This window comes from Triticum aestivum, chromosome 4A (genome assembly GCF_018294505.1).
Source record: "Triticum aestivum cultivar Chinese Spring chromosome 4A, IWGSC CS RefSeq v2.1, whole genome shotgun sequence".
In the NCBI taxonomy this organism is placed as follows: Eukaryota; Viridiplantae; Streptophyta; class Magnoliopsida; order Poales; family Poaceae; genus Triticum; species Triticum aestivum.
This window is the reverse complement of record NC_057803.1, coordinates 605512195-605584283: the sequence shown is the minus strand read 5'-3', so window position 1 is coordinate 605584283 and position 72089 is coordinate 605512195. Positions and strand designations below refer to the sequence as shown.

At 42.4% G+C, this 72089-nt stretch overlaps 2 protein-coding genes and 3 long non-coding RNA genes across 7 annotated transcripts; 2 read left to right on the top strand and 3 right to left on the bottom strand.

The window, feature by feature from the left end:
• Positions 1-37170: 37170 nt before the first annotated feature.
• On the top strand, positions 37171-40716 carry LOC123082561 (uncharacterized). Its single transcript, XM_044504870.1, has 6 exons — positions 37171-37349; positions 37652-37954; positions 38031-39432; positions 40038-40203; positions 40389-40427; positions 40519-40716. Exons 1-3 carry the CDS (start codon positions 37323-37325, stop codon positions 38805-38807), a joined length of 1107 nt encoding a protein of 368 aa, XP_044360805.1. The 5' UTR covers positions 37171-37322; the 3' UTR covers positions 38808-39432; positions 40038-40203; positions 40389-40427; positions 40519-40716.
• Positions 40717-42330: 1614 nt separating this feature from the next.
• Positions 42331-45766, bottom strand: LOC123082560 (uncharacterized). The gene is made up of 4 exons (XR_006439062.1): positions 45438-45766; positions 45118-45253; positions 44648-44722; positions 42331-43032 (listed from the first exon to the last, which is right to left on the bottom strand). It is a non-coding gene; the product is annotated as an uncharacterized lncRNA (long non-coding RNA).
• An 876-nt stretch (positions 45767-46642) lies between these two features.
• On the top strand, positions 46643-48338 carry LOC123082558 (uncharacterized). The gene is made up of 5 exons (XR_006439061.1): positions 46643-46867; positions 46975-47150; positions 47756-47921; positions 48107-48145; positions 48237-48338. It is a non-coding gene; the product is annotated as an uncharacterized lncRNA (long non-coding RNA).
• Positions 46751-49626, bottom strand: LOC123082557 (uncharacterized). 3 transcript variants are annotated; one of them, XR_006439059.1, is made up of 5 exons: positions 49298-49626; positions 48977-49112; positions 48507-48581; positions 47010-47262; positions 46751-46891 (listed from the first exon to the last, which is right to left on the bottom strand). It is a non-coding gene; the product is annotated as an uncharacterized lncRNA (long non-coding RNA). The 3 variants fall into 3 exon arrangements; XR_006439058.1 differs by having other exon boundaries at positions 47010-48581; XR_006439060.1 differs by lacking the exon at positions 47010-47262 and having other exon boundaries at positions 46756-46891.
• Positions 49627-56636: 7010 nt separating this feature from the next.
• Positions 56637-58837, bottom strand: LOC123087476 (uncharacterized). The gene is given in 2 exon segments (XM_044509491.1): positions 56637-57542; positions 57544-58837. Coding segments are annotated over 2 exon segments (1740 nt in total). The 5' UTR covers positions 58785-58837; the 3' UTR covers positions 56637-57043.
• Between the last annotated feature and the right edge of the window lie 13252 nt (positions 58838-72089).

Sequence of the window (72089 nt, the reverse complement as noted above, 5' to 3'; positions counted from 1 at the left end):
CAACCATTCTACACAGAGACATACCCATAGGATTTTTATATGCAGTTCTATAGGCCCATAATGCATCATCGAGTATCTTGGACCAATTCTTTCTAGACCTATTAACAGTTTTTGAAAAATTAATTTTGAGTTCTCTATTACTCAATTCTACTTGACCACTAGACTGAGGGTGATAAGGAGATGCAATTCTATGATTAACATCATATTTAGCAAGCATTTTACGGAAAGCACCATATATAAAATGTGAACCACCATCAGTCATTAAATATCTAGGGACTCCAAATCTTGGAAAATAACTTCTTTAAGCATTTTAATAGAAGTGTTATGATCAGCACTACTAGTTGGAATAGCTTCTACCCACTTAGTAATGTAATCAACAACTAAAATATGTGTATAACCATTAGAGGAAGGGAAAGGTCCCATATAGTCAAAGCCCCAAACATCAAATGGTTCAATAACAAGTGAATAATTCATAGGCATTTCTTGACATCTACTAATATTACCAATTCTTTAACATTCATCACAAGATAAGACAAACTTACGGGCATCCTTGAAGAGAGTAGGCCAATAAAAACCAGATTGCAGTACCTTATGTGTAGTTCTATCTCCAGCATGGTGTCCTCCATAAGCTTCGGAGTGACACTTGCGTAGGATCTGTTCATGTTCATGCTCAGGTACACAACGTCTAATAACACCATCTACTCCTTCTTTATAAAGATGTGGGTCATCCCAAAAGTAATGCCTCAAATCATAGAAGAACTTTTTCTTTTGCTGGTATGTGAAACTAGGTGGTAAAACTTAGCAACAATGTAATTAGCATAATCAGCATACCATGGAGTAGTATGAGAAACATTTATGACATTTAACTGCTCATTAGGAAAGCTATCATCAATAGGTAGTGGGTCATCAAGCACATTTTCTAACCTAGACAAGTTGTCTGCAACGGGGTTCTCAGCTCCTTTCCTATCAACAATATGCAAATCAAATTCTTGTAGCAAGAGAACCCATCTAATTAGTCTAGGTTTAGCATCTTTCTTTTCCATAAGATATTTAATAGCAGCATGATCAGTGTGAATAGTCACTTTAGAATCAACAATATAAGGTCTAAACTTATCACAAGCAAATACAACTGCTAAGAATTCTTTTTCAGTAGTAGCATAATTTCTTTGAGCATTGTCTAGATTTTTACTAGCATATTGAATAACACTTAGTTTCTTATCAACTCTTTTTCCTAGAACAGCACCTACAGCATAATCACTAGCATCGCACATAATTTCAAAGGGTAAATTCCAATCAGGTGGCTGAACAATAGGTGCAGAAATCAATGCCTTCTTAAGTATTCAAATGCTTCTACACAATCATCATCAAAGATAAATGGTATATCTTTTTGTAATAAATTAGTCAAAGGCCGAGAAATTTTTGAGAAGTCCTTAATGAACCTCCTATAAAAACCAGCATGACCAAGGAAACTTCTTATACCTTTGATGTCCTTGGGACATGGCATCTTTTCAATAGCATCAACCTTGGCTTTATCAACTTCAATACCTCTTTCAGAAACTTTATGCCCCAAGACAATACCTTCATTAACCATAAAGTGGCACTTTTCCCAATTCAAGACAAGATTAGTTTCTTCATATCTCTGCAAAACTCGATCAAGGTTGCTCAAGCAATCATCAAAAGAAGATCCATAGACGGAAAAGTCATCCATGAAAACCTCACAAATCTTTTCACAAAAGTCAGAGAATATAGCCATCATACATCTTTGAAAGGTAGCAGGTGCATTACATAAACCAAAAGGCATACATCTATAAGCAAAGGTACCAAAAGGGCATGTAAAAGTAGTCTTTGATTGATCTTTGGCTCACACATGTATTTGAGAGAAACCAGAATAACCATCTAGAAAGCAAAAATGTGTATGTTTGGACAATCTTTCTAGCATTTGATTGATAAAATGTAAAGGGTAATGATCCTTTTAGTAGCCTTATTTAATTTGCGGAAATCAATTACCATCCTATAACCTGTAATAATTCTTTGAGGAATCAATTCATCTTTATCATTAGGAACAACAGTAATACCTCCCTTCTTAGGGACACAATGGACAGGGCTTACCCACTGACTATCAGCAACGGGATAAATTATACCTGCCTCAAGGAGCTTTAGTATTTCCTTTCTTACCACTTCTTTCATTTTAGGATTCAGCCGGCGTTGATGATCACGAACTGGTTTAGCATCTTCTTCCAAATTAATTTTATGTTGACATAGAGTGCGACTAATGCCCTTAAGATCATCAAGAGTATACCCAATAGCAGCGCGATGCTTCTTCAGAGTTTTCAACAATCTCTCCTCCTCATACTCTGAAAGGTTAGCACTAATAATAACAGGATATATCTTTTTCTCATCAAGATAAGCATATTTAAGAGTATTAGGTAACGGTTTAAGCTCAAACACGGGATCACCCTTGGGCGGAGGAGGATCCCCTAGGATTTCAACAGGTAAATTGTTTTTCAGAATAGGTTCCTGTTTAAAGAATACTTCATCTAATTCCCTTCTTTCATTCATAAACATGTCATTTTCATGGTCTAGCAAATATTGTTCTATAGGATCACTAGGAGGTAAGGCAATAGAAGCAAGACCAATAATTTCATCCTTTCTAGGTAATTCTTCTTCACGGTGTTGTCTACTAAATTTAGAAAAATTAAATTCATGAGTCATATCATCTAAACCGATAGTAACAACATCCCTTTTGCAATCTATGGTAGCATTAACAGTATTTAAGAAAGGTCTACCAAATATAATGGGACAAAAGCTATCTTGTGGGGAACCAAGAACAAGAAAATCAGCAGGATATTTAGTTTTCCCACACAAGACTTCAACATCTCTAACAATTCCCATTGGTGAAATAGTATCTCTATTGGCAAGTTTAATTGTAACATCAATATCTTCTAACTCAACAGGTGCAATATCATGCATAATTTCTCTATAAAGGCTAATAGGTATTGCACTAGCACTGGCACCCATATCACATAAGCCATGATAACAATGATCTCCTATTTTAATAGAAATAATAGGCATGCCTACCACAGGTCTAGCTTTATCTTTATCACGGGGTTTAGCAATTCTAGCAGTTTTATCACAGAAATAAATAACATGCCCATCTATATTATCAGACAAGAGATCTTTAACAATAGCAATATTAGGTTCAACTTTAACTTGCTCAGGAGGTGTATATGTTTTAATATTGCTTTTACGAACCACAGTTGAAGATTTAGCATGATCCTTTATCCTAACAGGGAAAGGTGGTTTCTCAACATAAGAAGTAGGAACAATAGGATCATTATAAGTGATAGTCTTTTCTTCTACTTTAATAGGTGCAACTACTTTTACTTCTATGGGAGGATGATATTTAAACCACTTCTCCTTGGGGAGATCAACATAAGCAGCAAAAGATTCACAGAAAGAAGCTACTATCTCAGAGTCAAGTCCATATTTAGTGCTAAATTAACGAAAAATATCGGTATCCATAAAAGATTTAACACAATCAAAACTAGGTGTCATACCTGACTCCTTACCATTGTCGAGGTCCCAATCTTCAGAGTTGCATTTAATTCTTTCCAATAAATCCCATTTTAATTCAATAGTCTTCATCATAAAAGAGCCAACACAAGAAGTATCAAGCATGGTGCGATTGTTATCAGAAAGCCGAGCATAAAATTTTTGAATAATCATTTCTCTTGAGAGCTCATGATTGGGGCATGAATATAACATTGATTTAAGACTCCCCCAAGCTTGAGCGATGCTTTCTCATTCGCGAGGCCAAAAATTATATATATAATTGCGATCACGATGAACAAGATGCATAGGATAAAACTTCTGATGAAATTCCAATTTCAATCGTTTGTAATTCCAAGACCCCATATCATCACATAGCCTATACCATGTCGATGCATCTCCCCTCAAAGATAAAGGGAATACCTTCTTCTTAACAACATCTCCGGGTACACCTGTAAGCTTAAATAATCCATAAACTTCATCCACATATATCAGATGTTCATCAGGATGTTTTGTTCCATCTCCTAAAAAAGGATTAGCTAGCAGTTTTTCTATCATACCCGAAGGAACTTCAAAGCAAGCATTTTCATTTTCAGTAGGTTGAGGAGCAACTCTTTTCTCTACTGGTCGGGGTGAAGATATCCCGAATAAGCCCCTCAGAGGATTACTTTCCATAGTAATAAGTGACAGTAAATTTCAGCACACTATATAATTTTTTCCTTACCAAATTCCACCTACCAAAGGCGCTTCACTCCCCGGCAACGGCGCCAGAAAAGAGTCTTGATGACCCACAAGTATAGAGGATCTATCGTAGTCCTTTCGATAAGTAATAGTGTCGAACCCAACGAGGAGCAGAAGGAAATGATAAGCGGTTTCTAGCAAGGTATTCTCTGCAAGTACTGAAATAAGTGGTAACAGATAGTTTTGTGATAAGGTAATTTGTAACGAGAAACAAGTAACAAAAGTAAATAAGGTGCATCAAGGTGGCCCAATCCTTTTTGTAGCAAAGCACAAGCCTGGACAAACTCTTATATGATGTAAAGCGCTCCCGAGGACAAATGGTAATATCATCATGCTAGTTTTCATCACGTTCATATGATTCGCGTTCGGTACTTTGATAATTTGGTATGTGGGTGGACCGGAGCTTGGGTACTGCCCTTACTTGGACAAGTTTCTCACTTATGATTAACCTCTATTGCAAGCATCCGCAACTACAACAAAAGTATTAAGGTAAACCTAACCATAGCATGAAACATATGGATTCAAATCAGCCCCTTACGAAGCAACGCATAAACTAGGGTTTAAGCTTCTGTCACTCTAGCAACCCATCATCTACTTATTACTTTCCAATGCCTTCCTCTAGGCCCAAATAATGGCGAAGTGTCATGTAGTCGACGTTCGCATAACACCACTAGAGGAGAGACAACATACATCTCATCAAAATATCGAACAAATACCAAATTCACATGACTACTAATAGCAAGACTTCTCCCATGTCCTCAGGAACAAAAGTAACTACTCACAAAGCATAAATATGTTCATAATCAGAGGGGTATTAATATGCATATGGGATCTGAACATATGATCTTCCACCAATTGAACCAACTAGCATCAACTACAAGGAGTAATTAACACTACTAGCAACCTACTAGCACCAATCCCGGACTTGGAGACAAGAATTGGATACAAGAGATGAACTAGGGTTTTGAGATGAGATGGTGCTGATGAAGATGTTGATGGAGATTGCCCTCTCCCGATGAGAGGAACGTTGGTGATGACGATGGCGATGATTTCCCCCTCCGGGAGGGAAGTTTCCCCGGCAGAACAACTTCGCTAGAGCCCTAGATTGGTTCCGCCAAGGTTCCGCCTCATGGCGGCGGAGTGCCGTCCGAGAAGATGGCTTATCATTTTTTCCCAATGAAAGACTCCATATAGAAGAAGATGGTCACCGAAGGGCCACCAGGGGGCCCACGAGGTAGGGGGTGCGCCCAGAGGGGTAGGGCGCGCCCCCACCCTCGTGGGCAGGGTGTGGCCCCCCTGGTGAAGTTCTTGCTCTCAGTATTGTTTATATATTTGGAAAACTCTTCCGTGGAGTTTCAGGACTTTTGGAGCTGTGCAGAATAGGTCTCTAATATTTGCTCCTTTTCCAGCCCAGAATCCCAGCTGCTGGCATTCTCCCTCTTTATGTAAACCTTGTAAAATAAGAGAGAATAGGCATAAGTATTTTGACATAATGTGTAATAACAGCCCATAATGCAATAAATATTGATATAAAAGCATGATGCAAAATGGACGTTATCACAGCTCCGCGACCAGCCATGGCCCCGAGAGGTCGGATTCTCCTCGCCCGACCAGAACCACACGTCGGGAAGCCTGGAGTCCCGCGCCTAGGAACCCTCGCAGCAGCAGGCGACGGTGCACGAGCAAGATCGATCGTGGACGTGCATGGGGTATCGCTACGAGGGATAAGGTCCGGTACAGCCTGGGCCACATACCCAGCTGACCCTGGCCCATCCCCTCGCGGCCCCGACTCCCACCGAGCCGGCCCAACGCAGCCCAACAGGTGATTCAAACGATGCGCTCGCCTCTCGGAGATCCCGATCATCGGCACGGACGACACAGCCGCCGCCGGTGCCGGATGAACGGCCATCCGCTTCGCATCCTTTATTTTCTTAACAGTAATCCACGACTCCGGCCTAATCATGTCGAAAAGTGTAAGATTTGGAAGACTCACCTTAGGGAGGGGACCCTTCCATGGTCTTAGCGTCGCCGCTGCCGTTCTCCGATGAACTATGCGTCGGATCATATCTTTCTTTTCTCCCGCGTGAAGTCCAATTCGTGCGAGATCGTTCGATGGCAAAACACGGTCAATCGTCGTTGCCACTTCATCTCCATTGTAACCTGAATGAAAAAACTCACAAATGAGATATGACGACGTCGGGGATGGTGGAGAAGCCGCCGGGATCTCATCCCCATCGTCGTCCGCATCGTCCTTGTCGGATTCGGCAAGGGCCCAAAACCGGCCTCCGATGCACCGGCGATCACCGGCGGCTATGGACGGCGCCGCCTCAGCCACGCTGATGACCGAAAAGTATAGGGGATCTATCATAGTCCTTTCGATAAGTAAGAGTGTCGAACCCAACGAGGAGCAGAAGGAAATGATAAGCGGTTTCTAGCAAGGTATTCTCTGCAAGTACTGAAATAAGTGGTAACAGATAGTTTTGTGATAAGGTAATTTGTAACGAGAAACAAGTAACAAAAGTAAATAAGGTGCAGCAAGGTGGCCCAATCCTTTTTGTAGCAAAGGACAAGCCTAGACAAACTCTTATATGATGTAAAGCGCTCCCGAGGACAAATGGGAATATCATCATGCTAGTTTTCATCACGTTCATATGATTCGCGTTCGGTACTTTGATAATTTGGTATGTGGGTCGACCGGTGCTTGGGTGCTGTCCTTACTTGAACAAGCATCCCACTTATGATTAACCTCTATTGCAAGCATCCGCAACTACAACAAAAGTATTAAGGTAAACCTAACCATAGCATGAAACATATGGATCCAAATCAGCCCCTTACGAAGCAACGCATAAACTAGGGTTTAAGCTTCTGTCACTCTAGCAACCCATCATCTACTTATTGCTTCCCAATGCCTTCCTCTAGGCCCAAATAATGGTGAAGTGTTATGTAGTCGACATTCACATAACACCACTAGAGGCTAGACAACATACATCTCATCAAAATATCGAACAAATACCAAATTCACATGACTACTAATAGCAAGACTTCTCCCTTGTCCTCAGGAACAAACGTAACTACTCACAAAGCATAAACATGTTCATAATCAGAGGGGTATTAATATGCATAAAGGATCTGAACATATGATCTTCCACCAATTAAACCAACTAGCGTCAACTACAAGGAGTAATTAACACTACTAGCAACCTACTAGCACCAATCCTGGACTTGAAGACAAGAATCGGATACAAGAGATGAACTAGGGTTTTGAGATGAGATGGTGCTGATGAAGATGTTGATGGAGATTTCCCTCTCCCGATGAGAGGAGCATTGGTGATGACGATGGCGATGATTTCCCCCTCCGGGAGGGAAGTTTCCCCGGCAGAACAACTTTGCCGGAGCTCTAGATTGGATCCGCCAAGGTTCCGCCTCGTGGCAGCGGAGTTTCATCCTGAAAGGTTGCTTCTTATTTTTTTCTCGCCGGCATTCTCCCTCTTTATGTAAACCTTGTAAAATAAGAGAGAATAGGCATAAGTATTGTGACATAATGTGTAATAACATCCCATAATAAAATAAATATTGATATAGAAGTATGATGCAAAATGGACGTATCAACTCCCTCAAGCTTAGACCTCGCTTGTCCTCAAGCGAAAAGCCGAAATCGAAAAATATGTCCACATGTTTAGAGATAGAGGTATCGATAAAAATAAAATGCGGACATGAGGGCATCATGATCATTCTTAGAATAGCAACTTATATAATTCTTGTCATATAATCTCTAATGCTAGAGTAATAATTCAATCACAATATCAAGTATGAATCGTAAACTTCATTGAAAACTAACAAACTACAATCTCGGTCATTGAAGCAATTGAAATTTATCATAACATAGGAAAGAGTCAATGTATAAGAGCTTTTCAGCAAGTCCACATACTCAACTATCATATAATCTTTCACAATTGCTGACACTCACGCAATACTTATGGGTGTGGAGTTTTAATCAGACACAGAGAAAGATAGGGGCTTATAGTCTTGCTTCCCAACGTTTTACCTCAAGGGTAATGTCAACAGTAATAGTTCATGAAAACCCACATCCAATTAGCCATATATACCGGGATCTTTCCAACATAATGTGCTTGCCAAAGGATAAAATGAAAAAGGGAGAGGTGAAGATCACCATGACACTTGCATAAGGTAGAAGATAATAATAAAAGATAGGCCCTTCGCAGAGGGAAGCAGAGGTTGCCATGCGCTTTTATGGTTGGATGCACAAAATCTTAATGCGAAAGAACGTCACTTTATATTGCCCCTTGTGATATGAACCTTTATTATGTAGTCCGTCGCTTTTATTACTTCCACATCACAAGATCGTATAAAGCTTATTTCTTCCACACCAATCAATCATACATATTTAGAGAGCAATTTTTATTGCTTTGCACCGATGACAACTTACTTGAAGGATCTTATTCAATCCATAGGTAGATATGGTGGACTCTCATGGCAAAACTGGTTTAAGGGTATTTGGAAGCACAAGTAGTATCTCTACTTGGTGCTGAGAATTTGGCTAGCATGAGGGGGAAAGGCAAGCTCAACATGTTGGAGGATCCAAGACAATATAATTTATCTCAGATGTAAGAAAACATAACCCATTATGTTGTCTTCCTTGTCCAATGTCAACTCTTTGGTATGTCATATTTTAATGAGTGCTCACAATCATAAAAGATGTCCAAGATAGTATATCTATATGTGAAGACCTCTCTTTCTTTATTACTTCCTATCAATTGCAACGATGACCAAAACTATGCTTGTCAACTCTCAACAACTTTTATTCATCATACTTTTTCTATGTGAGCTCATTACTCTCCACGAGATCCATATGATCTCTTTGTTTCTTTTTATTTCTTTCTCCTTTCTTTTATTCACTTAGGATCATGGCAAAATAATCAAGCCCTTGACTCAACACTAATCTTTATTATATAGCTCATGGACTCGATTACATAGAAGGATAATAAAGCAAAACTCACAACTAGATCATGCCATAAACTTTATTCTACTAGATTAAAATACTACTAATAATATCAAACTAAGGAAAACGGTAAAGATAAAAGTGATGGTGATACGATACCGGGGCACTCCCCCAAGCTTGGCAGTTGCCAAGTGGAGTGCCCATACCCAGATACTCAATTCTTCTTTGTTGGAGGACACGGTGGAGGTGTTGTTGATGATGCGGGCTTGTCATCCATCTTCCAAGGCATAGGTTCACCATCATAGAAAGATGATCGAGTCTCCGGAATCCTCGAATCTGCAGCCAAACTCATTCTTTTAAATCTATATTCATACTCACAGTTTTGGTTTTGCACGTAATAGATTTGGGCTTGGAGGTGCTCGATCTTCTCATATATCTTAAAGATGGCCTCCTCGGTGTTCTTGGCATCCGGCTTGTAGTTGTTAGTGAACTCCGCGAGCATCATGTGGCTAGCGTTGATTCCATGCTCCACCATCCCTTGGCACTTGAAAACTTGTTGGTCCATTGCCTCGAGCCTCGTCTACACGCTTCCGATTCCCTTTGGTCCCTCAGCATCACGGATGTGCAGCAACCCATCACGCATCTCAATGGTTTGAGGGTGTCGCAGCACCTCCGCGAGGTAAGGGTTGATGACCTTCTCCAAGAACTTGTTCTTGGAAGCACCTGGGGACATCGTGATAATCTAGATCTGGGAGAAAAACAGCTCGAAACAAAAACAGGAGATTTTTGCGTGATACGGGAGTCAAAACCCCTAGGAGATTATATAATGAATTTTTACCGACCAAAATACGTATCGTACAAGAAAACGGAGTCCGGAAGGCACATGAGGTAGGGGGCGCGCCCAGGGGGTCGGGCGCGCCCTCCACCCTCATGAGGTCCTTGTGTCCTTCCCGGACTGCTACTTAATTTTCTATTTTTCTAAATATTCCAAAACGGAGAAATATTGCCTTAAAAATTGTTTTGGAGTCGGTTTACTTACCGTACCACATACCTATTCCTTTTCGGAGTCTGAAACATTCTGGAAAGTGTCCCTTATGTATTCCTCCGGGGTTACAGTTTCAATAACATTGGTTTCAACATTTATTGGATTACATGAGATATAATGTTTGATTCTTTGACCGTTTACCACCATCGGATTTGTGCCTTCGAAGTTGTTGATTTTTATGGCGCCGGAACGATAGACCTCCTCGATAACATAGGGGCCTTCCCATTTAGAGAGAAGTTTGCCTGCAAAAAATCTTAAACGAGAATTGTACAACAATACATAATCACCTACATTAAACTCACGCTTTTGTATCCTTTTGTCATGCCATCTTTTAACCTTTTCTTTAAACAACTTGGCATTTTCATAAGCTTGGGTTCTCCATTCATCAAGTGAGCTAATATCAAATAACCTCTTTTCACCGGCAAGTTTGAAATCATAGTTGAGCTCTTTGATAGCCCAATATGCCTTATGTTCTAGTTCGAGAGGTAAGTGACATGCTTTTCCATATACCATTTTATACGGAGACATACCCATAGGATTTTTATATGCAGTTCTATAGGACCATAATGCATCATCAAGTTTCTTGGACCAATTCTTTCTAGACCTATTGACAGTCTTTTGCAAAATTAATTTGAGTTCTCTATTACTCAATTCTACTTGACCACTAGACTGTGGGTGATACGGAGATGCAATTCTATGATTGACGTCATATTTAGCAAGCATTTTACGGAAAGCACCATGAATAAAATGTGAGCCACCATCAGTCATTAAATATCTAGGGACTCCAAACCTCGGAAAAATAACTTATTTAAGCATTTTAATAGAAGTGTTATGATCAGCACTACTAGGTGGAATAGCTTCTACCCACTTAGTAACGTAATCAACAGCAACTAAAATATGTGTATATCCATTAGAGGCAGGAAAAGGTCCCATATAGTCAAAGCCCCAAACATCAAACGGTTCAATAACAAGTGAATAATTCATAGGCATTTCTTGACGTCTACTAATATTACCAATTATTTGACATTCATCACAAGAAAGGACAAACTTACGGGCATCCTTGAAGAGAGTAGGCCAATAAATACCGGATTGCAATACCTTATGTGCAGTTCTATCTCCCACGTGGTGTCCTCCATAAGTTTCGGAGTGGCACTTGCGTATGATCTGTTCCTGTTCATGCTCAGGTACACAATGTCTAATAACACCATCTACTCCTTCTTTATAAAGATGTGGGTCATCCCAAAAGTAATGTCTCAAATAATAGAAGAACTTTTTCTTTTGTTGGTATGTGAAGCTAGGTGGTATAAATTTAGTAACTATGTAATTAGCATAATCAACATATCAAGGGGTACTACGAGAAGTACTTATGACATTTAATTGTTCATCAGGAAAGCTATCATCAATAGGTAGTGGGTCATCAAGAACATTCTCTAACCTAGATAAGTTGTCTGCAACGGGGTTCTCAGCTCCTTTTCTATCAACAATATGCAAATCAAATTCTTGTAGCAAGAGAACCCATCTAATAAGTCTAGGTTTAGCATCTTTCTTCTCCATAAGATATTTAATAGCAGCATGATCACTGTGGATAGTTACTTTAGAATCAACAATATAAGGTCTGAACTTATCACAAGCAAATACAACTGCTAAAAGTTCTTTTTCAGTAGTAGCATAATTTCTTTGAGCATTGTCTAGAGTCTGACTAGCATAATGGATAACAATTAATTTCTTATCAACTCTTTGCCCTAGAACAGCACCTACAGCATAATCACTAGCACCACACATAATTTCAAAGGGTAAATTCCAATTAGGTGGCTGAACAATAGGTGTAGAGACTAATGCTTTCTTAAGTATTTCAAATGCTTCTACACAATCATCATCAAAGACAAATGGTATATCTTTTTGTAATAAATTAGTCAGAGGCCAAGAAATTTTTGAGAAGTCCTTGATGAACCTCCTATAAAATTCGGCGTGACCAAGGAAACTTCTTATACCTTTGATGTCCTTGGGACATGGCATCTTTTCAATAGCATCAACCTTGGCTTTATCAACTTCAATACCTCTTTCAGAAACTTTATGCCCCAAGACAATACCTTAATTAACCATAAAGTGGCACTTTTCTCAATTCAAGACAAGATTAGTTTCTTCACATCTCTACAAAACTCGATCAAGATTGCTCAAGCAATCATCAAAAGAAGATCCATAGACGGAAAAGTCGTCCATGAAAACCTCACAAATCTTTTCAGAAAAGTCAGAGAATATAGCCATCATGCATCTTTGAAAGGTAGCAGGTGCATTACATAAACCAAAAGGCATACGTCTATAAGCAAAAGTACCAAAAGGGCATGTAAAAGTAGTCTTTGATTGATCTTTAGCCAACACAGGTATTTGTGAGAAACCAGAATAACCATCTAGAAAGCAGTAATGTGTATGTTTGCATAATCTTTCTAGCATTTGATCGATAAAAGGTAAGGGGTAATGATCTTTCTTAGTAGCCTTATTTAATTTGCGGAAATCAATTACCATCCTATAACCGGTAATAATTCTTTGTGGAATCAATTCATCTTTATCATTAGGAACAACAATAATGCCTTCCTTCTTAGGGACACAATGAACAGGACTTACCCACTGACTATCAGCAACCGGATAAATTATACCTGCCTCTAGAAGCTTTAATATTTCTTTTCTTACCACTTCTTTCATTTTATGATTCAGACGTCGTTGAGGATCACAAACTGGTTTGGCATCTGCTTCCAAATTTATTTTATGTTGACATAGAGTCGGACTAATGCCCTTAAGATCATCAAGAGTATATCCAATAGCAGCACGATGCTTCTTCAGAGTTTTCAATAATCTTTCTTCTTCATGCTCTGAAAGGTTAGCACTAATAATAACAGGATATATCTTTTTTTCATCAAGACTAGTAAATGCGCACGTGCAACACACATTAATATTTAGGCAATATATTAATTGCACACGGATATTAGCTATGCTATGATTTGTATGTTAATCGTGTGATTAGTGTAATATTTGGTATGATATTAATTGCACGTAAAACATGTTTAATGCTCGCCATTGGAGCACTCTAGGTCGTTGGATTGACTTAGCTTGATGGTTGAGATCAATTGGATCTACCCCTTTGGGTCTTTTTATATTGGTATAGATAAGCATATTTAAGATTATCAGGCAACGGTTTAAGCTCAAACATGGGATCACCCTTAGGTGGAGGAGGATCCCCTAGGATTTCAACAGGCAAATTGTGTTTTAGAGTAGGTTCTTGTTTAAAGAATACTTCATCTATTTCCCTTCTTCCATTCATAAACATATCATTCTCATGGTCTAGCAAATATTATTCTAAAGGATCATTAGGAGGTACGGCAATAGAAGCAAGACCAATAATTTCATCCTTACTAGACAATTCTTCTTCACGGTGTTGTTTACTAAATTTAGAGAAATTAAACTCATGAGTCATATTATCCAAGCCAATAGTAACAACATTCTTTTCGCGGTCTACCCTAGCATTAACTGTATTCAAGAAGGGTCTACCAAATATAATGGGACAAAAGCTATCTTGTGGAGAACTAAGAACAAGAAAATCAGTAGGATATTTAGTTTCCCACACAGGACTTCAACATCTCAAACAATTCCCATTGCTGAAATAGTATCTCTATTAGCAAGTTTAATTATGACATCAATATCTTCTAACCCAGCAGGTGCAATTTCATATTTTATTTCTTTATACAAGTCATAAGGTATAACACTAGCACTAGCAATCATATAACATAAGCCATGATAACAATGATCTCCTATTTTAACAGAAATAACAGGCACGCCTACCACAGGTCTATGTTTATCTTTAGCACAAGGTTTAGCAATTCTAGCAGTTTCACCGCAGAACTGAATAACATGCCCATCAATATTATCAGACAAGAGCTCTTTAACAATAGCAATATTAGGTTCAACTTTAACTTGCTCAGGAGGTGTATATGTTTTAATATTGCTTTTATGAACCACAGTTGAAGAATTAGCATGATCCTTTATCCTAATAGGGAAAGGTGGTTTCTCAACATAAGAAGTAGGAACAATAGGATCATTATAAGTGACAGTCTTTTCTTCAACATTAATAGGTGCAGCTACTTTTACTTCTATGGGAGGATGATATTTAAACGACTTCTCCTTAGGGAGATCAACATAAGTAGCAAAAGATTCACAGAAAGAAGCTACTATCTTAGAATCAAGTCCATATTTAGTGCTAAACTTACGGAAAATATCGGTATCCATAAAAGATTTAACACAATCAAACTTAGGTGTCATACCTGACTCCTTACCATTATTGAGGTCCCAATCTTTAGAGTTGCGGTTAGTTCTATCCAATAAATCCCATTTGAATTCAATAGTCTTCATCATAAAACAGACATCACAAGAAGTATCAAGCATGGTGCGATTGTTATCAGAAAGCCGAGCATAAAAAATTTGAATAATTGTTTCTCTTGGAAGCTCATGATTGGGGCATGAATATAACATTGATTTAAGCCTCCCCCAAGCTTGAGCGATGCTTTCTCCTTCGCGAGGCCAAAAATTATATATATAATTGCGATCATGATGAACAAGATGCATAGGATAAAACTTCTGATGAAATTCCAATTTCAATCATTTGTAATTCCAAGACCTCATATCATCACATAGCCTATACCATGTCGATGCATCTCCCCTCAAGGATAAGGGGAAGACCTTGTTCTTAACAACATCTCCGGATACACCTGCAAGCTTAAATAATCCACAAACTTTATTCACATATATTAGATGTTCATCAGGATGTTTTGTTCCATCTCCTAAAAAAGGATTAGATAGCAGTTTTTCTATTATACCCGAAGGAACTTCATAAGGAATTTCATTTTCAATAGGTTCAGTAGGTTGAGGAGCAACTCTTTGCTCTACTGGTCGGGGAGAAGATACCTTGAACAATCCCCTCAGATGATTACTTTCCATAGTAACAAGTGATAGTAAATTTCAGCATACTATATAATTTTTTCCTTACCAAATTCCACCTACCAAAGGCGCTTCACTCCCCGGAAACGGCGCCAGAAAAGAGTCTTGATGACCCACAATGATAGAGGATCTATCGTAGTCCTTTCGATAAGTAAGAGAGTCGAACCCAACGAGGAGCAGAAGGAAATGATAAGCGGTTTCTAGCAAGGTATTCTCTGCAAGTACTGAAATAAGTGGTAACAGATAGTTTTGTGATAAGGTAATTTGTAACGAGAAACAAGTAACAAAAGTAAATAAGGTGCAGCAAGGTGGCCCAATCCTTTTTGTAGCAAAGGACAAGCCTGGACAAACTCTTATATGATGTAAAGCGCTCCCGAGGACAAATGGGAATATCATCATGCTAGTTTTCATCACGTTCATATGATTCGCGTTTGGTACTTTGATAATTTGGTATGTGGGTCGACCGGTGCTTGGGTGATGTCCTTACTTGAACAAGCCCACTTATGATTAACCTCTATTGGAAGCATCCGCAACTACAACAAAAGTATTAAGTTAAACCTAACCATAGCATGAAACATATGGATCCAAATCAGCCCCTTACGAAGCAACGCCTAAACTAGGGTTTAAGCTTCTGTCACTCTAACAACCCATCATCTACTTATTGCTTCCCAATGCCTTCCTCTAGGCCCAAATAATGGTGAAGTGTTATGTAGTCGACGTTCACATAACACCACTAGAGGCTAGACAACATACATCTCATCAAAATATCGAACGAATACCAAATTCACATGACTACTAATAGCAAGACTTCTCCCTTGTCCTCAGGAACAAACGTAACTACTCACAAAGCATAAACATGTTCATAATCAGAGGGGTATTAATATGCATAAAGGATCTGAACATATGATCTTCCACCAATTAAACCAACTAGCATCAACTACAAGGAGTAATTAACACTACTAGCAACCTACTAGCACTAATCCTGGACTTGAAGACAAGAATCGGATACAAGAGATGAACTAGAGTTTTGAGATGAGATGGTGCTGATGAAGATGTTGATGGAGATTGCCCTCTCCCGATGAGAGGAGCGTTGGTGATGACGATGGCGATGATTTCCCCCTCCGGGAGGGAAGTTTCCACGACAGAACAGCTCTGCCGGAACTCTAGATTGGATCCGCCAAGGTTCCGCCTCGTGGCGGCGGAGTTCCGTCCCGAAAGGTTGCTACTTATTTTTTTTTCTCGATGAAAGACTTCATATAGGAGAAGATGGTCATCGGAGAGCCACCAGGGGGCCCACGAGGTAGGGGGCGCGCCCCCACCCTCGTGAGAAGGGTGTGGGCCCCCTGGTCTTCATCTTTGGCGAACATTTTTCATTATTTATTATAAGGTGTTCCGTGGAGTTTCAGGGCTTTTGGAGTCATGCAGAATATGTCTCTAATATTTGCTCCTTTTCCAGCCCAGAATTCCAGCTGCCGGCATTCTCCCTCCTTATGTAAACCTTGTAAAATAAGAGAGAATAGCCATAAGTATTGTGATATAATGTGAAATAACAATCCATAATGCATAAATATTGATATAAAAGCATGATGCAAAATGGACGTATCACGCGCGCACAGGCGCCCGCCCTGTCGCCCGCTCGGTCATGACCCTTGGCCCTCTTAAACAATGAAACACCTTAGTCTTACACAACCTAAAAAATGGGAGAGAATTTCACTTCCCGGCCTCTGCACCAACTAGGGATGCATACGGCCATTTTAGTATGAGTACCGAGATAAACATGGTCCTCAGATATTTTTAAATGAGTATCAAGATATTTCTTAATGAGTGGTTTCACCACACACCAAACTTGATCCTCAATAAACGGGGGAAAACCCCTGTGCATCACCTGTCAATTCTAGAAATTGAACTCGGGTCGTTAGGCTGCACAACCGCATGCCCAACCACTGAGCCAAGGCTCTCTTTGCAATGGCTAGGTAGGGTGTGTGTGTGTAATCACCAATGATTTGGTTAACCACTGTCAAGTCAGTTGCAAGTTTGTTTGATTATGCTCAAGCGAATCACACAATATTTAGCAGATGGAGATATTCCTATACAAAAGATATAATGTAATAGTCCCTCCGTTCTTAAATATTTGTCTTTCTAAGATTTCAACAAGTGACTACATACGAAGCAAAATGAGTGAATCTACACTCTAAAATATGTCTACATACATCTTTATGTTATAGTCCATTTGAAATATTTAGAAAGACAAATATTTAGAAACGGAGGGAGTAGTTGCCGGCAAGCCGCGCGGCCGATAGTGCACGGGGCTACGCACGAACGGCAGCCCCAACACGTCGTTATTGTGAGCGGAGAGTGTTCGTCGTCATCCTGAATGGAGTTGCCGGGTTTGCACAGCCGGGCACGTTGTCGAGGGAGTCGCCGGTGGAGATTGCACCGTCAGTTCGCACGTCGTCCCTGTTCTGGAGGGAGTCGTTGCTCGGAGAGGACAGCGGCGGTGTCCTAGTGACGATGAGAACGACGGTGAGTGGGCTTTGAATACACCGTTGGCTTTGGAGAGGCAGCACATCGTGAGATCTCTAATTGTGCTAGGGTTTGGTAAGAAGCAGAATACCGTGAGAATTTTTTTGACACCCCATCGTGAAATATTTTATTCAACGAGACATCCATGTGAGTCCAAGCAGCAGGTCCCTATAGGCTATTCCCTTGATGTTTTTACATATCTATTAGATTAAGTATATCTTCTCTTATTATTATTTTACCTGCAAAAAAAGTACCTCTTGTCCGTTGTTTTAAACTTAATTACAACGGTCCACTTAATATAAGGCTAGATGTTCCTGATTGTTGTGAGATTTTCAATCCTATTTGTCTTTTTTCTGGTTAGCATGTTACATAATTGATTTGAGATTTTTCTTGTGGAGTCTATATATAGTACTTCTCCAACGTTAATTTCAGTTCATAGGGTTCCTTCTAATCCAGGGGTTTGCCCTCCTTTTCATAAAATAAGGCTATTGTTTGTCTACCGTACACATGTTTGGTTAGGTCGAAATGTGTCTAGAGATGAGTGTTTCTTTTCTTTTTTTTGCGGAAATAGAGATGAGTGTTTCTCTTGTGAGACTCAGCAAAGCCTACGCATTACCGTGTAGCCGTTATAGGCTGAGTGTTTTTTAGGCGACACATGGCAACAAAAGGTTCATTGCCGAGTGCCCATGAAAACACACTCGGCAGGCAAACGGCCAAACACAAGGAGAAAAATATTTTCATGTAGTGAACCATTATTAATTGGCCATGTTAGCTTGACGTTTTCAATGTTGGAAACTAATTCCCGTGATGTTACTTGTTTAAGCTAGTTAGCTGGCCAACTAGGTGTATTTTATAATCTCCAAGAATTCGGTTAATTAGGGATATAAATGGAAAATAAACGGCGCCCACAAGTTCTGTTTGTTAGTTTTAACTAGCTAGATAATTCATTTTCCTCGGAAAAATACTTTCTTGAACTGTTACACGATAAGTGGGCTTACACTGGACCGGTTCACATCGCTAGGTTAACCAAGCTCCGGCTCGTGGATTATCATCTCCTTTTTTTTTTAGGGAAATGGATTATCATCTCCTAATTTACGTACTACTCCTAATTTATAAGTGGGCTTAATTATTGTCATTTTTTCTTTTCTTCGTTTACTCAATCAACGAAGTACATACCGATAGTTTGAAAGTGCACTTTGTTGGCTCACACTACCATGCATGAGCCATGCTCAGCTCACTTATTCTCTTACATGGTTTCAGTGAATACATGATTAAGAATTTGGGGCCTACTTAATCTATAAATCAGGACACGTGTATTTTTTCTAAGTCCGCGCTTACGAAATATTGGTCGGGCCAGCATTGGGTGCAAGCGCCGATCCAAATCAAAAAGCGGACATAAGCGTTCGCTTGGCTCACCTAAATGGATAAAAGACGGACAAAAAGTCAACGTCTATTTAGGTCGGCCCAGCATTGGGTGCAAGCGCCAATCCAAATCAAAAAGCGGACATAAGCGCCCGCTTAGCTCACCTAAATGGATAAAAGACGGACAAAAAGTCAGCATCTATTTAGGTCGGCCCAGCATTGGGTGCAAGCGCCAATCCAAATCAAAAAACGGACATGAGCGTCCGCTTAGCTCATCTAAACGGATAAAAGACGGACAAATAGTCAACGTCTATTTAGGTCGGCCCAACATTGGGTGCAAGCGCCAATCCAAATCAAAAAGCGGACATGAGCGTCCGCTTAGCTCACCTAAAGGGATAAAAAACGGACAAAAAGTCAGCGTCTATTTAGGTCGGCCCAACATTGGGTGCAAGCGCCAATCCAATCAAAAAGCAGACATGAGCATCCGCTTACCTCATCTAAACGGATAAAAGACGGAGAAAAAGTCAGTGTCTATTTAGGTCGGCCCATTGAAATTGCTTTAACCATTTACCATGTTACTCTGGAGACCAGTGGCAGAGAAGCCCCGGGAGAGTTAGAAAGCACGGCAGGAAGAGATCTAGTAATTTCTCAATGAAACGTCTGTCTCTCACACATTTTTAGTTCGTCTCCATGGAAATTGACATTTATTTTATTTTTTGCATTTTGCGCAAGTAAACAGTCTATACTATCCTCCTTATCTATCAAGCATCAAACGAAGGATTCCCGCAAAAATAAGTATCAAACAAAGGTGTCCAAGGTTATTAAGGCATTGCATCATTCACAACAGAGTTACACAACTACATATGCACCAATCACCAAGTGTTTAGAGAGAGAGAGAAATTAGAATGCATGCATGCAGTGAAGTGTAACTCAAGGATCGAGCAGCCAACAGAGTTACCCAACACTGGGATTAAGAGAGCAACCGGCCGGTGGTACAACTTCTTCTTCTTCTTCTTCTTCTTCTTCTTCTTCTTCTTCTTCTTCTTCTTCTTCTTCTTCTTCTTCTTCTTCTTCTTCTTCCTAAACTCAACGAAACGCACTCCCTAATAATAAGAAAACAAGAATAAGTAGATTGATGTCTTCGTCCAAGCACGAGCCGGACACATCATTTGGAGATCGAACACCACCACAAGTTCACAACCCTAATCAATTTAGACAATCCCACCGGCCTGTTGTTGGCTCTCTACTCTAGATCGCTCGACGGAGGTTCAGTGCTCGGAGACGACCCCGGGCTGCCCAAACGGCGACGAGATGCGCGGCGACGAGCGCCACGATCATCGCTAGCCAGTGGACGACGCAGTCGCATGAGAACTCCGTGGTCAGGGCGGCGAGGGCGAGGAGCGACGAGGCGAAGGAGAGGTTGAGGCCGACGACGCACAGCACGCGCAGCTCCCACGCGGTGGCTGTCAGGTCGTCGTCCGCCATGCCGGCCCAGAAGAATATCCCGGCGGCCACGGGGGCGATGCGGACGAGGAGGTAGCGCACCCAGACCTCGTGCTCCTGGAGCTCCATCCTCTGTGGTCCTGCGCAGCCGGCGAGAAGGCTCGTGCCCGCCGTCCCGACGAGGAGCACCGCAACTAGGAGGCCGAGCGCCACAGGCGCCATTGCCTTGGCGACGCCCATGGCTTCTTCTTCTTTCTGCTACTGCTATGCTCTGCTCTCTCACTCACTCACTCTGGCTAGCTAGCTGGCTGGCTTGGTTGGCGAGGAGTGTTGGGAAAAAGAGAAGGGATGTGTGGGTGTTTATGTAGCCAGAGTCCGGGCCACCTCTTCTCGGGTGGGTAGCGTGTTGGTGTGTCCATTGGATTTGATGCATTGTAATCAAGTACTCCTGCATGCACGCTGCCGTGCTGCAAGACGAGTACAAAATAAATCCTGTGATAATATATGCTATAGCTGCAGTACTATGAATGATACAGTATAGTAGTACATCACATGTTGTGCACGAACGTACTGTAGCACTCAGCAGCAGCATATCTTATGCAGCACAGGTCACGCAAGTGCAAACCTGGTAACCCCTACTAAGGGAAAACCGGACGTGTGTAGCTATTGGACCCCCATTAGTAATATGGATCTCCTCCCCCAAGCCTGGAGTACTAATCACTGAATTAAAAACATCAGTGCGATGAGAGTGAACCAGTGTCTCAAGATATTAAGGTCTCCCCTGATAATGAAAGAAATATTCAGTGAGTTGCAAAAGGAAGCAAGCTCAACCAGGAAATCTTGTTTATGTGACCTAGGTACGAGCCCGGATTATCGACGGTACGTACCGGCTACTGTACCGCTGTGCTGTACATCTTGTCGCATAGGAGTAATGCAAGGCGTGTTGCTTCTGCATGTGCATGTGCAGCATGTCTCTCTATGTGCCGCTCTGCTTTGCTTATGCTGTTGGCTGCCCGAGAGAGGAAACTGGAGAGAGTAAAGAGAAGCTATATGGTAGCTCAGCTGCCCAAGCGACTACTAGTACTACTCTACGTTCCCCTCTCTGTGCGTGTCTGCTAGCAAATTGGCGTTGGCGTTGCACGAGAGAGGAAACTGGAGGAGCACAGCAAGCAAGGGAGAGAGTAAAGCCAATCTCCTTAGGGCCTCTCTCCAACCGGAAATTTGCAATCTCCTTACTATGAATGAGTATGAGCTTTCTCTGTGCTTGTCTGCTACTCCCTCCATTCTACAATGTAGTGTTTCTTCTATCTCCGTGCTTCAACTTTGACCGTAAATTTAACTATCAAGACCGATTGCGGCGGGAGCAAAAATTATATCAGTGAATTCGTATTCGAAAGAATTTTTCAATTATATAATTTTTTTCTTCCGCCGCAGTTGGTCTCATTGGTTAAATTTATGGTCAAAATTGAACCTTGAAAAGCGCGGGCGCACTATATTTTGAAATGGAGGGAGTAGATTAAACATAGGCACCCTTGCGCTACTGGACAAATCTTCTTCTTCTTTTTTGTCATCATCACCTTCTTATGCTAGCTCTTGATATTGGGCACAGCACATGAGAGAGATTAAACATAGGCACTACTGGACAAATCTTTTTTCTCGTCATCTCCTTCTTATGAGTATGAGAGCTGCTGCTGCAGCAAGGACGAACAACGAGCCATCCATGTGCCAAGTAGCTAGCCCCCTTGTCCTTTAGCAGAAGAGAGAAAAATATGATGAAAACGTAGTCTGTTGCATAGGTACGTCTCATTGGAACGTATACGCCGACTGCTCACAGTGAATACGCACTGTAGCGCTCCAAACATAACTCTGGCACGCGAAGAATCAAATCCAGGATCTCCTGATATAAAGGACGTGCTACAACCAGTTCAGCTAGCAAGAGTTCTAGGTTTAGCGCAAAACCTTAAAGATAACACGAACGCATATCCAAATATATTTTAAATGACGCATCTTAAGAAAACGCAATCATTTTTTTTTAAACACGAACATTTTTAGTTCCAATTTTTTTGGGTAACATGAACAATTTTTGGAACTCCGGACGGACTGTGAAAATACCAAAAAAAAAGTTTGCAAACAATTTCTGAAACAAGAACATAAAATGAACATTTTTTGAAATTTCTGAACAATTTTCTGCACATGGAAACATTGTTTGAAATTGCCAAACAAAATTTGATGACATGAACATTTTTTGAAATCCCAAACATTTTTCTAAAAAGTTATGACAACTTGAACAAAGACATTGTAAACAATTTTTTCAAAACACCCACTTTTTCAGAAATTCCTGAATATTTTTTTGAAAATGTGAACTTTTATTTAGTATGTGACCAAATTTGAAAACACAACCATTTTTTGAAAATTCCGCACATTTTTTGAAAAACAAACATTTTCTGAAAAGTTAAACTTGTAACGCAAAAAGAAATGAAAAGAGTAAAAAATGGAAATGAAAATTTAAAAACTCAATTTAGGAACCTCTAGAAGGTTCCCAAAACTAGGAAAACCCATGCTGGGAACCCTCAAAAGGTTTACAAAACACCAAGCTTTTAAATGGGCCGGCCCAAAATCGCTCGCATGGGTCGCTCGTGTGTGTGTTTCTCTAATAGTTTGACGCAGAATGCGTCAAATAGACAGCGCCACACACAAGATGAGGCCGCCTGACTAGGCCAGCCAATTATCGCAGACGAAAATTGGGAAAATTTATCAAAAAAGGGATGGTTGTGCGAGGGATCAAACCAACTCCCGCTGCTCACCGCTCGTCGCTAGCCAAACGAGTTGATAAGCATCAGTGTGTAACTAGGAAACATAGACTGCTAGAACTAGCTAAGCGACCGGTTTATGGTAGCGAACTGTCTTTTTCCCACTATTTGTTTTTCCTTTTTTCGGTTTGTGTTTTTTCTATTTTTGGTTTTTCGTTCCTTTTTTCATGGTTTTTTAGAATGATTCCAATTTTTTCGTATAAAAATCTCGGGACTGACCCCGACATTAGCAAGAATGTGCGAAAGCCCATGCTAGGCATTCATGTCTGATTTGAATGACTTCCCACACCGTATGCATTTTGCGACATGTCCGTCCATTTATCGGTCTTTTTTCATCGGGAAAACTCCAGAATATACCAAACTTGTTAAATCACAAACAACTTGCATGGTGCCTTCTTTCTAGCCTATGGAGGGTCTTCTCGCTAGACCGACTTTTTAGCCTTCTTTTTTTAGCTATCTATACTCAGACAAGTTATACTTCCACTTGTTGCTTGTATGACTTCGTATGTGGGGTCATGAGATCCATATTTGTAATATCATGTTATGTATGGTTCTTTGGAGCCTCTTAAATAAATACTTTGAGTCGAAGAGTTATGTTCTGATGTCATGTTGTATTTATACATATCGTGCATATTGTGTGTATGTTTTGAAATGCATTGGTATGTGTGGGATTCGACACCTAGTTATCTGCATTTGGAAGCCTTTCCTACATGGAAATACCTCCTAGTGCTTCACTTGAGACTTGGTAGTTCGTTATTGCTCTGGAACACATGGATTGACCAACATGTATCCTTCTTTGCTTTTGTGTCTGTCCCTATGGGAAAATGTCACGCGTTGTTTCTTTTAGTCCTTGAGCATGCTACGACTTGGGTTCATATGTTGAGAACCGACACGTGCGTTGTTTGGTTACGTATGCCTGTCCCTGTACATTTGTGCCACCTTATTTTATGACTAGTCATGTCGACCTTGGTTCTCTGTCACATAAAAACTAGCAACATAATTATATACGTGAGCCAAAAGACGCAAACGGTCCCGACCAAGGTAAATGTGGCCGTTGTGGGTTACCGTGCGTGAGGCCGCAAAGTGATATGATGTGTTATGTGCTAGATTTATGTGACTTAGGATCGGGGTTCCGACATGTTTATTGAATCAATTCTCAGATTGATCTATGTAGAGTCCAAATAACTAATTGGTTGTCCTTGTTAGGTTTTGTAGGTTTATTGGTGCAATCCAAAATTCTAGTTTAGCGATCTATCTCTTCTTTGTTTTTGTAGATATAACTTGCCCTTATTGCTGTAAGCCAACTGGCCCTTTGCCCCCCTCTTGCGCCGTGTGCCGTTGTAGGATTAGACTCCTCGACGTTGAGTGTGTGCATTTGAAACCTTATTTTTGCATGTGTGATAACCTTCGATACGTGATGAAATTTTATCCCTTTGATGGCGGTTTTGAAATAACCTCAATTTATTACTGTACCAACTATAGGATTGAGACTAGTAAATGTAGCCGACATTGCACGGCAGCAGAGAGGTGAGGTCAATGCATGCATGCCCCAGTGTATCTTCATTCTTCATGTACTAGTATATGCACATCAGTAACGCATCTCTCTCTCTCTCTCTCTCTCTCTCTCTCTCTCTCTCTCTCTCTCTCTCTCTCTCTCTCTCTCTCTCTCTCTCTCTCTCTCGCCGTGCCATGCCAGTCTGCTCTTGCTTTTTTTTTTGTTGGTTGCTCGAGAGAGGTGAGACAGCCTGCGTTAACACACATGTACTAATGTACAGATGGTAGCTGAGCTGCACATGAAAGATGCCACATTTCTCGGCCGGCAATGGTAGACATACGTAAAAAGGATTTACGTCGAGCTGCGTAAAACTTACGTAGGTCTAGAAGTATCCTTTCTCGGATGTTGAATGTTTTCACTCCTGTGCCAAGCAAGCCCACTTTGAAAATATCAAATTATTTTGAGACGCCAAGACGCATTGTCTGTGCACTGCACGCCTGAACGCAAACGAAGGCACAAGCCGGACTATAAATGATACACCCACATACCTAAATGGTGTCGCTCACAACACAGCATCAACACCAGCCAGCAAAGCAAACCAAAGCTCCTTTCCCTTCCCTTCCCTTCCCTTCCGTAGTAGACGTAGATTGAGCGGAGAGACTAGCTAGCTTCGTCATGGTCTTCTTCAGCTTGGAGATCATGCCCATCCTGTTGCTGCTCCCGGCCTACCTCGTCCTGGCGGCCAGCCGCGGAGAGCATGACGCCGCCCGGCGGAAGCTCTTCTTCCCCACGATGCTGGCGGCGACGCTGGTCATCTCGCTCGTCAAGGCGGTGCTGGACGCCAACGGAGGGGAGATCACGCACATGGTCTGCTGGAAGAGCCTGCTGATCCGTGCCGGGCTGCTGCTCGCCGTCGGCCTCAATGCCGTCGGCTCCTTCCTCGCACTCTGCACCGTCGCCGACAAGCTCTTCCGCATGGACAAGGGGCCCTCCCTCTCCTTGGGCTCGGTTCGCACGGCGAGCGCCGTCGTTGCTGTCGCCGCGCACCTCCCCATCGGATGGACTGCCGTCGTTGGGGTGTAGAGATCAGTAGTCGACCGCTGGCTAGAGATTGATTAGTAGTCGACCGAGTAACTTATTTGATGTCTGTAGTGAGCCTTAATTGTGCAAGTTTGTTTACAAGTCTCCAAAGTTGGTGTCCGGCCTTCTGCTGGACAGTGATCAACAAGTGTGTGTGTGTGCGCGCGCGCGCGCGTGTAAGCTAATTAAGCTAGGAATTAATCCATCGCGTTTAATTAAGCTAGATTTGATGTGTGTAATCTCCGAGGATTTGGTTAACCGCTAAGAAGTTTGTTTGATTATCATCGTGTTTAAGCTAGCTAGGTTGGTTTGATTTGATTAGTTTCTAACCTTCATCGGATCTCTGCTGCTAGCTAGGTTGGATTGGTCACTCAACCGTCAACACGTGATTAGGAATTTTGAGCCTACTTAACCCCTAACTGTGATGCCCGATTAAGTACAATCGAAGTACAACTGTTCACTGGTTGAATGAGGTGCCCTTCTCAGGCAGCACTCTCCACCGGCCCGAAGTACAATCGAAGTACAACTGTTCATATGAGTACACCTGAGCTCGGTGCACCCACGCAAGGTGTGTTGTTGCCGGCCCTAGACTACCCCTAGGCTGCTCACTCTCCACTGGTAGAAAAAGGGCATGTTGTCCCGGTTCGTAAGAGTCTTTTGTCCCGGTTCCTGAATCGGGACTAAAGGGTCGGTACTAATGCCCTGTCCCTTTAGTCCCGGTGCAATCCAGAACCGGGACATATGGGCCTCCACGTGGCCTGTGAGCGGAGCCCAGGCAGGAGACCCTTTAGTCCCGGTTGGTAGCACCAACCGGGACCAATAGGCATCCACGCGTCAGCATTTCTGTGACTAGAGTTTTTGTTTTTTTTTTGAAAGGGGGAGAGTTTGGGGGTTTTGGGGGGTTAATTTAGGTGTTTCATATATTGTGTTAGCTAGCTATAATTAATAGAGAGAAGTGTCCTCTCTTATGTCCGTGCTTGGTCGACACTACGTACTATACATACGTATAGAGAGGACTAGACACGCTAGCTAGCTAGTAAGCAAACGAAGGAAAAAGAAGATCGTCATAAACATATATGCATACAGAGAGAAGTGATATCGACCACCTCTCCTTCTCCGAGAGATTGGTCGAACAACAAGTTCTCGTATATCTATCCGACACTACCGGCTACATATATACAATAATTATCTCTTACAAATATAATCATACGGACTCATGGTCCACATAGTATTCTCCGTCTTCAGCGATCACGTGGTCAAGAAAGAATGCCGCCAATTCCTCTTGAATTGCTCGCATGCGAGCTGGTGCTAAGAGTTCACCCCGCTTCCGAAACATCTAATTTGAAGAAGGGGGTCAATACATACATACATATATATATATATATATATATATATATATATATATATATATATATACATATATATGAATGAATGAATGAATGAAACTCAACACAAATGATGGTAATAAAATAAAATTGTGAATGTTATTATTTACGTACTTCATATTGTTCGTCAGTGTAGCCCTGCTCACAGGTCGTGTGGCGGATGGACTCGCAAACGTAGTATCCACAAAAATCATTCCCTTATTCCTGCCACAACCACTTTACAAGAAATAGAGGTCAATCAAACTGATAAGCAAGAATGCCAAATGGTATTAATGAAACTAGCGCTTGAATCAATAGGAGATGCGCGGAACATGCTACTATAGTACTTACTTTTGGGTGTCTAAATTGCAGCTTCTTCAGGAGTCCTAGAGCTTTTTTGGAGAATTTTTTCCAAACCCTGCCAGACAAAGAAAACAATTACTTGATATATTAGGAAATGAACAAAGTTGCTGATATGGTGAATAATGATCGATTTAACTTACTTCTCGAGCATTTGAGTCATGTCCGCATAGTCCTGGGGATCTTTTCGTCTTGAGTCTAAGACGGTTACTAGTCCCTGTTCAAGCTTAATCTCTAGGAGAATATAGTGGTAACTGCACACGCATGCATAATTCATCAATTACATTACTATAACCTTGACTAATATATAAGGGAAACCGAATATGCACAAGACAGTAACACTCACTTGAAGTTGTAAGGAAAAAGTAGATGAACCGGCAATGGATGTACGGTGGCAGACACACCTCCGAGTACATTAAGGGCGTGCATGATTTTCTCGAAGTGGCTGAGGCAAACAAGCAGAATGGTTTTATGTGTTGTCCATGCCCTAAATGTGGGAATACGAAGTCTTACTCTCACCGGAAAATCCTTCACACCCACCTGCTTTACAATGGTTTCATGCCACACTATAATGTTTGGACGAGGCACGGAGAAATAGGGGTTATGATGTAAGACGGTGAAGAAGAAGATGACGATGACAACTATGTGCCCCATGAATACCGTGATGCTGCAATGGGGGAAGCTGCTGAAGATCAAGAGGAACCAGACGATGTACCCAATGATGCTGCAACGGGGGGAGCTGCTGGAGATCATGAGGAACCAGACGATGTGCCCGATGATGATGATCTCCGCCGGGTCATTGTCGATGCAAGGACGCAATGCAAAAGTTAAAAGGAGAAGCTGAAGTTCGATCGCATGTTAGAGGATCACAAAAAAGGGTTGTACCCCAATTGCGAAGATGGAAACACAAAGCTCGGTACCGTACTGGAATTGCTACAGTGGAAGGCAGAGAATGTTGTGCCTGACAAAGGATTTGAGAAGCTACTGAAAATATTGAAGAAGGAGCTTCCAAAGGATAACGAATTGCCCGATAGTACATACGCAACAAAGAAGGTCGTATGCCCTCTAGGATTGGAGGTGCAGAAGATACATGCATGCCCTAATGACTGCATCCTCTACCGCGGTGCGTACAAGGATCTGAACGCATGCCCGGTATGCGGTGCATTACGGTATAAGATTAGACGAGATGACCCTGGTGATGTTGACGACGAGCCCCCCAGGAAGAGGGTTCCTGCGAAGGTGATGTGGTATGCTCCTATAATACCACGGTTGAAACGACTGTTTAGAAACGAAGAGCATGCCAAGTTGATGCGATGACACAGTGAGGACCGTAAGAAAGACGGGAAGTTGAGAGCACCAGCTGACGGGTCGCAGTGGAGAAAAATCGAGAGAAAATACTGGCATGAGTTTGCAAGTGACCCAAGAAACGTATGGTTTGGTTTAAGCGCAGATGGCATTAATCCTTTCGTGGAGCAGAGCAGCAATCACAGCACCTGACCCGTGACTCTATGTATGTATAACCTTCCTCCTTGGATGTGCATGAAGCGGAAGTTCATTATGATGCCAATTCTCATCCAAGGCCCTAAGCAACCCGGCAACGACATTGATGTGTTCCTAAGGCCATTAGTTGAAGAAATTTTACAGTTGTGGAATGGAAACGGTGTACATGCGTGGGATGAGCACAAAAAGGAGGAATTTAACCTGCACGCGTTGTTGTTTGTAACCATCAACGATTGGCCCGCTCTCAGTAACCTTTCAGGACAGACAAACAAGGGATACCACGCATGCACGCACTGTTTAGAAGAAATTGAAAGTATATACCTGGACAAATGCAGGAAGAATGTGTACCTGGGCCATCGTCGATTTCTTCCGACCAACCATCAGTGTCGAAAGAAAGGCAAGCATTTCAAAGGCGAGGCAGATCACCGGAAGAAGTCCGCCATGCGTACCGGTGATCACGTACTTGCTATGGTCAATGATTTACACGTAATCTTTGGAAAGGGTCCCGGCGGACTAGCTGTTCCGAATGACGCCGAGGGACACGCACCCATGTGGAAGAAGAAATCTATATTTTGGGACCTACCCTACTGGAAAGACCTAGAGGTCCGCTCTTCACTCGACGTGATGCACGTGACGAAGAACCTTTGCATGAACCTGCTAGGCTTCTTGGCGTGTATGAGAAGACAAAAGATACACCTGAGGCACGGGAGGACCTGCAACATTTGCACGGAAAAGACGGCATGCCTCTGAAGCAGTATAAAGGTCCTTCCAGCTACACTCTTACGAAAGAAGAGAAAGAAATCTTTTTTGAATGCCTGCTAAGTATGAAGATCATGACTGGCTTCTCATCGAATATAAAGGGAATAATAAATATGCCAGAGAAAAAGTTCCAGAACCTAAAGTCTCATGACTGCCACGTGATTATGACGCAATTGCTTCCGGTTGCATCGAGGGGGCTTCTACCGAAAAACGTCCGATTAGCCATTGTGAAGCTATGTGCATTCCTCAATGCAATCTCTCAGAAGGTGATCGATCCAGAAATCGTACCAAGGCTAAGGAGTGATGTGGCGCAATGACTTGTCAGTTTCGAGCTGGTGTTCCCACCATCCTTCTTCAATATCATGACGCACGTCCTAGTTCATCTAGTCGACGAGGTTGTCATTCTGGGGCCCGTATTTCTACACAATATGTTCCTCTTTGAGAGGTTCATGGGAGTCCTACTGGAAACAAGAATATGTTCGTTCTATTCTTGTTTCTACACAATATGTTGTTTCCAGAGGTTCGTTCTGTTCTTGTTTACACATTCTGGGGCCCGTATTTCTACACAATATGTTCCCAAGTGGATGGTGGATGTTGTGCGTGATAGTAGATCACATGTTGTGCAACAGCATAGAGTACTCAACAGCATAGATCACATGTTGTACTCCACTAGGTAGTAGGTGTGAGATATTAATCTTGTCATTTTGTTAGTACATAATTAGTGGCTGCGTCTGCATGTAGCTAGCTTGGTTGCGTCGTAGTTAGTTACCGAGGAGTGGATCGAGTGATTCGGTCAGCACAAAAGTGTTTAGTTTCCATGCATGTAGGATCATGTGAGTGACCAGCCAAGTGATTTGGCCGAGTCAAGTTAGTGGCCGTTGTGTTAGCTAGTGGTTAGTGCATGGAGAGTTTAGTGGAGTTAGTGGAGTACGGCGTGAGTGCGTGGATCTTGGCTGAGTGCCAAACTTTGTATAAATAGTCATCTGATTCAGTAATGAAAAAAGAGGCCGAGAGGGCCGAGCACCAAAGATGTAGCACTAGTGTTCACCAAGGAGCAGACCCTCTTGGCAAAGCCGCGGCTGTCTTCTCTTGGTGTATGTGTGTGTGTGCGTATGTGTGGAGTTCCTCTCCCTGCGTGTGTGTTCTTGTGTGAGACAAAACAGGCGAGGAAGAGATCGTGAGAGAGCTGTGTGACAGCGCAAGGAAGAGGAGCGGCGCTGCGAGGAGGCGGCCCCAACAGTAGGAGACGGCCTGTGTACTCATCAGTCAATGTTCAAAGGGTACTCTGCTCGGTGGAGTGGTCAAAGGGCAGAACACAGGTCATGGACCGCTGGACAAAAACGATGTACACTATTGTGTAGGGTTCGCGCACTGGTGGCGAAAGAATTCCAATGCGTTGGGTGCTAAAGTAAAGTGGGGTGAGAAGATGTACCAGAAACAACATTCAGTTGTTCAAAAATAAAACATTCTGGTCCCGACCTCAAATGACCTTGAGATGAACAGTAAAATCAGGAACAAATGAAAATGAATTCCCAAAATTCTGATTTTTTTTTGGAAAACATTGATAAATGTTTTTGAGTGCCTTTAAAATGACATGCAAGATCGATACGCATGATCGGGAGCAGGCGGACACGCATTTTTTTTTGTTTTATCCAGTCCAAACCTAGGGCGGATAAGTTGAGACCCAGACGAGCCCGGGCATGCCCACAAAGTTAGACTGATCGGGAGGGTCCACGCCAATTGTCCCATATTTGTCCCCTCTCTTTGCCGTTCAAGGTCAGCGCCATCGGGCACCGCCACCGGAATTAAAAAAAAAGTTTGGCCATCGATTGACACTTTCGGGTTCGGATGAAGAAGTCCAAACTGAAATAAAAATTAAAAAAGCAAGGCCGTCAATGATCGCTTTGTAAGGGATATGGATAGTCATGATGAATCTTCTTTGTTCATGGTGACAGAGAAGAATAATAACGACATCCCACAACCTTTAGAAAGGATATGTTAATGACCGAAGCTTACCGCTTTTGGAGTACGCAGATATTTAAGCCGGTCGCGTCGCTCCTCGCGTGGCAAGGTGGGACTAAGCCCCCAACCAAGACGGCCTAACATGGACAAAATGTTACATCTACACTGGAAATCGTAAGCAAAAAAATTTATTTGGTGTTTATAACAAGCCGGCCGGCCTAACACGGACAAAATGTTACATCTACACTGGAAATCTTAAGCACAATAATTTATTTGGTGTTTATAACAAGCCGGCTGGCCCAACACGGGCAAAATGATCGACGTGCATGTGCGTGCATGTATGTGGTGTTTTCATAATAGGAGTTTGTGGTTCAAATGAATGTGGCAGAATAAAAATGTACGAAATTTCTTTTAATCTCAGTTTCACAGCAAAAATGGAGATTCAAAAATCCACATGGACCCCATTTTTATATTCATATGCATGAAGAATGAGTAAGATCTTTAGTGGAATTATAAGTTCTTGATTTTCATATGGTTTGACTTTGATTTGACCAAGTTTATTTCGACTCCCGTATTGACCAAATTCATGTGAACAAAACACCAAAGTTGACAAAATTCTTCTGATTTCTTCTCATATGGTTTCCTCATGCATTCTTATCATTTTCCTACATTTTTACAATCATGTGAACCAAACAAGCCTTAAAAGTATTTTTTCGCTTGGGCCCTTTATTATACATGCTTTAATTCATTTCCAGTTCATAACAAATGGATCTTGTATATACATGCATGATTTTTTTTCAATAATATGTTAGTTCTTCTTCTGGTAGAATTACAAAATTTTGGGCACCGATTTTACGTGCAAAAAAATGTATAGAAATCGCGCAATTTATTTACTAGTTAGTAGGTGTTACCATGTTTGCAATTCTGATCTGTCCTGCAAAAGATAGCTGCTGTTGACACCATTCATGAGTTTGATTCAAGGGAACGTGGCAAAGTACAAATGGACGAAGTTTTACTTTGGCCTCAGTTTCAAAGGAAAAATGCTGGAATTCAGATATCCAGTTGGACATCTTTTTCTGATTCATATGCACAAATAACGAATAAGATCTTTAGTCTAATTAAAAAAATTCATGTGGTTTGACTTCGATTTTACCACTTTTTTTGGCTTAGTGTGTTGAAAAAAATTCCTACGAGAAAAACAATCAAGTTGACAAAAATCTTGTGATTTCTCATCATATGTTTTGCTACGGCATTCCTATCTTTTTCCTAAAAGTATCTTGGGAACCAAACAAGCCTTAGAAGTATTCTTTTCTCTTGGCTTTTTTAAATTAATATACATGTTTTAATACATTTCCAATTCTACAAAGGTGTGATATTTGTTTTCTTAAACAAAAAGTAGGCTATTCTTTAGGCATAATTGCAAAATTTGTAGCACCGAATGTAAGTGTAGAAATAAAATGTATGTAAATCTAACACAAAAGTTTTCATATTTTGGTTCTACAAAGGGGTGACATTTTTTTTGGCAGAATATTTGGTTCTTCATTTGGCATCATAAAAAGAAATTGAGTACCGATTGTAAACGATAAGTTAAAATGTTATAGAGATATCTCAAAATGTTTTCATATTATAACAAATTGAATAGTGTGAAAAATAGAAAGTTAGTAGCCATTAAAGGAAATGTTACATTTTAGAGAGCATGGATGTGTAGTACAAAACCAAAGTGCATGATCAACAAGTGCTTCTGTTTATATTGTTTTGGGGCCAGAATTGTGTTTATTTTTTGTTAGCCTACAGATTGTTGTATCATTTTAATGAAAATCTTTACACACAATGGCAATGTCTTTTTTTGGTACATTACTTAAAGCATTGGAATTCTTTAAAGCGTAGTCCGAGCCATACAATACACATCCTTGTCGCCAGCGGTTTGACTGGTCACCATGAACGGCAGGACAGAGGTCTACTAGGGGTTACCTGCGTTATGTTCGTTTGGAAGTGTGAGAAGTATGCTGCATAAGATATGCTGCTGCTGATTAATCTGCATTGTTGCATGTGATCTACTATCACGCATAACACTACGGCATCACCACATGATGTGTTCATGCCCTGCGTTCTGGCCAGCGGTCCATGCCCTGCGTACTGGCCATTTGGCCATTGATTGATCACCATGCACGGCGGGCAGCACAGAGTCACAGAGGCCAGGTCCTAGCTACTAGTGACTAGGGGTTACCATGTTTGGAATTCTGTGACCCATGCTGCAGAAGATATGCTGCTGCTACGCTGTAGCACAACATGTGGATGTGGTGACCATATCAATGCACATTACAGCAGCATTAGCACATCATATATTTTGTATCCTGCTGCACGCCATGGATGATGGAGGCAGGAGCACTCGATTTCACAATGCATCAAACCCTGAAAATTCAAAAAAAAAAAAGAAGAAGCATCAAACCCGATGAATCCATCAATCAATTTTCTCTCCCACCCAACATCCAACAGGAGCCAGCGATGTGCTGCGCCGACTGGACTGTGCCTACATAAACACCCACCCCCCTTCTCTTCTTCCCAACACTCCTCTCCTCTCCAACCAAGCGAGCCAGCCAGCCATCTAGAGCTAGAGCTAGAGCTAGAGGTAGAGGTAGTAGTAGTGGTAGAAAGAAGAAGGCGCGGGTAGGCATGGGCGTCGTCAAGGAAATGGCGCCTGTGGCGCTCTGCGTGCTAGGTGTCATGTTCCTCGTCGGGATGGCTGACATGAGCGGTCTCCCCGGCTGCGGAAGACCGACGAGGATGGATCTCCATGAGCTCGCGGCCCAGGTGCGCACCACCCTCGTGGGCACCGCCTCCTCGGCCGCCGGGATACTCATCTGGGTCGGCAAGGTGGCCGACGACCTGAGCGCCGCTGGGTGGGACTGGGAGATGCGCGCCATATTCATCGTCGGCGTCAACCTCTCCCTCGCCTCGTCGTTCCTCGCCCTCTCCGCCCTCGTCTTGGAGCTCTCCTGCGACCCCGTCGTCAACTACTGCATCGCGGCGGGGCTCATCGGCGTGCATCTCGTAGCCGCGTGGGCAGTCCGTGGTCGTCTCCGGGCAGTGAGGCTCCGTCGAGCTACCTAGGTAGCCAACAACAAGCCGGTGGGATTGTCTCTCTCCATTGATTACCTAGGGTCGTGGTTGTGTTCTCCAAATGATGTGTCTGGCGCGCCTGGACAAAGACATCAATCAACTTTCTGTCATTGTTCTTAATTAATCTTAGGGAGTGCGTTTAGTTTATTTTAGGAAGAAGAAAAACTGTACCACCGGTGTTGGCTTAATCAATTATCTCTTGTGTGTTAGTTCTGTTGGCTGCCTTGGTCCTTCATTTACTTCACAGCATTCTACTTAGATCGATGCATGTTAGCATCTGTCTGGTCTATAGCATGAGCCTATTGTTTTCATTTTTTTAACTGTTGTGAATGATGCAATGCCTTGAATAACCTTGGACTCGTCTTTGCTGCTTAACAGATTTACCTGTGCAAATTGCAAAAAAGAAAGAAAAAACTTGGCATCCTGTTACTCTCTGCCCAAGCCCCAAGCAAGTAGTCCTAAATGGAGAGAGGGAGAGTGTGTGTGACCCTCCTGCTGTTGCATGCTTATGTGACGTGGATGGTTAGCTAGGGCATGTCGTGGTTACAAACTAGTCATGTGAACAACCAAAATAGTTCAATGTTGATGGTGTGGTCTCAATTCTCAAAGCATGCACTGCGAGCCTAACTTCTTTTTCATAGTCAGTGTTTTTCTCATCGATGAGAGCCGCAGGTTATATGATCCTCTCATAGCATTTAGCACAGCATCGAATATCACCATTACGGTCTTCAGCCCACAATTTTTGGTGTTGTCGATATTTTGTTGGTATAAACAGGCCCTGTTTGTCAAGGACTCAAGCTCAAGGGCTTATATATTATGACACATGCATTGGATTGATTGTCCACTAATATATTATGGTGCATCACGAAATCTTTGTTGTATTGGTCAATTTTGTTATCCATGGACGCACAACAAAAACGATTAGATGTGGCGATGTCTATGCTTGAAAAGGCACTTAGTTACCGAAACTGCTCCACAGACGATGTTTCTGCCCGACCTATGCACGACCTGAAAATCCAGCGGCCGGTACCCTGCTTATCATGCGCATGTTCGGTTGGATTTATGTGTCGTGTGTGCATCGTCTGAATTGTGTCGTCCGCATAGCACTGCTGCTTAGTTACCGTACGTTTGATCAGCTAATCATGCATGCATGGGGATCCTGACCTGTGGGGCAGAGTTAGCTAAAGGCACTAGTCTTGGGGATCCTATTGCATGCCCATCCTTTTACCGGTGTGTTGTACTACTAAACGCGTATGCATAGGCTTGGACCATGGGTCAAAAGCGCACGCCAATGTCCACATCTCTGCCATGGACATACGCTAGCTATAGCTGCCATAGGTCAAAAGCCTAATACTCCTGCCTCCAGTCCATCTCTGCCGTGCAGATACGGTCGCTGTACATGTACAGTAGAGAGAGAATATCGTCAGGACCATGTCACGTGAGTCTGTAGCACGACAGCGCTAGCATGCATAGCGTGTCATGCTAGTATTCCGTTCAAACCCGTCCTCTGGTCAAACTATTGTACGCTTGCATGTACTCCTATAGCCTGCTTCTTGTAAAAGCTCCTGCATATATCACTAGCCTGCACGCCAAGAACAACAAAAAGGAAACAACGAATGCATGATACTATTGATCCTTGTGGATTTGGTATGAAAAGAAGCAGTGGCGGAGCTAGCGAATTTCTAAGAGGTAATAGCAAGCCAAGTACCCTAACTTCCTAACTTGCATCCAATGTGATGATCTAGTCCCAAATTTGCAAAACTAGACCAAGTCATACCCCAACTTGCATCTAATGTGATGTTTTAGTCCCAGGCCAATGAGAACTCGCCAATTAGCTGGGCCGGTCAGCGTGCGCGGTTTTGCACAAAACCCCCTGCCGTTTGCCTGAATCAACCCGCTTGCCTGGAACCTGCCTGGGTGTGTTTGGTTAGTGACCTGGGATTTTTCTGCCTGGTGAAGTTGCCTGGGTACGCTGCCTGGCTCCGGGCGTAGCAAATCGGACGCCTAGCCCTCTCCCCAACCTGCCTGGGCAAGATGGCCCCACTTATAATTTACTATACCCCGTAATATATGGGCAAAGCACTTTCCCCTCCACCTCCACTCACGTTTCCCCTCCCCATAGCTCACAATCTTCTCTCTCTCTCTGGGATTGTTCTTGAGAGAAGGGGAGAAGGAATTGCATGGGAAATTGATTATTGGCTTTGCTTCTTCTTTCCCCCAACAATATTTCTAGTTCCTAGTCAGATCTGGTGAAATCGTGAAGATGAGACTGCAATTTTTACCCTATCATGTGTGCCACGATTTGCTGCCCCCTTCTCTGTTAATTTGTTCTTGTGATTAGAACTTGCTAGCATGAACGCATCTAGTGCTTCTTTTCATTTGGCTTCTTTTTTTTACTTGATTGGAAGCTACAACCTTCCAGATCTGAAGAAACCTCTTACTAGAGTAATAATCTAGTAGTACTTTGCATATATGTGTGCACGCATGTAATCTTAAATCTAGCATAGAACAATCTCTCTATTATTGGTTCTACTGACTACATATACGTACATCTCACTTGTTTCTTATACATTTATTTCATCTAATATTCAGATGTATACGGAATCTGTCCATTATGTTATCAAGAAACGACGGACGTTAGGTGTTCTAGCTGTAATGTTGGCCATTGTCCGGTGGCGTCGTCGACGTAGACATTACAGTCTTAGAATGTCTCGAAGAAAGTATGGGCCATTGGTTGATAGAGATCTGGAGAGGCAAAAAAAGTTGAATGACCTGTACAATTCAACCGATAAAAATTGCATCAGTCAACTCCGGACGACGGGGCCGCTACGCAGTGGGTTTGATGATGTGAACAAACAAGTGATGCTCTCCCAATCTACTCTAGATGGCTTATCGGTAATTATCTCATACAAATTATCTATTTGTCGAGTGTTCAACTACTGATGTGGAACTAACAATAAAATTCATGTAGGCCAATGATCGTGGAATTCTCTCTAAACCGATTCAGTTCTACGACAAGTTGAAGGAATTATTTAGTGGCTCGTCGGCAGATGGCTCTTTTATGCAAGACCCTTTCTCTGCAGCTGAAACTGACAATGATGATAAGGTAAAAGATGACATGATGAATGATATGTCCACCTTTGTTGAAGCGAAGGGTCCAACAGGTCATGACTCGGATAAATTAGATACAAATAGTGATGATTGTGAAGCGGTGGCTGCTCTTGCTGCAACTGATAGTCAAGTTTCCTCGTCCAATGTTGCGGCTCTAAAGCCTAACAAGAAAAGTTTCAAAAAAAGTGCAAAGCCAAATACTCTGCCACCACCACAAAATGATAAAGCTAAAAGGTCAAAGCCAAGATCATCTCAAGCATCACAAGATGACACTAATATGGATGTGCTGCTCACAAGTACTTTGATGGGCATACGAGAAACCCTTGCAAGTCCAGTACAGACGGTAGCCCCAAAGGAACCGAATGCTCCTTTATGGGACATGCTCAAGAAGATTCCGTTGCCACCTGATGAGAGGATGTCGGTCGGGATGCATCTATGCAAGCCAGAATTTGCAGTCCATCGAGGTTTTCTTGTCAGCATGGGTCAAGAATACCTAGAGCGTTGGGTGTATACATACTTATCTGACAATTATCCTGCTGGCAAACGTGTCGGCGATGATCTTGTTGGTAACCTTGGAAACAAAGATCCTGCTAGTAACCTTGGCGATGATCCTGTTGTTAACTCTACCCCTTTCTGAGTAAGATTGATTGGTGGTCTACCATATTGTTGGATCCTTTTGGTTGCAAAACACTAGTTTCTAAGTAGTCAATGACTAGCTTTTGGCTATGCACAACTGATGCCTAAGTAATGGCTGATGGTGGTATTATTTTGCTACAGCCTTCTGCTTAGTTTCCAAGTAGTATCAGCATGCATGATATGATTATTAGATGCTAATGTGAAAGCTGTGTTGCTTTCTGACTTTGGATAAGTTTCTAGGTAGTATCAGGATGAATACATAATTAGACTTCTGGTTATGTTAATCCCATAAGGATAATTTGTGTATCTCTTGCATTCCAGATGTGCTGGACAATGAGTATTAATCAAATGTAATGCACTTTGGTTATTCAACAGCAATGTTGCTGTGTATCTTAACTGATTGGCCAAATAATTTTCTAAACTGATTGGCCAACTAAGTACGTTAAGCAGTAGCAGGAAAATCTCAAGGCACTCGAGGACGCAACCTCCAGAGCATCCAGTCCACGGTGCTCATCGGGAAGTTGTGCACAGCCGCGCCGGAAGGCGTCGGCGGCTGCTGCCCACCATCGTCTGCAGCGGCCGTAGCTGGAAGCACGACGCCGACGACCGGGAAAGTGCTGCTGGAGGTAGAGCTCCCCTCTTATTGTTTCCCACATTCCCTTTCTTTCAAAATTCTGAACCCAAAGATACAGATCCACCGACGTTGCGCTCGGTCATGAATATTGCATCCTTGCACACCTGCATCAACAAGATGTCTATAATATCTACCTGCATGCTTAGGCTAGCGCTTGTGTACGCCCATGTTGCCGTATGCTTCCAATCGGTTCGGAAGAAATCCATCTTATATGTGCATACCCGTCAGAAAGCATAAATCACTCTGGTGAATCGCTTTGGGAGTTCATGGTTGTGCCAAAAATTGGTACCAGATCACAGGTTGTTCGTCCATGATTTTCAAAAAGCAAGTACAAGATCATGGTGTTACTGAAGTGGGAAGACAATTGGTCTATAACCCAGTTGTGCGTCAAGCCTGTGTCAATGGTGTTTCCAACGATCAACTATCCCCCTCTTCTGTAGTATTGACAAAAACTGTGCTAATGTTGCTACAGTTTCATCACCAAAAAAGAGAATCCAGTTTTGTTAAATTAATTTGTATAATAATATGTTCATTACTGAACCTGAACAAGGAGTAGACAGATTATAGTTTCTAAAGCTTCTCTGTCGGGATGCATAGGCGAGAAGGACAATTGGAGTCGCCGGCGTCGCTTATGGAGCTCCACACCATTGCCCAGTTGTACAATAGCATGTGCAATCTTCTCCATTCAAGACTAATAAGTGCAAATTGTGAACTCTTTGCCAAACAAGAAGATATGAGGATCAGGCATATAGGCCCCAATAAGGTAGCTATATAGTAATTCATGTGTAGTAGTGTAGATTATGGTCACACTTTGTCTAGGACTGCAGATAGCTATGTCAATAAAAATGGTTATTCTGCATATTTTCTGAATTTTGAGTAAGGGCTTCATGTATAAGGTATGCATGCAGTAGTTTTGACTTGGGGCACTGATCAGTTCTTCACATGCAGGAACGTGGAGAGGTCAATCTGGTCGATTGTAGCCACAAGGTGAGTGGCTTGATCCTTAATTAATCCAGTTAGATTTCATGGATTATTGATTAGTTTTTTAGCAAGCAAATTTTTGTACATCTGATTGTAGGGATACTGCTGTAGTATTTGGGGGAAAGAGTACGTCTGCACCTGATGGTGATATGCCAAAGTTTTGTATTTTCTAGGTAAATTTGCTACATGGGAAGATTCCTCAATGGCAAAAATACACCATGATAGTGATAATGATATACGGAGTACATCCTATGCTGAACAAGAGCAAGATAGAAAAGAGTAAAATATTCTCTCCGAAGTAATTACAGATTGCTTCCAGTGATTTTCAATTCCAAGTAATAAAGAATATAAGGTTACAATTCATCACCTGAAAAAACAGATCTTTGTAGTCATAGTAATGTCTTCTCCAATTGATCATACCGAGCCATGGTCCAAATTTTATCTACAATAGGAAACACACGATGATGACATATCAGATATTACAAATCACTATATGAAATGTTTAATTTTTACTTCCCCTTGTAACGTTAGCTTATCTAGCAAATTTCTGTTATTCTGTACATCTGATTGATAAGTTTCAAATAGTACAGGAACCATATATCCAGATATAATTAGAGTAGGGATCGACACTAATTAAACCTCTTGACACGCTCATTTGAAAGTCAAGTATGTTTATGCAGCAATGCCTTATTACTCCTACAGAAGATACCATTACTGCAGCTCATAGGAAGAGATATTACACCATCAGTTGAGTTTAGCTAAATCTTTAGTTTTCATTACAATGCATGAATCTTATTTATCTCGCTTCAAATGAACAAACAAGAGAGGATGAAGTACCCATCTTCCAGTCATCTGGCAAGCAACAGTCCAGTGGATACTGCAAACCTTCTTAGCAAGCATCATCGAGTGCCATTGTATCTTGAATAACACAATTGTACAGGGATCTTGAATAGCATATCAAACAAAGGCACGCCTAATTGAAATTATGGTCACATTAGTACACGGTAAACTGCACAGTACGAATTAAAATTTAAGTGCAAAGATAGGATAATCCAGAGTTGACACGAAGTAATGTCTAAGGACTAAGATCAAATTAGAATTAATCCTGACAGTAAATACATCAATGAGAATTCATTTCACAATAACATAGCTCATACCAGTGGAGGCATCGAACTGTGCCCATATATTTTTGCGCACCCACGCCCGCTCCTTGTTGTCTTGTTGCGGGCATCCGCGCTGGGTCGCTCGTGAGCATGCTGAGCTCGAGCGCATCCTTCGGCACTTCGGCGAGCAGATTCGAAGAAGGACGGGGAAGAGCAGGGGCGTGGAAGTCCCGCACCTCCGACGGAGCCTAGCGCTGGGATGCTCCCGTGCATGCCGAGCTCCTCTTGGTGGCAGTGGGTACGAAGGGGAGGGGTGGCCCGAGGAGACGGGGAGAGGAAGAATGGGGAACGACGGGGAGAAATGTGACGGCCGGTGGGATTTTTTTTAGGTGAAGCGGTGGGTAGGTAGGTAGGTGACGGTGTGAGGGGCCTAACTGAGGGAACCGTCTCCCTGTCCATTGATATGGGCCAGAAAATTATCAAAAGCCCGATCAATCCAGCCCAGCCGTTCGTCTGATGCCGGATGCCTAGCGCTCGGCTGAGTTTTTTTTACCTGCTAATTCACGATTGCGTTCTTGAATCGGAAACCAAGCTAGCTGCTAGGTAGGCAACGAATGAATCATATCAAAAATTAAAGTATTTGTAAAGGTGTAGTTAGATTTCAGTTGACTAAGACTAAGTTGAGTGATATTAGCATGTTTATTTTTTTTTAAAAATCACCTTTTTTATTTGGATTTATGATTTCTAAATTTAACATGAATATATTTGTCATTTTTCAATTGAGATTCAATAATTATTTTTATCTCTCTAAAAAATCCAATATTTTATTATCCCTCTAAAAATACATGAAGACGGAGGAGGATCTCCTCGATAAATATTACCTTTATATGTTAATATAAGACATTTTTTCAGTTTAGTTTACAGAGGGCGTAGTACATAATGTTGTTTAGTTGTTGTTTTTAATCTATACTACTATTAAAAGAGCAAACTAGAGTTATTTTACAACCACCCAAACAAGTGTACACAGAACAATCAGAACCCTCAGATCTAATCCATTTAGTCAAATCTAACAGTATATAATGACCCGATGGTCTGCCAACCGGTTGAACGGCTGTGATTTAATGTTCTGCCACGGCAGACCATGGTCGCGCACTCCCCCCTGATGACCGATGTGATCCGTAATTTCAGGATCATCCTCAACCTCCCTCCCTCGAATTCGCACAGATTTGCTCCATCCCCAACCTCCCCGACGCCCTACCGCCTCCTCCCCTCATCGCCGCCCCTCGGCAGCCGTCCGTCCTGTAGGCAGACTCTCGCTGCCGCCCCCGTCTGGTCTACCCGCAGACCCGCCGCTCCCTCCTCACCGTCCTTCGGTTCTGCCCCTGCCGCCCCTCTCTCTTGCAGCGGAGCAGAAGCGGAAGCGCCGAGAGAAGATCAACCGACGATTCATTGAGCTATCCACTGTCATCCCCGGCTTCGAGAAGGTCGGCTCCTCTTCTTGCACATACCTACATATCCAACAAAATAATTTTCTTAACTGATTGGCCAAATAATTTTCTAAACTGATTGGCCAACTAAGTACGTTAAGCAGTAGCAGGAAAATCTCAAGGCACTCGAGGACGCAACCTCCAGAGCATCCAGTCCACGGTGCTCATCGGGAAGTTGTGCACAGCCGCGCCGGAAGGCGTCGGCGGCTGCTGCCCGCCATCGTCTGCAGCGGCCGTAGCTGGAAGCACGACGCCGACGACCGGGAAAGTGCTGCTGGAGGTAGAGCTCCCCTCTTATTGTTTCCCACATCCCCTTTCTTTCAAAATTCTGAACCCAAAGATACAGATCCACCGACGTAGCGCTCGGTCATGAATATTGCATCCTTGCACACCTGCATCAACAAGATGTCTATAATATCTACCTGCATGCTTAGGCTAGCGCTTGTGTACGCCCATGTTGCCGTATGCTTCCAATCGGTTCGGAAGAAATCCATCTTATATGTGCATACCCGTCAGAAAGCATAAATCACTCTGGTGAATCGCTTTGGGAGTTCATGGTTGTGCCAAAAATTGGTACCAGATCATAGGTTGTTCGTCCATGATTTTCAAAAAGCAAGTACAAGATCATGGTGTTACTGAAGTGGGAAGACAATTGATCTATAACCCAGTTGTGCGTCAAGCCTGTGTCAATGGTGTTTCCAACGATCAACTATCCCCCTCTTTTGTAGTATTGACAAAAACTGTGCTAATGTTGCTACAGTTTCATCACCAAAAAAGAGAATCCAGTTTTGTTAAATTAATTTGTATAATAATATGTTCATTACTGAACCTGAACAAGGAGTAGACAGATTATAGTTTCTAAAGCTTCTCTGTCGGGATGCATAGGCGAGAAGGACAATTGGAGTCGCCGGCGTCGCTTATGGAGCTCCACACCATTGCCCAGTTGTACAATAGCATGTGCAATCTTCTCCATTCAAGACTAATAAGTGCAAATTGTGAACTCTTTGCCAAACAAGAAGATATGAGGATCAGGCATATAGGCCCCAATAAGGTAGCTATATAGTAATTCATGTGTAGTAGTGTAGATTATGGTCACACTTTGTCTAGGACTGCAGATAGCTATGTCAATAAAAATGGTTATTCTGCATATTTTCTGAATTTTGAGTAAGGGCTTCATGTATAAGGTATGCATGCAGTAGTTTTGAATTGGGGCACTGATCAGTTCTTCACATGCAGGAACGTGGAGAGGTCAATCTGGTCGATTGTAGCCACAAGGTGAGTGGCTTGATCCTTAATTAATCCAGTTAGATTTCATGGATTATTGATTAGTTTTTTAGCAAGCAAATTTTTGTACATCTGATTGTAGGGATACTGCTGTAGTATTTGGGGGAAAGAGTACGTCTGCACCTGATGGTGATATGCCAAAGTTTTGTATTTTCTAGGTAAATTTGCTACATGGGAAGATTCCTCAATGGCAAAAATACACCATGATAGTGATAATGATATACGGAGTACATCCTATGCTGAACAAGAGCAAGATAGAAAAGAGTAAAATATTCTCTCCGAAGTAATTACAGATTGCTTCCAGTGATTTTCAATTCCAAGTAATAAAGAATATAAGGTTACAATTCATCACCTGAAAAAACAGATCTTTGTAGTCATAGTAATGTCTTCTCCAATTGATCATACCGAGCCATGGTCCAAATTTTATCTACAATAGGAAACACACGATGATGACATATCAGATATTAAAAATCACTATATGAAATGTTTAATTTTTACTTCCCCTTGTAACGTTAGCTTATCTAGCAAATTTCTGTTATTCTGTACATCTGATTGATAAGTTTCAAATAGTACAGGAACCATATATCCAGATATAATTAGAGTAGGGATCGACACTAATTAAACCTCTTGACACGCTCATTTGAAAGTCAAGTATGTTTATGCAGCAATGCCTTATTACTCCTACAGAAGATACCATTACTGCAGCTCATAGGAAGAGATATTACACCATCAGTTGAGTTTAGCTAAATCTGCAGTTTTCATTACAATGCATGAATCTTATTTATCTCGCTTCAAATGAACAAACAAGAGAGGATGAAGTACCCATCTTCCAGTCATCTGGCAAGCAACAGTCCAGTGGATACTGCAGACCTTCTTAGCAAGCATCATCGAGTGCCATTGTATCTTGAATAACACAATTGTACAGGGATCTTGAATAGCATATCAAACGAAGGCACGCCTAATTGAAATTATGGTCACATTAGTACACGGTAAACTGCACAGTACGAATTAAAATTTAAGTGCAAAGATAGGATAATCCAGAGTTGACACGAAGTAATGTCTAAGGACTAAGATCAAATTAGAATTAATCCTGACAGTAAATACATCAATGAGAATTCATTTCACAATAACATAGCTCATACCAGTGGAGGCATCGAACTGTGCCCATATATTTTTGCGCACCCACGCCCGCTCCTTGTTGTCTTGTTGCGGGCATCCGCGCTGGGTCGCTCGTGAGCATGCTGAGCTCGAGCGCATCCTTCGGCACTTCGGCGAGCAGATTCGAAGAAGGACGGGGAAGAGCAGGGGCGTGGAAGTCCCGCACCTCCGACGGAGCCTAGCGCTGGGATGCTCCCGTGCATGCCGAGCTCCTCTTGGTGGCAGTGGGTACGAAGGGGAGGGGTGGCCCGAGGAGACGGGGAGAGGAAGAATGGGGAACGACGGGGAGAAATGTGACGGCCGGTGGGATTTTTTTTAGGTGAAGCGGTGGGTAGGTAGGTAGGTGACGGTGTGAGGGGCCTAACTGAGGGAACCGTCTCCCTGTCCATTGATATGGGCCAGAAAATTATCAAAAGCCCGATCAATCCAGCCCAGCCGTTCGTTTGATGCCGGATGCCTAGCGCTCGGCTGAGTTTTTTTTACCTGCTAATTCACGATTGCGTTCTTGAATCGGAAACCAAGCTAGCTGCTAGGTAGGCAACGAATGAATCATATCAAAAATTAAAGTATTTGTAAAGGTGTAGTTAGATTTCAGTTGACTAAGACTAAGTTGAGTGATATTAGCATGTTTATTTTTTTTTTAAAATCACCTTTTTTATTTGGATTTATGATTTCTAAATTTAACATGAATATATTTGTCATTTTTCAATTGAGATTCAATAATTATTTTTATCTCTCTAAAAAATCCAATATTTTATTATCCCTCTAAAAATACATGAAGACGGAGGAGGATCTCCTCGATAAATATTACCTTTATATGTTAATATAAGACATTTTTTCAGTTTAGTTTACAGAGGGCGTAGTACATAATGTTGTTTAGTTGTTGTTTTTAATCTATACTACTATTAAAAGAGCAAACTAGAGTTATTTTACAACCACCCAAACAAGTGTACACAGAACAATCAGAACCCTCAGATCTGATCCATTTAGTCAAATCTAACAGTATATAATGACCCGATGGTCTGCCAACCGGTTGAACGGCTGTGATTTAATGTTCTGCCACGGCAGACCATGGTCGCGCACTCCCCCCTGATGACCGATGTGATCCGTAATTTCAGGATCATCCTCAACCTCCCTCCCTCGAATTCGCACAGATTTGCTCCATCCCCAACCTCCCCGACGCCCTACCGCCTCCTCCCCTCATCGCCGCCCCTCGGCAGCCGTCCGTCCTGTAGGCAGACTCTCGCTGCCGCCCCCGTCTGGTCTACCCGCAGACCCGCCGCTCCCTCCTCACCGTCCTTCGGTTCTGCCCCTGCCGCCCCTCTCTCTTGCAGCGGAGCAGAAGCGGAAGCGCCGAGAGAAGATCAACCGACGATTCATTGAGCTATCCACTGTCATCCCCGGCTTCGAGAAGGTCGGCTCCTCTTCTTGCACATACCTACATATCCAACAAAATAATTTTCTTAACTGATTGGCCAAATAATTTTCTAAACTGATTGGCCAACTAAGTACGTTAAGCAGTAGCAGGAAAATCTCAAGGCACTCGAGGACGCAACCTCCAGAGCATCCAGTCCACGGTGCTCATCGGGAAGTTGTGCACAGCCGCGCCGGAAGGCGTCGGCGGCTGCTGCCCGCCATCGTCTGCAGCGGCCGTAGCTGGAAGCACGACGCCGACGACCGGGAAAGTGCTGCTGGAGGTAGAGCTCCCCTCTTATTGTTTCCCACATCCCCTTTCTTTCAAAATTCTGAACCCAAAGATACAGATCCACCGACGTTGCGCTCGGTCATGAATATTGCATCCTTGCACACCTGCATCAACAAGATGTCTATAATATCTACCTGCATGCTTAGGCTAGCGCTTGTGTACGCCCATGTTGCCGTATGCTTCCAATCGGTTCGGAAGAAATCCATCTTATATGTGCATACCCGTCAGAAAGCATAAATCACTCTGGTGAATCGCTTTGGGAGTTCATGGTTGTGCCAAAAATTGGTACCAGATCACAGGTTGTTCGTCCATGATTTTCAAAAAGCAAGTACAAGATCATGGTGTTACTGAAGTGGGAAGACAATTGATCTATAACCCAGTTGTGCGTCAAGCCTGTGTCAATGGTGTTTCCAACGATCAACTATCCCCCTCTTTTGTAGTATTGACAAAAACTGTGCTAATGTTGCTACAGTTTCATCACCAAAAAAGAGAATCCAGTTTTGTTAAATTAATTTGTATAATAATATGTTCATTACTGAACCTGAACAAGGAGTAGACAGATTATAGTTTCTAAAGCTTCTCTGTCGGGATGCATAGGCGAGAAGGACAATTGGAGTCGCCGGCGTCGCTTATGGAGCTCCACACCATTGCCCAGTTGTACAATAGCATGTGCAATCTTCTCCATTCAAGACTAATAAGTGCAAATTGTGAACTCTTTGCCAAACAAGAAGATATGAGGATCAGGCATATAGGCCCCAATAAGGTAGCTATATAGTAATTCATGTGTAGTAGTGTAGATTATGGTCACACTTTGTCTAGGACTGCAGATAGCTATGTCAATAAAAATGGTTATTCTGCATATTTTCTGAATTTTGAGTAAGGGCTTCATGTATAAGGTATGCATGCAGTAGTTTTGACTTGGGGCACTGATCAGTTCTTCACATGCAGGAACGTGGAGAGGTCAATCTGGTCGATTGTAGCCACAAGGTGAGTGGCTTGATCCTTAATTAATCCAGTTAGATTTCATGGATTATTGATTAGTTTTTTAGCAAGCAAATTTTTGTACATCTGATTGTAGGGATACTGCTGTAGTATTTGGGGGAAAGAGTACGTCTGCACCTGATGGTGATATGCCAAAGTTTTGTATTTTCTAGGTAAATTTGCTACATGGGAAGATTCCTCAATGGCAAAAATACACCATGATAGTGATAATGATATACGGAGTACATCCTATGCTGAACAAGAGCAAGACAGAAAAGAGTAAAATAATCTCTCCGAAGTAATTACAGATTGCTTCCAGTGATTTTCAATTCCAAGTAATAAAGAATATAAGGTTACAATTCATCACCTGAAAAAACAGATCTTTGTAGTCATAGTAATGTCTTCTCCAATTGATCATACCGAGCCATGGTCCAAATTTTATCTACAATAGGAAACACACGATGATGACATATCAGATATTAAAAATCACTATATGAAATGTTTAATTTTTACTTCCCCTTGTAACGTTAGCTTATCTAGCAAATTTCTGTTATTCTGTACATCTGATCGATAAGTTTCAAATAGTACAGGAACCATATATCCAGATATAATTAGAGTAGGGATCGACACTAATTAAACCTCTTGACACGCTCATTTGAAAGTCAAGTATGTTTATGCAGCAATGCCTTATTACTCCTACAGAAGATACCATTACTGCAGCTCATAGGAAGAGATATTACACCATCAGTTGAGTTTAGCTAAATCTGCAGTTTTCATTACAATGCATGAATCTTATTTATCTCGCTTCAAATGAACAAACAAGAGAGGATGAAGTACCCATCTTCCAGTCATCTGGCAAGCAACAGTCCAGTGGATACTGCAGACCTTCTTAGCAAGCATCATCGAGTGCCATTGTATCTTGAATAACACAATTGTACAGGGATCTTGAATAGCATATCAAACGAAGGCACGCCTAATTGAAATTATGGTCACATTAGTACACGGTAAACTGCACAGTACGAATTAAAATTTAAGTGCAAAGATAGGATAATCCAGAGTTGACACGAAGTAATGTCTAAGGACTAAGATCAAAATTAGAATTAATCCTGACAGTAAATACATCAATGAGAATTCATTTCACAATAACATAGCTCATACCAGTGGAGGCATCGAACTGTGCCCATATATTTTTGCGCACCCACGCCCGCTCCTTGTTGTCTTGTTGCGGGCATCCGCGCTGGGTCGCTCGTGAGCATGCTGAGCTCGAGCGCATCCTTCGGCACTTCGGCGAGCAGATTGGAAGAAGGACGGGGAAGAGCAGGGGCGTGGAAGTCCCTCACCTCCGACGGAGCCTAGCGCTGGGATGCTCCCGTGCATGCCGAGCTCCTCTTGGTGGCAGTGGGTACGAAGGGGAGGGGTGGCCCGAGGAGACGGGGAGAGGAAGAATGGGGAACGACGGGGAGAAATGTGACGGCCGGTGGGATTTTTTTTAGGTGAAGCGGTGGGTAGGTAGGTAGGTGACGGTGTGAGGGGCCTAACTGAGGGAACCGTCTCCCTGTCCATTGATATGGGCCAGAAAATTATCAAAAGCCCGATCAATCCAGCCCAGCCGTTCGTCTGATGCCGGATGCCTAGCGCTTGGCTGAGTTTTTTTTACCTGCTAATTCACGATTGCGTTCTTGAATCGGAAACCAAGCTAGCTGCTAGGTAGGCAACGAATGAATCATATCAAAAATTAAAGTATTTGTAAAGGTGTAGTTAGATTTCAGTTGACTAAGACTAAGTTGAGTGATATTAGCATGTTTATTTTTTTTTAAAATCACCTTTTTTATTTGGATTTATGATTTCTAAATTTAACATGAATATATTTGTCATTTTTCAATTGAGATTCAATAATTATTTTTATCTCTCTAAAAAATCCAATATTTTATTATCCCTCTAAAAATACATGAAGACGGAGGAGGATCTCCTCGATAAATATTACCTTTATATGTTAATATAAGACATTTTTTCAGTTTAGTTTACAGAGGGCGTAGTACATAATGTTGTTTAGTTGTTGTTTTTAATCTATACTACTATTAAAAGAGCAAACTAGAGTTATTTTACAACCACCCAAACTATTAAAATACATGAGGTTTAGTTTTTTTTTTGAGGGGAGTTGGCGGGGCATCTTCTTCAAACTGTTCCTTTGCTCGCCAGGTTTGGACGATACCAACTTGGTCTGGTTTTGCGACCATATCGCCTATGGAAGGTTTGGTTTACTCCTGGTGGCCGGATTGGGCCTAAAAAATCCCTAAGGCCAACCGGAGAAAGTTTGATGGAGTAGTTGCTTACACTTTTCGACAAATTTGGAAAGATAGGAACAGGAGGGGTTTGATAACAATTATTTAGCTGTCCATGACACGTTTTTTTAGGATTGAGGAGTCGATCAGAACGAGAGAGCTGGCATCTTCTAGAGTTGTTCAGGATGACAGAGGCTAAGGCCATCACATCCATTTGTAACCGGGCTTCGGCCAAAAAAATGGGTTTTTTCCCTCCTAATAGATAGGCAGATAGGAAACGCTCTTGCCAAAGTTTCGAAAAACAACTATTCGACGGAATCTACTTGACTAGAGTTATATAAACGAAAAATCTATTATGCCAGCTAAAAAACGATCATGATTATATTGATTAAAGAAGACAAGCTGATGTGGTATGCTGGATCCAAGGGTGGGTCACCTCATCTCATCTCTGGTTCGTTGTCCGTCGGGAGAGATGCTGCTACCTTGGACGCACAGTCTCTGAGCAGCGGGGGGCCGAATAAGTACAACAAGCTGAAGGCGACGAGGTTCCATGACTTCCTGTTGAACTGAAAAAGTTGCTCTGCCCCGAAAGCAATACGGCCCAAGCCACACTGGCACGGCCCAAAGGACGCCCGCACTTTCTTCTTCCTGAACACGAAAGGCAAGGGGGTGGGTGGGGGCGGGTGGTTCCTCTTCGGTACGAACGAAGAAATTTCGAACAAAAGGATCGGAACTCGTAGATAATATAAAGCCAATATGCAAAGCGGTCAAAGTAGGAGTCGCAGGTACTAATTATGATGTTCATGGGAATGTAGCCAGGGATCGTCAACAAACCTTAGCTATTCATTGAATCCTTGGAGCAGCTTTCAAACGACGTATAAGCTACATGATAAGCTTAGAGAAATGTTCATTTGCTGAGATACTGGATGCTTACCGAAAGAGAGGAATTTCATGTAAGAGAAGGGAGAATCTTCATGGACTGGCTTCCACCAATCGGAGTTACGCGCATTTCAGATGGTGGTAAAGTGATACCGCATAAGGAGCTCTTCCTCATTCAGACATACTCAACAAAAGTAAGAAATGTTTGACCCTGATCCTTTGACGCGGGCGGTGATACGTATCGCGTGTAGTGAGCGGTACGACCGCATCGTTCACGCTTCCTCCTGTAGCCTGTATCCAGTTTTTCTTCTTCCTTTTTTGCAACTCTGTTTTTTTGCGAGAAAACTACTAATCTATTTATTTTAATCATGACAGTACAATGAACATCTGAGATAATAAAAATTACATCCAGATTCATAGACCACCTAGCAATGACTATAAACACTGAAGCGAGCCGAAGTCGCGTTGGCGTCATCGCCCCTTCCTCACCGGAGCCGGGCAAAACTTGTTGTAGTATATAACCGGGAATTCGCCGTGCTCAGGCCCCATAGGACCAACGCACGAGAACAGCAACCGCCATTGACGAGTAGCATAGATCAGAATGATCCAACCTGAAGACACACGAACGTAGACGCACCACCAAGGACAAATCCATTGGAGAGAAACCTCCACACGCCCACCGATGATACTAGACGCACCACTGGGACATGGCTAAATGGGGAGAACCTTATTCCATCTTTACCGAGCCGCCACCGTCTCGTCTTTCTGAGCAAGACACAAGCTCTAAAAGAACTCGAATGAGTATCTAAAAATGTAGCTCTCCCGTCAGCAAGGGCCGGGATCCACCGCACCGCCACGGCCCTAATTCCACCGAAGACAAGGTGGACGTGCAGCCTTTGCAACTCTATTTTTGTAAAACTCCCAATATATTAATTAATTTAAAATATTCATACAACCGTTCATCACGGCATACGTCACGCACGGTGGAACACTATTGAAAAGGACACCGCCAGACCTATTTTCAAAACGAAACTTTCCAATCTCCTGAGCCACCAGCCCGGCGATTGATTTTTTAGATCTTAATATTTTTAATAAGCTTAATGATGCTAAGACCTTGTACAATGCAAGGCATTTAAGAAAGGTGCTTAGAGAAATAAACCAACATTTTTTAGGCACCCATGTTTGTTTGTAGAGGGTAGATGTTTAATTCGACTACTCTCCTATAGAATTAGGCATTGGTGTGTTAAAAACCTCGGTTTGTTTTTCTAAGCACGGCCATAAGTACTAACCATTATACAAGGCCTAAGCGCTCCAATCTCAATAAAAGGGCCCCGTCAAAAGTTTTATTTGCAAGATAGTAAGCCACAAAAGAGCAATCAGATTCTAAAGTAATCAGTTTGCTGAGGCTGATACCAATATAGGGACCCGCGAGATACGCATGAAATTCTGCTTCATCAACACCAAAGCACGACCGGATATAATTCCAAGAGGAGATGATGACTTGGCCGGTATGATTTCTAGCAATAACCTTCACACTACCAGTATTAATACTCTCCACAAAACTGGTGTCAACAATATCTTAATGAATTCAGAGGTAAGAGCATGCCAAACCCCTTCATTCCTCGCAGAAATATCAGTTCCCTTCAAGACATCGACCACCCCCTTACCACTCTCTGAAAGATTTCCCAATTGCTTTTCACAAAGATTGCCCATCTGCTGCAATTTTTATGGGAAGCAATTGGGCATGTTATTCATCTTTTTATTGGCTCTCTCTTAAACTACGTAGTTTTTTGGTCGAAGTCGTTCCTAGGAATAGCAATTTTGTTTTTTTATATTACCTCCATCTCAAAAAGTTTGTCTTTTTGTATCTGGATACATCCGTGTCTAGATAAATCTAACACATAGTTTTTGAGACGGAGAGGGTAGTAAAGAGCTAGCCGCCGGACGGAGAGGGTAGTAAAGAGCTAGCCGTCAGGTCTGTCAATAACACATTAATTAAGCGGACTGATCAAATACGAGACGTCCGTTCAAGAAAAGTCGAACAACGCTTGGTAGCAATCAGGGCTTGAATGACAATTTATCTAAACAAATGTTCTTCCATTTGAAAAAATGTTTGAGAATTCAAAACAATTCACGAATTAAGAAAATGTTCATTAACTCAAAAAATGTACGTGAATTCTTAAAAAATAATGAATTCAAAAGGTGTTGGCAAATATGAAAAAAATAGAGAATGAAAAAATGTTCATGCAAATTCAACAAATGTTCGTTAATATAAAAAATGTTACTTAATTAGTATATTTTGCAAATTTAGAATATTCTAAAACTTCTAAAAAATGTGAAATTAAAAAATGTTCATGAATGTGATAAAACAATAGTGAATTAAAAATTGGTCCATGAAGAAAACAAGAAAAGGATAAAAATGAAGCATTAAAAGAAAAGAGAAAAAACAGTAAAACTGATAAACCGAGAAAAACTAGTGGACATCTGGCTTGTTTTGTCACAAGTAGGTCATCCCCTAGTACTATGTCAGGAACTCGACGCTAGCTCGTCGGCTAGCACCGCAACCAATTATCGAGGACAATAGGGACCGAATCCCTTGCGATCTCCCTTTTTATTCGCTTATTACCATTTTAGTGTTTGCAAGTGGGCCGACCTAGTTGCCTGCGCGAGTCGCTATTTCCTTCAGCAAGAGCAAATTCCATCTCGCTTAAGGCCATATATATCTCCCGAGGAGGTGCGTGACCCCAAATTACTATTATGCGCCTTTAGTGCTGGTTATAGGCTATTGTGCAAACCGGCACACAACCCCCCTCCGCCTTTGCCTCGGCCCATTTTATTTTATCTTTTTCAGCAACATTCAAAAAATCGACGTATGTGAGACTCGAACTAGTTGCCTGCGCGAGTCGCTATTTTTCAAAGATCTCCCTTTTTATTCGCTTATTACCATTTTAGTGTTCGCAAGTGGGCCGACCTAGTTGCCTGCGCGAGTCGCTATTTCCTTCAGCAAGAGCAAATTCCATCTCGCTTAAGGCCATATATAGCTCCCGAGGAGGTGCGTGACCCCAAATTCCTATTATGCGCCTTTAGTGCTGGTTATAGGCTATTGTGCAAACCGGCACACAACCCCCCTCCGCCTTTGCTCGGCCCATTTTATTTTATCTTTTTCAGCAACATTCAAAAAATCGACGTATGTGAGACTCGAACTAGTTGCCTGCGCGAGTCGCTATTTTTCAAAGATCTCCCTTTTTATTCGCTTATTACCATTTTAGTGTTCGCAAGTGGGCGAACCTAGTTGCCTGCGCGAGTCGCTATTTCCTTCAGCAAGAGCAAATCCCATCTCGCTTAAGGCCATATATAGCTCCCGAGGAGGTGCGTGACCCCAAATTCCTATTATGCGCCTTTAGTGCTGGTTATAGGCTATTGTGCAAACCGGCACACAACCCCCCTCCGCCTTTGCTCGGCCCATTTTTTTTATCTTTTTCAGCAACCTTCAAAAAATTGACGTATGTGAGACTCAAACTGTGAGGTTCAAAACCCAACATGATAACCACGTGGGAGACCTCACCTGCTATGTCAAATTCCTTCTTTGTTTTCCCTCTTATTTTCCTTCTCTTTTGATTTTTTGGGCCATTTTTTCCTTTGTTTTCCTTGGGTTCTTTATGTTAATTTATTTTTCCTGTTTCTTTTACCCTTTTTTATTTTGCAAGTGCATGGAATTTTTAATAATCTGGTTCTCTTTCAAATTCGTGAATCTTTTTTAACTCGACGAACATTTTTTCAAATTTCACGAACTATGTTTTTAGTTTGTTGCTAACTCTAATATACTTTTTAAAAATTTCATGAACCTTTTCAAATTCATGAAATTTTCAGTATGTTTGCAAAATAATACTTTAGTGATCTAAATGATCTTATATTTCTTTACGGGAGGGCTAACAATTAAAAATATGTGAACTTTCTTTCATAACCGATATACTTTTTCCGAATCCATGAGCTTTTTATTTCAAAATCTATGAAGTTTTTCAAGTCCGTGAACATTTTTCAAATTTGTGAAAATTTTTCCAAATCGATGAACGTTTCGCAATCTTTTTTCAAAGTTGATGAAATTTTTACAAATGCATGTTTTTTCAAATTTAGAACTTTTTTAAAAAAGGATGAACTTTTTTTGAAATCGATTAACGTTTGACAATTTGAGAACTTGTTTCCAAAAAAATATGAACTTTTTAAAATTCCTAAACATTTTCTCAAATTCTTGAAGAAAAATGATGATTTTTTTCTTAAATTCATGATTTTTTTTTGCAAATTTATGTTTTTTCTATTAAACCTGCGTTTTTCATGAATTTTTAAAATTATTTATTTTCCCTTAAAAACATGTATGTGTTTTTTCGAGAACCAGCAGATATTGGTTTTTTCCTAGATAGTGAGGAGGGACCGTGGGGTTTTTTGTGGGGGAAATCAGCGAATGAGGTGGCTCGCGAGCGGGCGATCGCAGCCAAGCGATTATCCTAGTGGGCCCTTATAGGTGTGGCTCACATGAGCGCCAGTTTCCAAAACCAGCGCTGAAGGCGCTAATTTTGAGCACTCTGCATGACCTAAGGTGATCAATTTTGATCAAAGCCTGATACCTTTGCTGCCGCAGCTGCTGGTCGCTCGCCAGGATGCCATCCACGAGTCTTCATACGACTAGACCCCGGGACACATCATATAGCCAGACCTAGTAGGAGACTAAGATGCAACCAAGTACCGTTAGTAGTTACTAGCGCATATAGAAAGTACTATTCACGCTATATTGTCGTCATAGATTTGTTTTTTTTCAAAAATGCTAGACATACAAAGATTTACAAGCTCTTTCCATCTAACCTCTCCCCCCCCCCCCCCCCCCCTTCCTTGATTTTCAGGGGGTGGGCCGTCCCGCTCACTTGTTGACCAATAAAAACTAACCCACCTGTAAAAGCCTGTAAACTGTTTGTACGTGTAGCATTGCCGGGTTTTTTTTGTGCCCTGAAGTCTATGGCAATAATTTTTTGGCCAAACTTTTTACCAGAGTACAATGGTTGATCATATCTGATTACAACTAAGATTCGATTATTTTTGACCTTTTCTCTATATCTAAATTATTTGGCGCATATAGGAGCACCAAATTCGCGTCCCTTGTGCGTGTTGCTTCATTATTGTGTTTTCTTCTTCGTCTCTGCCCCTGGCCATGTCAACGACAGTACAAGCATCACCGCCGACTCAAGAAAATGAAACCCCAAACCGTTTGTGATGCTCTCACACATAAAACTCAAAAAAGACAAAAGAACATCACACACACATGGCAAGCGGCACAGCACACTTCATGCACACGTACCACCACACTAAAATAGACACAGACCGATCCAGAGCTCCTGGTAATCTATACAATAACATCAGTCACACGTTCGATTGCGACGTCCGCCCGTGGTATATCGGCTGGACGGCTTATGCCAGCGTGCGAGGCGAGCGTCCAGATCATGGTGATGAACTCGCCACCCTTGACTAGTAGTTTCTCGTGCCCCATTATACAACCATCGTCGCTGGATGGCGCGACGTAGACGACGAGCAGAATCCTGGGCATTCTGGGCTTTATTCACCGACGTAGACGACGAGTAGTTTCTTGGGGTGCTGCTCGGCTTCTTTGCGGCACCCATGATCTTGTTGTACCGGGTGTTGACACACGTCGAGAAGTAGCAGCGCCAGAACCCGAGAACGCGACTCAGCTCGAGCATCATGTCCTTGAACACGAGCTCCGTGCTCTCCTGGTATTCGGGGAGCAGCTCCGGGTGGATGGCCACCAGGTAAGCGCAGTACTTGGACAGGCTCTGAGCCTGAGCATGATCGTCAGAAGATGTAGAATGCTCCACCTCGAAGAGAGCGAGAACGAAAACGGCATTGCTAGCCAGCAAAACCTCACGACACATAGCTGGTTGAAGCTAATGTGTGGGCGATGCATTGCGCTTCGCATCCCCGTGATGCCGTGGATGGCCCAACGGAAGACGTGGCCAAGGCGCCCGTCGGGTTTCACAGCGTACTTGCAGAGCAGTGACACCATGAACCAGTCGGAGAGCACGAGGACGAGGAACTCCCACACTTCCTCGTAGACAACCATGAGGAATAGGAGCGAGGTGATGGAGAAGTCCAAGAAGGAGAAGAAAACTAAGCGGGAAGTAAAGATTTTAGGCAGGCACCCGGTCATCATAGTGGTACGTTACGCTGAAGAAAGTAAAGTAGTTGTCGTCCTTGATGCTGTCCCGGGCGTAGCCGACGTCGCCGTTGGTGCAGAGGACGATGAGTACGAGGCAGAGGACCAAGACGAGCAGCGGGAGCAGCAAGTAGTTGGCGAGCAGGAAGAAGGGACTTGCCAGGACGACGGGGACAACCGGGTGGTAATACTCGCATAGGAAGCTGAGCTCGTCGTTGGTCAGCCGGAACAGGGCCTCCGCCATGCCCGTGTTTGCCTCTGCTGTCTCTTTCTCTATGTTGCTGCGCATACCTTTGAAGATGAGTTCCCGGTAGCTGCGGGTCTCCGCCGCGGTCATTGCCGGCAGGCGCTCGAACCTCCGGCGCAGCAGCTTGAAGAGTGCCAAGGAGAGGCAGAGCTGCCTCAGACGTTTATCTCCGTCCAGGGAAGAGATCTCGGCAAGCCCCCAGATCTTGCCCACGGTGACGGCGGCGGCGTCGCTGGTTAGGCGGTAGCCATCCGGGCTGGCCTGAACCACCAGATTCTCTTCTTCCATCACCGCGTACTTGCACCCCCTGAGTAGCTCGTCTCCATCCAGGCAATGGTGACGGTGCTCCATTTGATCTTCTTCGAGCACTTGAGCCATGTAGGAGGTGATGAGCCGAGCATTCTTGCCTACACCGTAGGCAAGGGAGCGTTTCCCGACCTCGGTGAAGACGATCCTCTGTACAAGCCTTGTGGCACAGAGAAGCCAGAGGATGCCCAGCATGGACCGCTTGCCAGCATCATGCAGGTGGAAGAAGACAAAGCTCCCCAGCAAGAGGACACGCCCCACACGGTCCATGGTGCCGGAGTAACCCTGCATGTGGATCTCCTCGGCCTTCTTGCGGAGGAGCTCCACAAGGAGCATCCAGATGAGGATGAGCCGGGCTCGCAGGGGCAACTCGTCGGTGAACTTGGAGCGGGCACCGCCGGTGGCGTTCCTGGCCTCGGAGAAGAGGTAGGACATGACGGGGAGGAAGAGGGAGAGCGCGGAGGTGATGAAGAGGCGGACGCTGGGGTCGAGGATGGCGCTGACGTCGGAGAGCCTACTGAAGAGGTTGAGGTTGAAGAAGAGCGCTGCGAGGACGAACATGATGATGGAGGTGAGCAAGGTGGTGGTGTGGTTGAACTGGGCGACGTAGGAGCCGGTGAGGTTGTAGAAAATGGTGTTTTTAAAATCTGTGAGGTCGTGTGCCGCGCAACTGTGCAAAATGTCATTACTGGTATTCAAGTGCAAGAAGCCCATCTTGATATCGACTTGCGCTCTTGCTAACTAGCTCAGCTTAGCTGCTTCCTGGGGGCGCGCGTACATATATATGTAAGCACCACACAGTGAGTACGGTGCATGCGAAGGTTCTCTTGAGTGCTTGGCATGATAACCTCACATGCATGCATACATATGTAGTTCTTTACCACTTTGTTCCTTCACCGGAAAAAGGACTTTAACTCAAGGGAGCAGTACATAAAATTAAAAAGACACAGTCTCTGTACAGCCTTCAAAACAATATATATAGTTTTATATCCGGAAAAAATAAAAATAATATATAGTTCTAGATAGAAAAAAAGTTCCTCGTATTTTTTCGGCAACAACCTTCTGATTTTCATCCAACTAAAAAAGTGGCCCGCGCAAATGCACGGGCAACATCTATAGTTGAATTTATTATTGTGGACATAATAAAAGTGAAATCTAAAATAGTTGGATGTTGTGCTAAAAAAGTTCGCAACAAACTACTCCCTCCGTTCCATAATATAATATCGTTTCTGAAGCCAGAGGGAGTAGATGGAATTTGATTGTTAGCGCCATCACTCACAGCATTAGAAACTCTACTCTAGCACAATATGGTGCTAGTAAACCAAAATTATATAATGGGAATACATAATAAAAGCTAAAACACACTAAATACGGAATCATTGTGGTGGTCTAGAAATGTATATACAGGAAAAATAATTTTGGAATGCATTGCGTAGAATCACTCTCTACCATATATTTTGGTCCAAAAACATCGAGGCAATATCCATAACAATAGCATGACATAAGCAGGATCCTCTCTAGTTTATTTCTCTGGAACATTCATTGCTTAAATATAAACTTGTGAGGTACATTGAGTTTTCAAGAATGACTCCATGTAAATATGCAACACACCCTATATTTTATATTATTGGAATATTATACCAAAGTGCTTGTATTTTACACACATGTGAACTTCTAAAGTGGGAGAAAACAAGACATTGTAAATCAAGCTATTTGGTATAAAAAAAGAAAAAACACCGAAACTCATAAAGTAGCACAATCATTCAAACTAGATATAAAAGGTTGTTAGTCCTAGACTCCTTGTGTAAATAAAAAATCTATGATTAAAATCATATAAGTATTTTTTGCTTTGTCATCCACGACAAAAGGTATCTCTAATTTAGACAACCACCATCATGTTCATGATTCAAAATAAGCTAACTCAGACAGATACGCATCCATGTGACTCTAGCATATGACTATGTTTATTTATGAAGAATCTCCTGCTTTCATATGACTTATAATAACAAAGAGAAATCCTTTATTGTACGGATAGAAGGACAACGTAAGAAAAATCCTACATGTGGGACAAGATTATTTTAACAACTCATTATGGTAAATCTGTTAAGGTCATAAAACTCTTGTTTCTTGCTATTTTTAGCTCTATAAAATGCATTTATCTTAAATCTATCCACAAGGCTGGTAGGCAAATTACAAATAAGTTATCAGTTTTGCTAAAGCACGTCTAGATATGCTCTAAGTATAGCACATCTAAGTCCTATGTCATTAAATTTATGTTAAGATTCGTGCAAGCATTTTCTTTTGTCTTTTTTATTTTACATTCGAGTTTGATTGAGTCACTCAGATGTGCAATAACTAGGGCACATCTAGATGTGCCCTAGACAGACGCCACTTTAAACCATACAAGTTAAGATTGGGAAAGATACCTCTTTGACGATAATGTTTAACTTTGAGCAGAAGTCGGTGGAAGAAGTCACCCGTAGTTGTACATTTTGCGATTAGAAAAGATATGAGAGGACTATGATTGAAGGAAACATTTTCCTCTTTAGTAACCTACTAGAAAACATGTAAAGAAGACAACCTCCCGAAGTATGCATTGGTACCATTAACTTTGAATGGTGGTTGTGGTTAGAAGTAGCTTTTATGACAACAGTAAGAATATAGTTCTTTAGCAAGATAATATACATGTTTAGGACAACAGTAAGAGTATTTTTTTACAAAGAAGCTCTTTTTATTTATGTCAGCATCAATTATACAATTTTGTTTCAAAAGTCCTTTTGGTTATGTGAGCACCAAGATATTCTGCCTCTTTCATATTATAAGCCCAATTGATTTTGTCCTAGGTCAAACCTTTTAATGTTTGACTAAATTATAGACAAGATAACATAATCGTGATACCAACTAAATATATTATGGATTTTTTTTCATGATGGATGTATTTATATTAATTTGGTATTGTAGAAGTCCATATTTTCTTCTATAAACTTGGTCAAACTCTCAAAAGTATGGCTGAAATCAAAATATATAGACCACATATTACGGAACAGAGGGAGTAGGTATCTAAGGTGGAGATGTTATGTTGTCCTTGCTCAGTCTAAGCAATGATATAATGGGCACGTTAATAGTTGTACATATGATGTAATTACATTGTACCGATGAGTTGCCCTAGCACAAATTTTACATATGTGATTTTATTGCATGCATCGGGGAAATAGTTGTACAGTTGATATAAATAAAAGGAAAATCCATGCCTCCCTCAGATCGTATCTGACTTTGGGGGAACAGTTTTCTGGTTCGCTGGATCTGTGCCCCGACCACCACAAAATGGACCACGGGAGTTCCGTAAGGGATATCATCATGAAATTTGAAAAGTGGTTCAGAAATTTCCACACCAAGTTACCTTCTGAAGCAAGCCTCAATCGGAATTGTACAAGTGTTTCTTTAATATTTTGTTTCAACCCAAAAAATTGTCTCTGCATCACTAAAAGAATAATTGGCCTTGGCACTAGATTAGTATGTTAGTACAAAAAAATTAATATAAAATTGTGCCAAAATCCTATGTAAATGATGCCAATATAGCATGAATACTTCAAAAAAATATACATACATTTGAGACGTATCAAAGCCCTTGACAAGTATCTTGAAGATGCCATTAATCAAGGCAACGGGCATATGTTTCCTAATAGACTCCACCTCTGGGAACATGGCCAACAACATCAACACCTCCATAGTTTAGACACTTGATATTAATGAGACCCTTGTTGAACGCATCGCCCAGATGGAAACCTACTCTTAGCATAGGCTAGAAGCTCTTGTATAATTTGACAGAAATGTGGTTTTGTAATGCGACCGAGTTAGCAATAGTGTCATCCCCATTGCAAAGGAAAATGGATGGAGGATCTCCACTGGCGACCATTAGCAATCGCATCAAAGTAAGCAGTATTTGAGTTGACATTGGCTAGCCTTTGTTGTCTCCATGTTTTCGCCAATAAATCTCCTCGAAACAAAGCACGAAGACCATCTCCTTTCCTAAGGCATACCGCCTTCCCACATAGCCTAAGCCTAACCTACTCCCTCCATTTACTTATGTTGGAAATATGCCCTAGAGGCAATAATAAATTGGTTATTATTATATTTCCTTGTTCATGATAATCATTTATTATCCATGCTAGAATTGTATTGATAGGAAACTCAAATACATGTGTGGATACATAGACAACACCATGTCCCTAGTAAGCCTCTAGTTGACTAGCTCGTTGATCAATAGATGGTTACGGTTTCCTGACCATGGACATTGGATGTCGTTGATAACGGGATCACATCATTAGGAGAATGATGTGATGGACAAGACCCAATCCTAAGCCTAGCACAAAGATCGTGTAGTTCGTATGCTAAAGCTTTTCTAATGTCAAGTATCATTTCCTTAGACCATGAGATTGTGCAACTCCCGGATACAGTAGGAATACTTTGGGTGTGCCAAATGTCACAACGTAACTGGGTGGCTATAAAGGTACACTACAGGTATCTCCGAAAGTGTCTGTTGGGTTGGCACGAATCGAGACTGGGATTTGTCACTCCGTGTAAACGGAGAGGTGTCTCTGGGCCCACTCGGTAGGACATCATCATAATGTGCACAATGTGATCAAGGAGTTGATCACGGGATGATGTGTTATGGAACGAGTAAAGAGACTTGCCGGTAACGAGATTGAACAAGGTATCGGGATACCGACGATCGAATCTCGGGCAAGTATCGTACCGATAGACAAAGGGAATTGTATACGGGATTGATTAAGTCCTTGACATCGTGGTTCATCCGATGAGATCATCGTGGAGCATGTGGGAGCCAGCATGGGAGCCAGCAAATGGAGTCTTCCCCAACCTCTCCTTCTCTCCTTGCTGGATCAAGGCATGGGAGACGTCATCGGGCTGTACGTGTGTTGAACGCGGAGGTGCCGTCCATTCGGCACTAGGATCTCTGGTGATTTGGATCACGACGAGTACGACTCCTTCAACCCCGTTCTCTTGAACGCTTCCGCTTAGCGATCTACAAGGGTATGTAGATGCACTCTCCTTCCCTTCGTTGCTGATCTCTCCATAGATAGATCTTGGTGACACGTAGGAATTTTTTTGAATTTCTGCTACGTTCCCTAACAGTGGCATCATGAGCTAGGTCTATGCGTAGTTTCTATGCACGAGTAGAACACAAAGTAGTTGTGGGCGTTGATTTTGTTCAATATGCTTACCATTACTAGTCCAATCTTGATTCGGCGGCATTGTGGGATGAAGCGGCCCAGACCGACCTTACACATACTCTTACTTCAGACTGGTTCCACCGACTGACATGCACTAGTTGCATAAGGTGGCTAGCGGGTGTCTGTCTCTCCCACTTTAGTTCGATGAAAAGGGTCCTTATGAAGGGTAAATAGCAATTGGCATATCACGTTGTGGTTTTTGCGTAGGTAAGAAACGTTCTTGCTAGAAACCCATAGCAGCCATGTAAAACATGCAAACAACAATTAGAGGACGTCTAACTTGTTTTTGCAGGGTATGCTATGTGATGTGATATGGCCAAGAAGAATGTGATGAATGATATGTGATGTATGAGATTGATCATGTTCTTGTAATAGGAATCACGACTTGCATGTCGATGAGTATGGCAACCGGCAGGAGCCATAGGAGTTGTCTTTATTTATTGTATGACCTGCGTGTCTTTGAACAACGCCATGTAATTACTTTACTTTATTGCTAACCGGTAGCCATAGTAGTAGAAGTAATAAGTTGGTGAGACAACTTCATGGAGACACAATGATGGAGATCATGATGATGGAGATCATGGTGTCATGCCGGTGACGATGATGATCATGGAGACCCGAAGATGGAGATCAAAAGGAGCAATATGATATTGGCCATATCATGTCACTATTTGATTGCATGTGATGTTTATCATGTTTATACATCTTATTTGCTTAGAACGATGGTAGCTTAAATAAGATGATCCCTCACTAAAATTTCAAGAGAAGTGCTCTCCCTAACTGTGCACCGTTGCGAAAGTTCGTCGCTTCGAAGCACCACGTGATGATCGGGTGTGATAGATTCTTACGTTTGAATACAACGAGTGTTGACGAGCCTAGCATGTACAGACATGGCCTCGGAACACATGCGAAACACTTAGGTTAAATTGACGAGCCTAGCATGTACAGACATGGCCTCAGAACACGGAGGACCGAAAGGTCGAACATGAGTCAAATAGAAGATGCAATCAACATAAGATGTTCACCGATGATGACTAGTCCGTCTCACGTGATGATCGGACACGGCCTAGTTGATTCGGATCATGTATCACTTAGATGACTAGAGGGATGTCTATCTGAGTGGGAGTTCATAAGATGAACTTAATTATCCTGAACATAGTCAAAAGGTCTTTGCAAATTATGTTGTAGCTCGCGCTTTAGTTCTACTGTTTAGATATGTTCCTAGAGAAAAATTAGTTGAAAGTTGATAGTAGCATTTATGCAGACAGTAGAAGGCTTATGTCCTTAAAGCACCGCTCAGTGTGCTGAACCTCGAACGTCATCTGTGGATGTTGCGAACATCTGACATACACGTTTTGATGACTACATGGTAGTTCAGTGCGTAATGCTAAATGGTTTAGAATTAAGGCATCAAAGACGTTTTTGAAACATCGCAGAACATATGAGATGTTCCAAGGACTGAAATTGGATTTCAGGCTCGTGCCCACGTCAAGAGGTATAAGACCTCCGACGATTTTCTTAGCCTGCATAATAAGGGAGAAAAGCTCAATCTTGAGCTTGTGCTCAGATTGTCTGAGTACAACGATCGCTTGAATCGAGTGGGAGATGATCTTCCAGATGAAATAGTGATGGTTCTCCAAAGTCACTGCCACCAAGCTACTAGAGCTTCGTGATGAACTATAACATATCAGGGATAGATATGATCCTTGAGCTATTCGCGACACCACGAAAAGTAGAAATCAAAAGGGAGCATCAATCGTTGATGGTTAGTAAAACCACTAGTTTCAAGAAGGGCAAGGGCAAGAAAGGGATACTTCATGGAACAACAAATCAGTTGTTGTTTTAGTGAAGAAACCCAAAGTTGAACCCAAGCCCGAGACTAAGTGCTTCTGTAATAAGGGGAACAGTCACTGAAGCAGAACCACCCTAAATACTTGGTAGATGAGAAGGCTGGCAAGGTCGACAGAAGTATATTGGATATGCATTATAATGTGTACTTTACTAGTACTCCTAGTAGCACCAGGGTATTAGATACCGGTTCGGTTGCTAAGTGTTAATAACTCAAAACAAAAGGCTACGGAATAAACGGAGACTAGCTAAAAGGTGAGATGACGATATGTGTTGGAAGTATTTCCAAGGTTGATCAAATATCGTACGCTCCCTCTACCATCGAGATTGGTATTAAAACCTAAATAATTGTTATTTGGTGTTTGCGTTGAGCATAGACATGATTGGATTATGTCTATCGCGATACGGTTATTCATTTAAGGAGAATAATGGTTACTCTGTTTATTTGAATAATACCATCCCAATCGTAGTAATACACATTTTCATGCCAAAGGTATAAGATAGTAATGATAGTACCACACAAATGTGGCACTGCAATTTGAGTCATATTGGTATAAAACGCATGAAGAAGCTCCATGTTGATGGATCTTTGGACTCACTCATTTTTGAAAGGATTGAGACATGCGAACCATGTTTGTTGGTAGATATGCATGAAAAAACTCTATACAGATGGATCGTTTGGACTCACTTGATTTTGAATCACTTGAGGCATGCAAATCATACCACATGGGCAAGATGACTGAAAAGCCTCGTTTTCAGTAAGATGGAATAAAAAAGCAACTCATTGGAAGTAATACATTTTGATGTGTGCAGTCCAATGAGTGCTGAGGCATGTAGTGGATAACGTTATGTTCTTACTTCACAGATGATTTGAGTAGATGCTAAAGTATATTTACTCGATGGATCATGAGTCTGAAATTATTGAAAGGTTCAAGTAATTTCAGAGTGAAGTTGAAGATCGTCGTGACAAGAGGATAAAATGTCTATGATATGATCATAGAGATTCATATCTGAATTACGAGTTTGGCACAGAATTAAGACATTGTGGAAATTGTTTCACAACTAATACCGCCTGGAACACCATAGTGTGATGATGTGTCCGAACATCATAGTTGCACCCTATTGGATATGGTGCGTACCATGATGTCTCTTATCGAATTACCACTATCATTCATGGGTTAGGCATTAGAGACAACCGCACTCACTTTAATAAGGCACCACGTAATTCCGATGAGATGACACCGTATGAACTACGGTTTAGAGAAACCTAAGCTGTTATTTCTTAAAAGTTTGGGGCTGCAACGCTTATGTGAAAAAGTTTCAGGCTGATAAGCTAGAACCCAAAGCGGATAAATGCATCTTCATAGGACTCCCAAAACAGTTGGGTATACCTCCTGTCTCAGATCCGAAAGCAATAAGGGATTGTTTCTAGAATCGGGTCCTTTCTCGAGGAAAAGTTTCTCTCGAAGGAATTGAGTGGGAGGATGGTGGAGACTTGATGAGGTTATTAAACCGTCTCTTTAACTAGTGTGTGGCAGGGCACAGGGAGTTGTTCCTGTGGAACCTACACCAATTGAAGTGGAAGCTTATGATAGTGATCATGAAACTTCAGATCAAGTCACTACCAAACCTCGTGGGATGACAAGGATGCGTACTACTTCAGAGTGGTATGTAATCATGTCTCGAAAGTCATGTTGCTAGACAACAATGAACCTACGAGCTATGGAGAAGCGATGGTGGGCCTGGATTCCAAAATGGCTCGAGGCCATATAATCCGAGAGAGGATCCATATATGAAAACAAAGTGTAGACTTTGGAAGAACTACTTGATGGTCATAAGGCTGTTATGTACATATGGATCTTTAAAAGGAAGACGGACAATGATGGTATGTATCACCATTAAGAAAGCTCGACTTGTCGTTAAGATGTTTTCCGACAAGTTCAAGGAGTTGACTACGGTGAGACTTTCTCACTCGTAGCGATGCTAAGAGTCTGTTGGAATTATATTAGCGATTACTGCATTATTTATGAAATCTTGCAGACAGGATGCCAAAACATTGTTTCCTCAATGATTTTCTTGAGGAAAGGTTGTATGTGATACAACCGGAAGGTTTTGTCAATCCTGAAAGATGCTAACAAGTATGCAAAGCTCCAGCAATCCTTCTAAGGACTGGAGTAAGCATCTCGGAGTTGGAATGTATGCTTTGATGAGATGATCAAAGTTTTTGGGTGTATACAAAGTTTATGAGAAACTTGTATTTCCAAAGAAGTGAGTGGGAGCACTATAGAATTTCTAATGAGTATATGTTGTTGACATATTGTTGATCAAAAATGACGTAGAATTTCTGGAAAGCATATAGGGTTATTTGGAAAGTGTTTTTCAATGGAAAGCCTGGATTAAGCTACTTGAACATTGAGCATCAAGATCTATATGGATAGATCAAAACGCTTAATGGTACTTTCAAATGAGCACATACCTTGACATGATCTTGAAGGTGTTCAAAATGGATCAGTCAGAGGAGTTCTTGCCTGAGTTGTAAGGTATGAAGTTAAGACTTAAAGCTCGACCACGGCAGAAGAAAGAGGAAGGACGAAGGTCGTCCCCTATGCTTTTGTCATAGGCTCCATACGGTATGCCATGCTGAGTACCACACCTGATGTGTGCCTTGCAAGAGGGTACAAAGGTAATCTAGGAGTAGATCACCAGATAGCGGTCTAAATTATCCTTAGAGGAATAAGGATATGTTTCTCGGTTATGGAGGTGATAAAGAGTTCGACGTAAAGAGTTACGTTGATGCAAGCTTAACACCTATCTGGATAGTTCTGAGTAGAGATACCGGATACGTATAATGGAGCAACAATTTAGAATAGCTCCAAGTAGAACAGTTATTTGAAATGGCTCCAAATGTAGCGTAGTAGTTGCATCTACAAGATGACATAGAAATTTGCGAAGTACATACGGATCTGAATGTTGCAGACCCGTTGACTGAAACCTCTCTCACAAGCATAACATGATCAAACCCAGAACTCTTTGGGTGTTAGTCACATGGGGATGTGACCTTGAGTGTTAATCACATATCGATCTGAACTGGATTATTGACTCTAGTGCAAGTGGGAGACTGTTGGAAATATGCCCTAGAGGCAATAATAAATTGGTTATTATTATATTTCCTTGTTCATGATAATCGTTAATTATCCATGCTAGAATTGTATTGATAGGAAACTCAGATACATGTGTGGATACATAGACAACACCATGTCCCTAGTAAGCCTCTAGTTGACTAGCTCGTTGATCAATAGATGGTTACGGTTTCCTGACCATGGACATTGGATGTCGTTGATAACGGGATCACATCATTAGGAGAATGATGTGATGGACAAGACCCAATCCTAAGCCTAGCACAAAGATCGTGTAGTTCGTATGCTAAAGCTTTTCTAATGTCAAGTATCATTTCCTTAGACCATGAGATTGTGCAACTCCCGGATACCATAGGAATACTTTGGGTGTGCCAAACGTCACAACGTAACTGGGTGTCTATAAAGGTACACTACAGGTATCTCCAAAAGTGTCTGTTGGATTGGCACGAATCGAGACTGGGATTTGTCACTCCGTGTAAACAGAGAGGTGTCTCTGGGCCCACTCGGTAGGACATCATCATAATGTGCACAATGTGATCAAGGAGTTGATCACGGGATGATGTGTTACGGAACGAGTAAAGAGACTTGCCGGTAATGAGATTGAACAAGGTATCGGGATACCGACGATCGAATCTCGGGCAAGTATCGTACCGATAGACAAAGGGAATTGTATACGGGATTGATTAAGTCCTTGACATCGTGGTTCATCCGATGAGATCATCGTGGAGCATGTGGGAGCCAGCATGGGTATCCAGATCCCGCTGTTGGTTATTGACCGGAGAGTTGTCTCGGCCATGTCTGCATGACTCCCGAACCCGTAGGGTCTACACACTTAAGGTTCGATGACGCTAGGGTTATAGGGAATAGATATACGTGGTTACTGAATGTTGTTCGGAGTCCCGGATGAGATCCCGGACGTCACGAGGAGTTCCGGAATGGTCCGGAGGTAAAGATTTATATATGGGAAGTCATGTTTTGGTCGCCGGAAAAGTTTCGGGTTTTATCGGTAACGTACCGGGACCACCGGGAGGGTCCCGGGGGTCCACCAAGTGGGGCCACAAGCCCCGGAGGGCTGCATGGGCCATGTGTGGGAGGGGACCAGCCCCAGGTGGGTTGGTGCGCCCCCCCCCCCACAAGGGCCCAAGGCGCCTAAAGGGGAGGAGGGGGACAAACCCTAAGGGCAGATGGGCCTTAGGGCCCATGCCTGGTGCGCCTCCCTCTCCCCCTCCCCTTGGCCGCCCCCTAGATGGGATCTAGGGGCTGCCGCCACCCCTAGGGAGGGAACCCTAGGTGGGGGCGCAGCCCCTCCCCTCCCCCTATATATACTTGAGGTTTGGGGCTTCCCAACACATGTGAATTCTTCCTTCTTGGCGCAGCCCTACCCCTCTCCCTCCTCGTCTCTTGCGGTGCTTGGCGAAGCCCTGCTGGAGTACCACGCTCCTCCACCACCACCACGCCGTCGTGCTGCTGCTGGATGGAGTCTTCCCCAACCTCTCCTTCTCTCCTTGCTGGATCAAGGCATGGGAGACGTCATCGGGATGTACATGTGTTGAACGCGGAGGTGTCGTCCGTTCGGCACTAGGATCTCCGGTGATTTGGATCACGACGAGTACGACTCCTTCAACCCCGTTCTCTTGAACGCTTCCGCTTAGCGATCTACAAGGGTATGTAGATGCACTCTCCTTCCCTTCGTTGCTGGTCTCTCCATAGATAGATCTTGGTGACACGTAGGAAATTTTTTGAATTTCTGCTACGTTCCCCAACAACTTATACAAGACCACTATGAAAAATACACTTTGCATCTGTACAAGGCCACCAACGGTAATTGAGACAAAAGTTAATGATATTTTCTCATACTAGCAACTTGTTTAATATTTGCGTGCATGCAGTCATAATGACACTCCACTCATCTTTCTATCCCTTCCTTGCATGCATGCGGTGTATTAATGATCTCGGTAAAGAAAAGGGTTTACAAAGCAAGACATTAAATTTTACTTTGGTACTTGTAATATGAGCTTGTGACCTTGTATATAAAAATGGAGGGAGTACTAAATTAGCCTTATCATGTAGTGCTACCAACTCAGCGCCTAGGGCATCTTTTTTTGGCTTTGAAGGTAGAACAGAAGTTCGCTTCCCGGTGCCAAAGGTGCTGGTGGAGGATTCTACTACAATGCTACCAAAGATCCACCAGGTCGCAAAGAGGATCATATCTCTGAGGTGGATAGCCTAATGCCTTGTTTCACTTAGCCCAAACCATTACGTGGAAATCAGGTTACCCCAACCATTGGTTCTCGAAGTAGAACCATTTGGAGTTCCCTCATCTGAGTCTAAAATGAGTGAACAATGGTCGAACCCGGGATGCTGATGGTGTCGCAGGGAGTAGAGTAGTCACCAAGTAATTTGAATTCAGACAATTGACACCGCCTATCCAACTGTCTGAGCCGTCTAATGTTCCAAACGAGTAAATTCATTACACCTGAGGGGATCGATACCCCACCCATTTGGATGATTGTCATGAGGTATGGCGTGTGCCCTTCCCGCCTTTGGGTTTGTACCTGACGACTCCGTGTTTGTTCCCCCTAGCGTTGTCCTAGATCCAGATAAAGGCTCATGAGTCTCAATTATAATACTTTAGTTTAGCCTCCCAAGCTTTTGGTTTAGTGGCTCTAGTGTGTAGCAACGCATCCTTTTGATGTGAACATGTTGGAGAAATCACTCCCTGAGGCTGCTTAAGCCTCCAATCTCAATTTTCTTCAAACAAGTTCAATTCCCTCTCAATGTGCCATGCTGAAGCATTGGATGAAATAACTACAAGGGACACCTGAGTTGGTAGCCCACACTGGCTCCTCCTATAGTCATTCCCTTCAAAGTAGCAGAATACTAGATCCTGGATGCTGAATCCCAACATCATCAGCTCCAACGACATCCTCACGCCTGGACAATGCAATGTGTTGCGGCCTAGTTGTTTGCATGGGAAGCACATTTTTTTGGAGCATTTGTCTGGTAATGGCCTGAAAGCCGTAGCTAAAGCAAGTGACCTCCCCTGCCAGCACGTTGAGCCCCTAATCCGTGCATCCTACTGCTTGCCCCTAAGGCTCCATGTTGGATCATGCTTGGTGCTTGTTCTTGTTGTTCTTTACATGGAGCTTGCAGTTGACTAGACCGGACCTAGTTAGGTCCTCCCATACTGGGATTCCTTGTTGGCCCCTCCACCGAAGCACCGCCATTGAAGCCCCCACAACCCTCGGTTTTTGCTTCCCAGGAGGAACCCGAGGCCGATGGAGGAAGGGGTCTAGGAGGAGATGATGGGAACAAGGGTTCAAAGACCTCCTCTGGTTATCATCCTGCTAATCAGAATTACCACCCTCCCACGTCAACAACTGATGCAGGTCTTGCTCATGCCACCAGTCCTCCTCATCATTACCGCTATGCTCCTTGGTTCTCTTGTTGTACCAGTCGCGCTCCTCCTCCATCACGACGTCCTTGAAGAAGAAGGGAGGCGAGAGTTTGGAGTGGCATGGAAGAGGTGGCGAAGGAGACAGAGAAGGGAGGCCGCATGCCCTCAATCCCCACCTGTGAATCTTAGAGTTTTTTCTTGATGAGAACTGACCAAGGTTTTGGATCCCGAATGGACATTTTTCTCGAGGGGCACCAGAATTTGTGGTTGCCACGGTAACCGTGAAATACCGTAAAAAATCGGACGAAAGTTAAAATCAAATTTTGAATTCAAATTTTTTTACGTCGATATAGATATATATTTAACTCTTAGAGATCACTACGTT

What these genes read in the sequence shown, in the direction of transcription:
- LOC123082561 (XM_044504870.1), top strand. Translation starts at nt 37,323, where the DNA reads ATGAGACTGCAATTTTTACCCTATCAT. An exon ending in TGCAATTTTTACCCTATCAT is followed by an intron (nt 37,350 to 37,651) that starts GTGTGCCACGAT and finishes TCTAATATTCAG; the next exon opens with ATGTATACGGAATCTGTCCA. An exon ending in CTACTCTAGATGGCTTATCG is followed by an intron (nt 37,955 to 38,030) that starts GTAATTATCTCA and finishes AAATTCATGTAG; the next exon opens with GCCAATGATCGTGGAATTCT.